The following is a 55392-nucleotide window of genomic DNA, read 5'->3' as shown; positions in this document are numbered from 1 at the left end:
GGATTTACATTTTCAGTTTCTATACAGTACCTTCATCATTTTTTAAAATTTCAGTCTTACAAGAACTGTCACACACAGAATGCGCAAAGAAAGGTCACTCAGCCAATAAAAAGGGACCATGCAGGACGAGGCAAGCCAAGAGGGAGATGAGGACGGCGTCCAGCCTCAACTGCTGGTAACTCCTAAATAAATTTGAAATTCATTAAGTCTCATTGATTTACTATGTAACTAATCATTCATGTCACCGCTTCTCTGACTACAAAATGATCACAGGATCAGTGTTTCCCACATGATTGAAATATACTTGTGGTGGTAGCAGGGGTGGGGTACGATCCGACTCTGCTATTGCTAGATTTGATACTTTTCGATACGTTGGCAGCCATGATTATACTTGGGCGGCCTGCAAAGTATTTACTATGTGTGAGAAACCCTGCGGGTTCTAATGATTAGCCAATCAACACCAAGGATGGGACTAACAGTGTTGTCAAGCTGTTGTTGAGCATCGTCATTTGTAGTGTAATGAACATGTGAATAGATTGTTGCTATTTTGCCTTAACCTTCAAAACATGTTAGGGTTCTCCTAATCTCTTTCTATTCTTGCATGTCTTGTTTTACAGTCACATGCCCTGGTACGGAGGACTCCCAGGCCACGACTGCTGCAGGGGATTCCCAGCCAAGAGCGTTTGCTCAAGAAGAATTTGGTAAGATTGTACACATAGATCGCATCATGCTGAAATCTTAAAGATGCCACACAGGGTATCAATTGGCCATGGTATAGGATGCTATACTATTTGGGGTTATATCTCAGTAAAGTGCCCTGCCACCATTCATTCATTGCACCATAGACATGTTTCACTTGGTCTGTAATACTGCGGCTACAGATAAAATTTTTGTCATTCACCCTGTTGATCCAAGTAATCCTTAGTTTTGATGTTTTGTAATTTGCAACTGATCAGACGTAATTATTCATATACAGGCATGGTATTGTTCGATTTTCAACAATCCTTTATGTCTTTTGAGCACTCAAATGGAAGTAGAGATTACAAGTTCTGTATTGCACCTTTAACATATTCAACATGCTTTTGCATTTCCTTCATAGACCGAAACATGGAGAGGCTGTCAATGACTTCTGGGTCATTCCGTACTGATGTGCCTGCTGTGCCTCTGCGAAGCTCCTCGTCTTGGTCCTTGCGTCAGCTGACAGCCCAAGAACAGTGAAAGGAAGCTCGGCCAGACCACCTGCAATATCTACTGGCAACTGAGGCTGTTGGCCAGGAGTTGGGCTCTATCTGCCATCAGGCTGCTATTATAAGGTTGGAGTCAGATGTCTGCAGGTCTCTGTCAGTTTTTGTAAATAGTTTAGTTTACACACTTTTATCATAGGCTGAATAAACACGGAAGGACATGTACTAACAAAAGGACATGGTTCAATCTTACTCCAATTAACATAGAGAGCATACTGACCTACTGCATCTGTGTCTGGTTTGCCAGCTGCACAGTAGCAGCGAGGAAAGCGTTCCAGAGGGTCATCACCACTGCCCAGAAGATTATCGGATGCCCATTCCCCTCCCTGGTAGACCTATACAGTTCCCGCTGCCTCAGAAAAGCCCATGGCATCATCAAGGACCCATCCCACCCAGGACACCGTCTGTTTGAACTGCAAAGTTGAAAATATATGGCACGTCTTATTTGCTTATGAAATAATTATCTGTTTTTCTTTGCATAGGTGCAGAGACTGCCTTCCCGAGGAGTGGTTGTGTGAGGCCTGTGATGTGTTGCACCATAAAAGATGGCCACTCCACAACAGAGACAGCGTGGTGGATGGCTCCCTCAAGGCCATCCCACCATCCACATGCTATACTAAAGGGGAAACTGGATACTACATCCCACACAAGCAAGGTACAGATTCTATGTTTTTTACTCACTCACTATTAAGGCATTATCTTGTGTTCTCAAATTTTGATTGGTAGTTATTTCTGTGAGAGTGTATGATGTTAAAATATACATGTTTCTATTCTGTCTGTTATGCAAATAACATGTTTCTATTTTATTTTCTGTCAGCTTCCATTTTACCCACAGTGCGCGCACCACAGCTATGCTCATGTGAAGTTGCTGATGTCACTATGTCTCCAGGCAGAGAAGTCATCCTTATCACCATAAACGGTAAAGAGTTGTCCTTTTATACTTCATATCTGTTAGCATAATGACATGTCATTGTCTAAATTGTTTAAATGTATCACCAGGACGGTTCGACTTGCACATGCCTGTTCATGTGTGCAATATCTGCCTGCAACGCTGGACCCCGGATCTTAAAGATCTAATCAAGAGTGGTTACTGGCCAGCCTCTTCACATTCTCAGACCCTGTACACTATTGACCTCCTCTACTCATTCCAAGACCTGAAGGTCATTTCACCTGGCTTTTCCAGGCAAGCTTTTGCAAAGTTGCTGGAACATTGCACTCGGTGTGCTGGAAGAGTAAGTGTAATAGAACAAATGTCTCCCTAATTATTATTATATTCTTAAATAGATAATACCCACATGTTCATAATTATGTACACTTCAGTCAGGGCAAATCAATGGGGATGCCCTTCAGCGGAGCTTCCTGGAGTTCAGCTATTGCTCGTTTGAGGAGGACCAGCTCTGCTGTGCGACCCTGTTCACCTGCCCCACCAGTAAGTATGTAACGAAAATGTGTGATACTGGGTTGGTGTCGTAAATGGTGAAAATGGCCCAAATGTCAAAAAACAAATATGTGTGTTGCTTTCTGTGGGGTGGTTGGATTTGAGTTGTGTTTAGTCAGAGATTTTTGTTTGGTTTGGGTACAAACTTGTGAAAGTTATTTCGTTTACATGTAGTTGAATTGTGGCATTGTTTGAGTTGTTAGTTACATAGGTGAATCTGAGTATTGATAATAATAATGAGATTTATTCCAGTTCCGATTGTATGTGATTTCTGTGTGCTTGATGAGGACTTTTATTGCGAGGTTCTATTGGCGAGAGATGCGTGCATCCGGGGTCTCAGTTGGGGAGCTGCTGTGATTGGCTGGTTTGCGTTCTGGGGGTGACGTCGGGAAGGTTGGTGCAGCTTAGGAGCGGGGACTCTTTAGTGTGACGGGACGAGGACGGACTGGTGAGTTGTATTGTGTGTTAGCTTTGAGTTGAGGGTACTTGAATGATGTATGTTTGTATTTTGTGTGTTTTCTTTTTCAAGGTTCGTAACCTGTTGGTTAAAAATAAAGAAATTTTCGACCATTGAGTGACGTCCTGTTCATCCTCGCCTCAGCTGCGGGGCTTGTTTGAGAGTTAGCAGCACAGTTACGAACCACCACGACGGCAGAAGAGTTGCTGAACCGTCGCCTGGACGAGAAAGGTTGTGGTATCCATGTTGTTGGTGTAAACGTAATAAACCCGCACATAAGGCCACTAGGGTCAGCGGGCAGGTGGTGAAATTTCCCTTTCAACGACGTACCTGTTTGTAGCTAGCATGCTAGCTCAGGTCCGTGTAGCTGACTAACGTAAGGGCTCAGCTAGCAGTTTAGGAAGCTACCGCTGCTAGCTAAAGTAAGCACAGCTAGTAGGCTATGAAGCTAGTGTGCTAGCTAGCAATTATGAGAGTTAGCAAGGGAAAGCTAACGTGAGTTAGCATCGGAAGCTAACGTAATTACCGTAACAAAAGCTGACGTGAGCTAGCAAGGAAAGCTAGCCCAGCCAGTAGAATAGGAGCTGGTTAACTAAACAGCTACCTGCTGATGCCAGTGATCACGTTTAGCAGCCGTCTAAATTAATGGCCTAAGCTTTAGCTTAGTTTTGAGCGTACCTGGGTAGCAAGCCGGCGGGGGAAGGTGAGACCTTCCCCACTTTATTTGTGTTGCTTTCTATTTTGGGCGGTATCCCCGGGGGGACCCCTGGTGAGCCCGGTAACGCCGCTGAAGACTAGTCAGGCTGAGCTAGTAAGGGCAGAAGATTCTGAGCTAGTGTAGGCAGCTAGAGAGGGCGAAAGACTTTGAGTTAGAAAAGGAGATACAGGTACGCTCAGGGCTTAGCATCCAAGGTAAATCAATAAAAATGGAATCACTAAAGAAAGAAAGGACCAAAGTGAAGACGGCGTTCACGAAAAGAGCCAACTACATCCTTAGAATGGCAACAACCCTGGTTCGAGATGAGCTGAAAGTTGAGTGGAAATCATTTTGTGATGATGCAAAAAGGGTTTTTTCTGCAAATGATGACTATGAGGCTGGCTTGCTAGCTGAAGCGAACGATGACGCGGAGGCACTGGATGGGCAGCTCAAAGCAGACAGAGTAACCAGAGAGTGTGAGCTCAAAGTTGAAGAGGTGAGACGGGCAGTCAAGTCCAGCCTTTGGTCGAGATATGCGGAGACCGAGCTAATATCTGCCATTGGACGGGCAGAAAGAAGCTATGAAAGCGCTGAAGGAGTCAGCCTGAAAGGAGTAACCTACAGCAACGGTAAGGAGCAAAACGCACTCTTGGAAGGTCTCATCGCCAAGGCAGAAAATCTGCTGGCTGTCTGGGAAGAGTGGATCCCTGAAGGTGTTACGTGCGACATGAGTAAGCGGCTTCGGGTGCTGGAGGACAAGAGAAACGAGCTCTGGATCAGGTGGTTGGCAGAATTCGGCAGGGCCAGGAAAAAGGAGGCCGATGAGATCGCCGAGACTGAGAAGAGAGCCGCTGAGGCCAGGCTAAAGGCTGCCGAAGTTAACGCCGAGTCTGAGGAGAGGGCTGCGGAGGCCAGGAAAAAGGCTGCTGAAGCTCAGCAAAGGATGGCAGAAGCTGCCGAAGAAGAGCGTGCTGAGCTAGCTAAGGCTCAGCGGAAAGCATGGGAGGAAGCACATAGCGCCAGTATGGCAAGCCTGGGAGCGGGAGGCGCGCAAGCAGCAGCCAAACCGAGAGTGCGCCTCCAACCAACAAGACTACCGACATTCAGCGGATGCATGAGAGACTTCCACCGATGGCGAAGAGACTGGGAAAGTCTGCAGAGGCAGGGAGATCCGTCAGAGTCACCGGAAGTGAAAAAATTCCAGCTCCTAGACAGCGTGGATGAAAAAATCGCCAAAGACCTCAGACTTTCGAGCTATGATACTGCAGGAGAAATGTTCAGGGTCCTAGAGAACCGGTTTGGGAACAAGACTACCATCGCGATTCAGATAATCAGGGAGTTGGAGAAGTTTCCAGCGGTGAAAGGAAACCAACCAAGAAAGACAATTGATCTGATTCAAGCTGTGGAGAAGGCCCTGACCGATCTGACGGATCTCGGAAATACTGATGCCATAAAGAATCCGCTGGCAATGGAAACTATAGAGAGCAAACTACCTGACAGTGTGAAGATGGACTGGCTCAAATTCGAAACCAAACCCGAGAACGGTGTCACCGCTGATGGTCGCTTTAATGCTCTGTTAAAGTTCCTAAAGGAGCAAGAAGCGGTTTTCGAAAGGTTGGAGCAGTTTAGAGTGTCAGAAGAGCCTGAGAAATCGAGCAAACCGGAAAGGAGGGCGTTCACAAGGGCCACAGGAAGGAATTTGGCAAAAGAGGAGTGCAGCGTGTGTGGAGATGAGAAACACGGAGGCAGGATCTTCTTCTGCGAGAAGTTCAAAGGGCTCAGCCTAGCCGAAAAGAAAGACGTCATCGAAAGGAATGGAGCCTGCAGGAGATGCTTGGCATCCCATGGTGTGGATGGAGAATGTAGTAACAGGTTCCTCTGCAAGAAGAAGTGCTGCCAGAAAAGAGATGGCTCAGACCACCACTACCTCTTGTGCTCCGTGGAAGGAGGGCACAAAAGTGATGAGAAAAAGAGGGAAGAGCAAGAAGGGGGAAAGAGAGACACAAAGGCAGGAAGGCTCTCAAAAGAACAAGAGAAGGCCCTAGCTGATGTCTCCCCTGAAGTAGCGGAAAGGGTAATAAGGGCATTTACCAACAAGACAACAGCGTCAATGAGAGCGAGCACAAACGGTGATGGTCTCCTTGAAGAAAGAGGTTTGACAGAGCATCCAGTGCTTATGATGATCATGGAGGTCACAACCAATGGAGGACAAACTATTGGGACCCTGATGGACCTTGCGTCTGACACTAATTACATTACCCACCAAGCCGCCAACAGACTCCAACTGAAAGGAGAGAAGGTAATGCTGGTCGTGCATGGAGTTGGTGGAATGAAAGTAAGAGTCCAGACAAAAAGGTACTTGCTCAAAGTCAGAATGTGGACTTCAGAGAATGAGTGGAGTCCCCACCAGATCGTCTGTTATGGACTGGACGAGATCGCACAAGCAGACCATGTCGTTAGCCCGCGGCAGCTCAAGAAGTTCTTCCCGGAGGTCAAGACAGAGGAGCTGGTCAGGCCAAAGAAAATCAAACTCTTAATCAGCCACCGAGAGGGTAGGCTTGCTCCGCAGCGGATGAAGACAGTGGGAGACCTGGTGTTGTGGGACGGCCCACTGGGCAAGACTGTGGGGGGAGCGCACCCTGATCTGTTCGAAGAGGTGAAGGTATCCATTCACAACTCAAAGACACATTTTGCACGCTCAATGAGAGCAAAAGTGATCAAGGTCGAAGAGATTTCCAGAGAGCAAAATAGCTCCAGAGAGGAAACGCTGGGCCTGGAGCAAGAGAGTGGTGAGGAGATCAGGAACATGGCCACAACCAGCAAGGAAGTTCTTGAGTGGTGGAAATGGGACAGCATCGGAGCTGCCTGTGAGCCGAAGTGTGGAGGATGCCGGTGCGGGAAATGCCAGCCAGGGGGGAAGGAAATGACTCTAGCTGAAGGGAAGGAACTAGAAAAGATCAAGGAAGGCCTGACCTATGTGGCTACTGACGACCACAGTGACTCGCCGCACTGGAACGCGGGATACCCCTGGACTGAAGACCCGGCTTCACTTCCAAATGACAGGAAAGTGGTGGAAGTGACATTCTTGAGAACCGAAAAGCGCCTCATGAAGGACCCATTGTGGAGAGCTGCTTACGCAGCCCAAGTACACGAGATGGTGGAAAGAGGAGCAGCCATCGAGTTAAAGAAGGACACAATCAACAGTTGGAGAGGGCCAGTTTGGTACGTAAGTCACCTAATCGCACCGAACCCTCACTCTGTCACCACGCCAGTGCGGCTCGTCTGGAACAGTAGCCAAGAGTTCAAAGGGACGAGCATGAACAACATCCTGCTGAAGGGTCCGGATGTGCTAAACCCAATCCGGGCGGTTCTGCTCAGGTTCAGAGCAGGAGAGCATGCGGCCATAGGAGACATAAAGAAGATGTACAATTCTGTGTGGCTGAACGAAAGAGAGGTTCACCTTCATCAGTTCCTCGGGAGGGACTCACTCGAGGAAGAGATCAGAGACTTCGCTATCACTCGGGTCAATATTGGAGACAGGCCAGCGGGATGCATAGCGCAGTTGGCCATGAGGGAAACCGCGAGACTGCCCAGGTTCTCTCACATGAGCGACGAGAGAAGAGTGCTTGAAGAGGAAAGCTATGTGGACGACATCTTCACGTCCCACAATGACCCAGGGAAGCTGGACAAGATCACCAGAGGAGTGGAGGAGATACTCTGGGCCGGAGGCTTCTCGCTCAAACCGTGGGTTCGATCCGGTCAAAGTGGGAGGTGCGAGGGTAGTCAGGTTGGGCAAGCTGTTAAAAGCCCAAGTCCAGAGTCCGGAACCCTGGTGTTGCCCAACCAGCTAGGGCAGGAAGACAACAAGGCTCTTGGTGTTGGATACTACGTGGACAGCGACAGACTCTTCCTGATGGTTTCAATCAACTTCTCCAAAAGAAAGCAGAAGATGAGGACGGGGGTCGATCTCTCAGAGAAGGAGATCAAGGAGAAAACGCTAAACCCTCAGACCAGACGGGAGCTCCTAAGCCAGGTAGCAGGGCTCTACGACCCTGTTGGTGTAGCTACCCCGGCCAAAGCGAGAGGGGCCATCTTGGTAAGGAGAGCCTTCCAGGAGACTGGGGGAGGAGACTCCAAGAAAGACACGTGGGACAGTCCCCTTCTGACAGACCTCTGGGCAGATGCCATCAAGCTTTTTGAAGAGTATGTGCGGCTTCGTCAAATCAGTTTCGAAAGGAGCCTTACTCTTCCTGGATGGAGGGGGAGGCTGTGGGGCATCACGTTTTCAGATGGGAGTGATGACGCCTTCGGAGCTGTTCTGTACCTGAGGTGGGAGACGTCTACAGAGGCGGACATCCGCCTTGTTGAGTCAAAGGCCAAGCTGGCGCCCCTTGACCAGAAGGGCGACGGGGTCAAAGCAGAGTTTTGTGGCGCCGTCTTCGCTGCCAGGCTGAGAGGGTTCTGGGAGAGGCAGGGTCGACTTGAGGTGGAGAGATGGTTCCATTTCGTAGACAGCCAGACTATCCTGGGAGCTATCCAGAGGGAGAGTTACGGGTATCAGACGTTATTCGCGAACAGGGTCGGGGAGTTTCAGAAGGCTGGGCCAGTAGCTGACTGGTGGTGGATCTCAGGAGATCTGAACGTCGCCGACCTCATCACCCGAGGAGGTCCTCTAGAAGACCTGGGTGAGGGCTCCATTTGGCAAAAGGGTCCTGAGTTCCAAGTGAGGCCGGTAGAAGAGTGTCCCATGAAGTCTGCGGCGGAGGTGGCGGCCAGCACCAGAGAGGCTGTGCGTAAGCTCCAGCGGAGGGCATTCACAGTGGCTTTCACTAGAGCCCAGTGGAAGAAGACGGCAAATCCTGTCCAGGGGCGTCTGGATGGGACTGGCGAGGCTCCTGTGCACACGGTGAAGGAGGAAGAGTCGACCTCCGCTGAGATTGAAAACAAGGAGAGGCTCTGGGGCGTGGCTATCGTTGATCTGGTTGAGCCTGAAAAGTTCAGTAGCTTGGCCAAGCTCTGTGGGGTGATCGGTTGGGTTCGCCGAGCTGTTAAGAGACGGATGATTCGCGGGAGAGCCATGGAGAGAGCAGAGTGGGAGGCTAAGCACTCGAGAGGGAAGGTGGGCAAGCCAGTTATCGATGTGGGGGAGGTCAGAGCTGCCTTTTGGGACCTATGCTTGGCAGCCCAAGAGGGGGTAGCTTTCCCTGAGTCTACATTGAACAGGCTTGTAGTCGTCAGAGAAGAGATGTCAGGACTACTGTTGTGCTATGGAAGGGTCCAGACCACAGGAGAGACAGGAGTGCCACTGGTTCCGTATGGAGCATGGATAAGCACCCTGCTGGCAGCGAGCGACCCTGTGATGCTGGCCGTGCCTCTTCGGGGGGACCTGGCTCCGGGGTCGTTAAAGACTTAAAGAAGAAATTAAAGAGTTAACCGAAGAAACACCACCAAAGAGAAAGCGGTGATTATTAGTGTGGTCTCCTTAGGTCTAGAGTCCAGTAGACCAAGTGGGAGGTGTGTTGCTTTCTGTGGGGTGGTTGGATTTGAGTTGTGTTTAGTCAGAGATTTTTGTTTGGTTTGGGTACAAACTTGTGAAAGTTATTTCGTTTACATGTAGTTGAATTGTGGCATTGTTTGAATTGTTAGTTACATAGGTGAATCTGAGTATTGATAATAATAATGAGATTTATTCCAGTTCCGATTGTATGTGATTTCTGTGTGCTTGATGAGGACTTTTATTGCAAGGTTCTATTGGCGAGAGATGCGTGCATCCGGGGTCTCAGTTGGGGAGCTGCTGTGATTGGCTGGTTTGCGTTCTGGGGGTGACGTCGGGAAGGTTGGTGCAGCTTCGGAGCGGGGACTCTTTAGTATGACGGGACGAGGACGGACTGGTGAGTGATTGCGGGAGTGAGTGAGTTGTATTGTGTGTTAGCTTTGAGTTGAGGGTACTTGAATGATGTATGTTTGTATTTTGTGTGTTTTCTTTTTCAAGGTTCGTAACCTGTTGGTTAAAAATAAAGAAATTTTCGACCATTGAGTGACGTCCTGTTCATCCTCGCCTCAGCTGCGGGGCTTGTTTGAGAGTTAGCAGCACAATATGGGCCACCTTTGGCAAATATGTGGCACATGAGGCATTGCTATGGCTTGGTTCTGGCCCAGCTCTGGCAAACAGGAGCGGACCGCCCAAGTGCCATCATTCCACGCGGTAGGTGGGCCGGATGAAAGTGTCGGGTGTGGAACGATTCTGGGCCGCAGCAATTTGCTATCTGGGTAACTCTGTTTTTAAAAGTGCTATATAAATACAATTTCCTTATTTACTTACTTAGACTCTTCTTCTTTCGGCTTGTTCCCTGTTTTTCAGGGGTTGCCACAGCGGATTTTATAGTTTCCATCGATACCACTTGAGGGCACAGCACCAATGGCGGCTGTTGTTAACGCGGGCCTCAACTGATCCGGTATGGTCTTGTCAATCCGCACACCGATTTGCCAGCAATAATTAACAATTTTACAACAAACATCATGTTGGGGTCTTTGTGTATGGGGTATTAATTATTCTTGGCAGATTCTTTGCGCATAGCATGAAATGGAATGGGGAAAAAACCCAAACTAAGTGTATTGTTGATAGACATACAAAACTACATCAGGACCATTTATTTATGTAAAAACAAAAAAGCAATTCGAACTGTTAATATTTTTGAGAAATGTATGTAACATTTGAATAATTGATTGTACCCCTGTGTTCAGTGTTAAGTTTATGTGCGTTTATTGTATTCTTATTGTAATGTCTTGTATGTTTGTTCTTTGTCATTAAATATATTTTTAAAAACTACTGATTTGCCAACATTTTACGTCAGATGTCTTCCCTGACACAACCACTAACCCTATGGACGGGGGCACAGGTAAAGCGCTGGATGCCACCCCAGTATTCATGGACTTGCACCCATGATGCCTGTCGCCAGAAGAAGAAAAAGATTTACTTATACAGCTATACTCCGGAGCAGTAATTGGCAGCAGTGCACTTAAGGGTTGACGACAAGCCGCTGTTAGTTTACACAGATATACTCCGAAGCAGTAGTTGGCAGTAGTGCACTTAAGGGCTGACTACAAACCGCTGTTAGCTTCGAGAAGAAGAATTAAGCGGAAATTACGAAGTGTAGAATCCGCTAGACATAGACACACTAGAACCCCATTAAGACAGCGTCTTGAGAAGCAGCACGGTAAGGCTCAATGTCACCAACGTAACACGTAATTTTTGCTCTCTTAATCGGCATAGTCATGATTTTGTTAAAAATTTCTTTACACGGTTGTTGGGGACTATTGATTGGGCTTATTTTGGTCTAACAGCCAAAATGACACTAAAGTCAAAGTGTCAAGGTCTTCGTTAGCTATCAAGCTAGCTAGCCTACATCGTAGAATACGGCTTAACCTGCTTGCCATTATAGCTGGCGTTATATTTGCGCACTGTCCTCAACCTCTTGTGATCACTTTTTTAAAAATTTAGTCAAGGTATTGTTGCCTCCCAATTACTGGGATAGGCTCCAGCATCCCGCTTATCCCATTGGGATAAGCGGCTTGGATAATGGATTGATGGTTTTATATTTGCTCCCCGTATACTTGCATTATATCTTATTTCGACAAGGCTTATCGGCAGAATTTGAAGCTCATCGCGTAGTATCATGATGCATGCTCAATGATCTAGGTAAGAAAATCAAAGAAGATTGAATCAGTTCGAGACGAAACGTTGTATCCAGATGAAGTGATTCAACCTTCTTTGACTCATTACGTAGCGTTTGGTCAGCAACCTGCCTTGGGTTAACACATCAGTTAAAACATATTTGAATAGTGTTAAAGGTCGTCAAAGAAAATGTGTAGCCATCGTGTGAAGCGATTCGCGTTTACCCTTTAGACTGCTTGAGTTTGGCATAATCTATTTTGAATTAATGTTGGTTTAATGACCCCTGCTGGTCCAAGCATTGCAATGCCAAGCAGTATCGTCAGATAATCTCGAATTCTGTTTATGTTGCTACAGCTGTCAAGTTTACCTGAAGTTGTATAGCAATTGATAGTTAAAAAAAAACGAAACTCATCAGAGATTTTCAGAATGTCCGCTTGAATAATTGAGATTATTGAAAATTTAATTCTGATCACGTCTAGAATTTAACGAATATCTGGAAGATAGCTAGGCCGTTGTTATTAAAGTTGGCTGTTAGTGGTCATCTTGTTGATGCAATGGGATTTTAAAATCCTCTGAGACATGGGCTGTACAAATAAATTTTACTTGACTATCATATATGTGCTTATGCTCAAACATTTCCCAAAGTCCCTTAATCCGTGAAATACCCTATTATACAGTTTTCACTTTAGTCTGTGAACCAGATAATTTTACACGAGAGAGCTAGTGTTGTTAGCTATTTATCTCTGCTTGCCACAATATTAATTTTCAATCTGGATTTGGGGATTCATTGTTAATAGAGTAATAGAGTTTGCAACAGATTTTATTAACCAGTTGCAGGGATTTCAAACAAGGTGCACCCCACTTCTGTTGACAGCTGTGTCCTGCTTTTGATTACACAGATGTGTTCTTGCTGCAAGAGCATTGGGTGTACAGTATATTATTGTAAACTAAATTCTAAACTTATAATCATTTCAGACCAGCTTCCTCGACACAATGGGACGCCACTTTGGAGATTTGGCCAGGATCAGGTACATAATTACATACAGTTTGTCACCCTTTGAGCAGAAAGCCTTCCCCAACTACTTCTCCAAGGGAATTCCCAATCTTTGGAGACGGTTCACTGCCTCTTTCTTCAAAGTTGCTCCCCGTGAGTATATACATTTAAATAGATTTCAAATTCTGTACCTGGAAATACTTTTTTTCTAAATAATGTCAAGAACTCTCTACTCCTGCTAGCCAGACCCTACATCACGGAGTATGAACTCTCAAAGGCTGTTTACCTGTGAAGATTTACATTGATTTGCTGTCTCGTGAAACTATGCATCCCCCATCAAATTCAACAACAATGACAGATTAACAGTTTCATGTATGTTTTATTTTTTGCAAAACATTTAGCACTATAGACACGGTACGTATTGTCACATGGTCTTGGAATCATTAAAAATAATTATTTTAGCTGAAAATATCTAAACAGTTTTGTTATTAAACTGAAGCTTTTTCCAAGATTTTTTTTTTTTAACTCAGGACAGTAACCTGGCTTTGGTGAATTGATAGGTTGATATGAGTTTAAATTACATCTCAGGAGTAAATTCTGATTTATAATAGAATTGTATGCATAGGGTAATTATGTCACTGTGAAAGCTAAGATTTTTTAATCCTATATTTTTTTTCTGGTTTGTAGAGGATTAGTCTTGTAACATTATGATAGCTACCGCTCTGTAGAAGTGTATTAATGCATGCTCAGTCCAGGTAAGGAAATTCTAGAAAGTTGAATCAGTTCATCTGGACACAAAGGTCTTGTTCAGACTGTAGGCAAATTGGATTTGTTTCTCAAATCAGGTCTTTAGACTGTCCGCAGTTATATTTGCAAGTGATCAGATCAGACTTGTGTGCCCAGACATCATCAACCTATCTGCATGGGTTGCTGTGGTACTGACATAGGTATGCATAACTATGTTCACTGGTGACGCAGTTAACAAACATGGAAGTATGAGAAATTGAGATCCATCATCTTGCCCTCCAAACAGTCACGCTGTCAAGTCACAGCGCAAAACTCTTCCATCAAACCAGACAAACTCATTGCAATGTTCCATGCTGCAGTCATGGCAGGCTTCACTGTGTAGTGAAAGGTGCACTGTACAAGAGACAGTTTGAAATCCGGACCTAGACGCATCTGTAGAAATCCGATTGGAATCACATTTCAAAGCACCTCCAAATGTGGTTTAAATCTGACTTTTTCAGTCTCAGCTGATTGCAGGTATCCCCAACCTTATTTATAGACAGCACACTGGGGATATCTGCAGTCGATTGAGACTGACAAAGTCATTTAGATGAGTGATGATACGGTTCTCCGTCTAAACTGTCTGTCCAGTTGAACGGATTCAACTCAGGGGTACCTCTCTGTATCCAGTGCATCTCAGATCCTGTATTGTTTTCTTTGTCTATGCTTCACTGGGCCAAATCTTTCTCCCAGTTATATCCGGTTACACTGTTGCACATACGGTAGTGAGTATTTAGTGTCTATTAAAGTGTAACAGTGATACTAGCAGTTTTGTTTGTCCATATGAGAGCTTATAAATTCTAGTGTATCAGATTTATAAAACCTTTATAACTAGTTGATATACGGGCTCTCAATCTGGTCCTCGGGTACTGCCAGTACTGCTTGTCTTCTGTTCTGGCATGTAGTTAATTATGTCCATCTGTTGTGCCAGGTCTAACTCTCCCTTTAGATTGCTGGAATGAATGACACAACAAACAGGTGAATGTAATTAACTATCTGGTGGAATAGAAAACCAGCAGTATTGGTGGGTCCCTAAGGACTGACTTCTTATATATAATGTATATGTATGGGGGGAAAATGAAAAATAGGATAGTCAAAAGGACTGAACGGATTTGGCTAAGCAAAAGGGAATGGGAAGCCACGCAGGTCATAGGCCAGACTAAAACCTAGATGCACCTTGCAACTGGTTATCAGGACGTCGAAGATATTCTACAGCAGAATGATAATACATTTGAAACCTTGTCTCTTGATCTGCCCAGTTCCAACTCACCAGACTTTTATGGGTTTATTGCTTGGTTCAGAGTTGAGTTAAATTAAAAAAAAAAGTTTTAAAGAGAGGTTTTTGTTACTGCCTCTTCAGTGTTGTCAAAATCATCTTTATTTTTCCCAGACCTTGATATACACAATCAAAAATGCTTTTTTTCTTCTTCCAGCAATGGTCCTCATGTACGCAACATACACCTGGGGCAACCATGCGAATCAGCAAAGCAAGAGGAAGAATCCTGCTGACTATGAGAATGATGTATAAATATCAACTACCCTTCTGACCCACCCTCTTCTGTTAGTTCAGCTCTGTATGTTTTACCAATAAAGACAAATGCTCAAAGCGAAATCACTTTTGACTGAAATCTCTGAATTCAATAAGAATATTTTGGATGAGGTGTTTTCTTGGCAGATGGCTTTTTGACAGTCTCACTACAGCCCTGAAGTCAAATCTTGGATTGAGTTGCTGAACTATTCTCAGTTTACAAAACTAAAACGATCTGATTTTGTGTTAAATCATCGCGAAGAATTTCATAGATGGATTTTATTATTATTATTATTATTGTGACCTTCAATATAATTTTTTGGGTGACTTTTTCTTTTTATGGGGACTTGTAACATTTGACAGTATTTGGCTGTAGTTCATTGGCGTTGAAATGATAAAACCCCATTTTACGTCCACCTCATAAAGTCTTAGTACCGTTACTTCTTGATGCATGCTCAGTAATCCAGGTAGGGTATTGTCAGAAAGTTGAATCACTTCATCTGGACAAAACGTTTATTGGGAGAAACGTTTCATCACTCATAAAAGTAACTTATTCAGTCTCGACTGACTGCAGGTATTCCCACCGTTTATACAAATAAAATTGCATAACGACCCAAACTGACGATCGGTTTCATATGCAAATTGCCGTGACCATTAACGTGTTAGAATAAACTGTGTCCGGATGAACTGCTGCAACTTTATATTAGTACCTTTATGTTGAAACTTGCAGACCGGAAGTGGCTTGCGGTGGCAAAAAGTACGAGAAAATTCCTTTAAAAGCCCTTTCTGGTATTACACAAGACCCAACCGGCTTGCGAACAAGAGGCAGGCTAGACAGCTTTCATGGAACAAGGGTGGGATAACGTCCGTGAACTTGAAAACGCATAGGCACTCTAACAACACGCACTTATATTAGTCGTTCTTGCTCTTCATTGTAATTATTGTATACTTCATCTAACTGCGATTTGTGAAGATGTCCGTAGTCGGGTTCGATGTCGGGTATCTGAACTGCTATGTAGCCGTAGCGCGAGCCGGCGGCATTGAGACTGTCGCCAATGAATACAGCGACCGATGTACACCGTAAGTAGGAATATTTCTGCTTCTTTTACGACTTGGATATTTGGTCCCCTGTTTGAAGTCGCATTAATCAGAACCGAATTTAGACGAGTAGCAGGTCTCCATTGTCAGGTGTCGAGCTAACGCTTGCCGGCTAGTTCGGAAACAGCACGTGAATACTCATGGCTAATGCTAACGCTAATTGGTTTCGGCGTAGCGAAGCCTTTGACTTTTTGATAAGAGTTGTGGGTGTCAGTACATCTGGCGGTAGGTGTATTTACGCTGGCTACTGAGATTAAATCTCGATCATACAAGACCAGAGACACCCCCTTGATCAAGATATCGGTACAAGGTATTCTGGTCTTTATTTGAGGTAAAATGAGCTCATGTCATCATGGGAGGAGGCCGGACCCTGTCAAAATGGACTTCCAAAGGCATCATTCTGAATCCATTCTCCCCTGACCTTTTCAGATTCCAGTGGTTTGAAATTATTTCGCTTTATGTAATTACTCGTCTTGCTGTCCGTTTCAAATATATTCTTTTTTGTTTTTATCTGTAGAGCATGCGTTTCTTTTGGACCACGGAATCGATCAATTGGTGCAGCGGCCAAAAGTCAGGTATGTTTTGTTGGGAAGGAGTGGTAGAACGCAGCATGCATTCCCTGCTAAATCTAACCTTAAATCATTAAGAAGGTACTGTTTTAGCGCAACTGGTGTGAGTTAGCATGGAAAAACCATAAAAGGAGTTCGATTAAATGATTTGACGACTACATGCTTTCACACCATAAATTCAAGTATATTTATGATTCTGACTGATTTTGTTGTGTTTTATGTTAATATAAAATAGGTTGTCACAAACTGCAAAAATACTGTCCAGGGGTTCAAGCGATTTCATGGCAGGGCATTTTCAGATCCGTTTATCCAGCACCAGAAATCCAGCCTGGTATACGACCTTGCACAAATGCCAACAGGAACAACTGGCATCAAGGTAATGGGTATTAACGTGATGGTTTGAGTATAATAAAAATGGGTTTGTAGTGCTGAAAGAGAAAATAGACCTAACGTAACTTGGTGCACATGTCAGAATGAAATTGGCGGTTCAATAATATCAGCCCAACCATGGTTGAGTTAATGTTAAGATTGACACGATGTATATGTGTTTACATGAATACCATGGCCTGATTACCGAGTAATCATTTTAGGCAATATTTTAGTTAAAGCATGGTTGGGGGGGGGGGTACTGACAAAAAAAAAAAAACAATTTCTGTAATACTTGGGTATGTTAATTGGTACATGTTTTGCACTCTGAGATCTTTGTATTATACAAAGAATCTCTAGTTCACTGTAGTTGGTGACCATTCACATGCAGTTTTAAAAAGGCAAAACAAACCAGACAAAGAGGTTTGCATGCACCAATAATTTGAAAGAGCACGTAAAAATCTAGTTGTCTGTAAGGATAGGTTAACTTTTTTTTTTTAATCTATTTTATGATCATAGTAGTTCACATGTAATCTGTGTTACTGTGTTGAGTGTCAGTCTTCCTTGTTACTGAAGGTGATGTACATGGAGGAGGAGAAAGTCTTCAGTATAGAGCAAGTCACTGCTATGCTGCTGACCAAGCTGAAGGAGACAGCAGAAAGTGCACTGAAGAAGCCTGTGGCTGACTGTGTGGTGTCCGTGAGTATTACTCTGCAGTGTTCAAGGACTGTCTTGTAGGACTGTCGAGGAACAAAGTGATCATGTATGTAATGTTAAAACTTCATTATGGTAAAATAGCTCTGTAGAATACGTGTAAAACAATTTTTAATTTCATTTTATTCATTGAACTCCTTGTAAAACATCTGCTGTGTTCACCAGGTCCCCTGCTACTTTACTGATGCTGAGAGGAGATCGGTTGTAGATGCAGCACAAATTGCTGGTCTCAACTGCCTTAGGCTCATGAACGAGACAACTGCAGGTATGCAGCAAGTCACAAACTGGGGCAAAACAAGGACGCTCACGTGTTATTTATCATTATATTGATCCCAACTGTTTGTCAATCCCTATTCTGTGGTGCAATGCTTGACATCGGATCAATTACATGTGAAAAAACAAATGATTATTTGGCCCATTAATAATTGATCATCACCTTTTTTATAGTGGCGTTGGCATATGGGATCTACAAACAGGATCTTCCACCTTCTGAGGAAAAGGCCAGGAATGTGGTGTTTGTGGACCTGGGCCATTCTGGATATCAGACATCAGTATGCGCCTTCAACAAGGGCAAAGTCAAGGTGTGTCACCATCAGAGATGGCAAAAAACATGAATGCTTCTCTCCTAATCCAAAGTGAATGCTTTTATTACCCCCACTTGAAGTACCTCTTGCTTTCCCACTTCTCTCACCCAGGTACTTGGTACAGCCTGTGACCCAGAGTTAGGAGGCAAGGACTTTGACGAAATGCTGGTTAGGTATTTCTGTGAAGAGTTTGCCAAAAAGTACAAGCTGGATGTCAAGTCCAAGCCCAGGGCTTTGGTCAGGCTCTACCAGGAGTGCGAGAAACTCAAGAAGCTGATGAGCGCCAATTCTTCTGACTTGCCACTCAACATTGAGTGCTTCATGAATGACATTGACGTCTCTGGGACACTGAACAGGTGGGCTTCCAAAAAAAAAAAAAAACATTTTTCAGGGTGTTTATATTTTCAAATATTGAAATGAATATATTTTCTAAAGCAGTGCTGAAAATATAATTTATCAGTTTCACAATGAGTAATCATGTAAAAGTGATGAATTGGCAGTTTAGTAAATCATTGTTGTCAAGATGGCCACAAGGGATGCCAAAAGTGTAGCAAATGGTTCTTGTTCCTAATACTCACCAAAAATTAGTTGTTATAATTGTACAGGCCATGTCAAACTATGTATGTTACTTTGTCTGTCATGCTCTAGGGTCAAATTTGAAGAGATGTGCACAGACATTTTGGCCAGAGTAGAGGCACCCCTGCAGAGTCTGATGGAACAAGCCAGTGAGTCTTCCTGACCTGTTGTTTCACCCTCCAATCTTTTTTCTTTTCTTTTTATGTGCGTTCCATTAAAGAGCATTTATGTATGTGACTTTGTCTGTGTGCTATCTGAAACTTTTTTTTTTTAACCTCATCAGAGCTGAAGAAGGAGGACATCTATGCGGTAGAGATTGTGGGTGGTGCCTCCAGAATCCCAGCTGTCAAAGAGAGAATCAGCAAGTTCTTTTGCAAAGAGTTGAGCACTACTTTAAATGCCGATGAGGCCGTAGCTCGAGGATGTGCCCTGCAGGTATGTTTTCTTTCATTTTCAATCGGTTGATCCGCCTACTATCATCAAAACAGGATTGCTTTGTTCACCAAAACACAACGCAGTGGAGACATTTGTCACTTAAGCTTCCATTAATTTTCAGTCGTTAATATCTGAAGATGGTGTATTTAGTGCAGTTGCTTTCATATATTTAGTATTTGATGATCACTGCAGCTTTGATTCACCTTTTTAACATACTGCTGATGTGTCCACAGTGCGCAATACTGTCACCAGCCTTCAAAGTGCGGGAGTTCTCCATCACAGATGTAGTCCCATACCCCATCTCCTTAAATTGGAATTCAGCTGCAGAGGAGGGTTCCAGGTACACCACTTCCCTTGAATGATTTTTTTTTTTGTAATGTTTGTGTGTTTGTTTCCCCCAGAATTTCTGAAATGTTTTTGTATTACAGTGATTGCGAGGTATTTCCTAAGAACCACGCAGCACCTTTCTCCAAAGTTTTAACCTTCTACCGGAGAGAGCCTTTCTCTTTGGAGGCTTACTACAACTGTCCTCAAGAACTGCCCTACCCTGATCCCACTATCGGTAAGCAACTTAACATCCCCCTTTACAATCATAGTAGTGTCTCTTTTAATTCTGAATGAAATTGTTGACAGGTAAGATATTTTTCTCATGCCTCAGTTGTGACCCTTTCAATTTTATCACCTTCCTCTTTCAACATTTACATCCAGTAGCTGCAATTGTTAGGTCTATGTCGTCTTTCTTTTACTGTTTTTAAGGATTTATGTGAAGGTATGTATTATACTATTCCACCAGGTCAATTTATGATCCAGAAGGTGGTCCCACAGGCCTCTGGGGAGAGCTCCAAGATTAAGGTGAAGGTGAGGGTGAACATTCATGGAATCTTCAGTGTGTCCAGCGCCTCACTGGTGGAGGTACTAAAGTCTGACGAGACAGAGGAACCTATGGAAACGGAGCAGACGAATGAGAAAGATGGGGAGGTATTTCAGCAAAATAAACTGTCCCATACATCCTAATTTACTATCAAATTACTCTTGCAGAATGAAAGTATATTAAAAAAAAATCCCAACAAGTCAACTTCATGTGATCTTAAAATCTTGCTTAATTTTTTAAATAAATGTCTAATCCAATAGAGGCACAAAAATTTGTTCAATTTTTCTTCGCTGTAGAACAAAATGCAGACTGATCAGGATGAGCCTAAGGCACAGGGAGATGGGCAGAAAGAGCCAGAAGAGAAGACAACACCTGAGAATGAAGAGATGGAGGTGAGCTGTGTTGCTGATATTGTGTTACTCTTAGTTGGTTGATAAGGGCTTCTTTTGTCGTGTGGAATGAGTGTTTTCATCCATTTTACCTTAAGGGTTGTGGTTTTAAAGTCTGTCCACACTACAACAGTGGTGTCTCTGGGTGTCTTTACATTTTCACTCACTCATGAATTTATTTTAGAGCATTTGCATCCTCTCTCCTCAGACTACCACAGAAGAGGGGAAAACGGAGAAAAAGTCTGACCAGCCTCCACAAGCGAAAAAGCCCAAAGTCAAAACAAAAGTGCTGGAGCTTCCAATTGAAAACAGTCCACAGTGGCAGCTAGCAGATGACATGCTCAATCTTTTTGTTGAAAATGAGGTAACGATATCATTGTTTGGGCAGTTAATCCATTATTCCATCAGACTATCTCATTATGATGGTTTCTTTTGATCTTTGAGGTTTTATCCAGCTTGAATCTGAGTTAATCCCTAGACCAAGTTCACAACATCCTTTTCCTCTGTCTGTTGTCCATAGGGTAAGATGATCATGCAGGACAAGTTGGAGAAAGAGAGAAATGACGCCAAGAATAATGTAGAAGAGTATGTGTATGAAATGAGGGACAAGCTGCATGGTATGCTGGAGAAGTTTGTCAGTGAGTCTGTGAGTAACCTTTTCATATTCACACTCACTAATTAGTAGAAGACCACCATTATAGCACTACATGCCATATGGCTGCATGGTCTGATCAGAACTGATGTATTTTCATGCCTTAAGTGTAACATGATGCTGTTTTCAGGACCGAGATGCTTTGTCATTGAAACTGGAGGATACCGAAAACTGGTTGTATGACGAGGGAGAGGACCAACCCAAACAGGTGTACATTGACAAACTGGCAGAATTAAAGGTAATTATTATTGTAGTAATTATTTTCCCCTTCCTGCAGTTGATTGAAACTGGTGATCTGATTCTGAGGTATACTTTACAGAAATTTGGCCAGCCCATCCAGGAGAGGTATATGGAGGCTGAAGAGAGGCCAAAAACATTTGAGGAGTTGGGCAAACAAATCCAGCAGTACATGAAAGTTGTTGAAGCCTACAAAACCAAGGTGCGACTAAAAATCCTGCAGAGAAAAGAACCAGCAATGTCTTGCCTTTTCTCCCACAGACATCATCAGCTCCACCCTTTTGCTTTAGCAGAAACGTGTTGAAACCACCTCTCCTTTATATTTGATGAGCTAAATTCAACCTCACAGCATCTTAAAAACCTAGACATCTATTTACACATTTAAGTAATCACTAGTCACCTCTCTGCAGTGTTATTTTTGCAATCATTTCCCTTTTGGGTTTTGCAGGAGGAACAGTATGACCATTTGGACGAGGCAGATGTCAGCAAAGTGGACAAACTTGCCGGCGAAGCTATGATATGGATGAACAGTGCAATGAACCAGCAAAGCAAACAGAGCCTGACAGTGGATCCATCTGTCAAAATCAAAGATATTCAGGCAAAAACAAGGGTGAGGGTTCACACATGAAGAGTTTCATACCACTACCAATGAATTGATAAGACACTGGAATAAATATTTTACAATAGCTTCCCTTTAGTAAAACTTGACAAAATTGATCTCAAATGTCGACATTAACGCAGTATTTTGGTATTAATGCAAGCTACATTCTGATATTTAAAATCTTGCATGGATATTTTGTTGATGTACAAATTATTTTACTGTTGACTTCCTTGCCTTAATATACCAGGAGCTGTTTTCTGCATGTAATCCGATTGTGACCAAGCCTAAACCCAAGGTGGAGCTTCCCAAGGATGAAAACCCAGCAGAGCAGAATGGGCCAGTCAATGGACAGGAGAAAGCCCAGGATGACACTGCAGACAAGGGATCAGCTGAAAACACAGGCAACCCCAACTCAGAAAGTACGGAAAACAAGCCTGACATGGACCTTGACTAAGCAGGCACACAAGACTCTTTCTTCCCTCCTACAACTGTGCCTCAGTCTGAACCAAGTGCACCCTGCCTCAGTCTGAGCCAAGTGCACCCTTCTTCACCTCAGTGTCATCAACTTACCCTTGGAGGTGACATGATAGCCTAACAGTTTTAAGAATTCATCCGTGCCATCTGAGCGACTTAAGGATAAGGGAGCAGATTGATTCAGATTGAGATGCAGCTCGGGCATATCGGAGCTGGTGAAGTCTCAGTAATTCACTATCAAGTCAAAAGCAGGCTCCACACAATTGACCCCAGCCTCTTGGTGTCTTTCTGCTGCCATAGCATGTCTTTTCTTTTTATTGCTGAAATAAATCAAATGCAAACTGCAATAAGCCTGTTTAGACAATGAGCGCTGTACACATCATGGTATTTATTTCTGTTGTGTGCTCTGTAAGTGTTCTGGTCTCTGTCACAATACGGTTTTAATAAAGATATGACATTAATTGAAATGTGTAGGTATTACTGCACTTACTTTTAATTTGGCTCACTTATGCATAGACTTGAAACCCTTTCTAAGAAATACGATTTACGCAAACTAGCAGTTTCCCGTCCCGCCTGCAGACCGAACGTTGCACATGACGTCCGGCAGCGGTAGGGATCACATGACCCGCCCACGGCTGTTGCGCGCGCACGCACCCAGATCCATAAAGAATAGACGGCATTTCATCGTAAAGGTTAATCAGTACGTGTACTTTTAACAACTTGCACATTCAAAAAACGATCTGGTAAAAAGGGCAACGCCGGTCTTTTATATTTATCATCCATACTACATATAGGCTGATCGCGCTGACGCCGTCCCTTCCTGTCATATGATGTGCTCTTGTCGAGTATAAAGTCTGATCTAACGAGGTGCTGCTTTGAATCACTTGGGAGAAAAACTCGTTCAGTCACGCCATCGCTTTACTCTTCGATATTTGCCTACGACCATGAAGCTGATCATCCTCAATGACTACGAGCTGGCGAGTGAATGGGCTGCAAAGTACATCAGAAACAAGATTCTACTTTTTAATCCTGGTCCAGACAGATACTTTACTATGGGACTCCCCACAGGTAAGAAGTCTTGAATATAACCTGCATGTTTTGTTCTTTCGTGTTAACTTAAGTTCTGTGGAGAATACTGCCGCAAAACCAATACACTTTTTTTCTGTTTAAAAAAAAAAGGAAGCACCCCCCTGGGTTGTTACAAGAAACTGATTGAGTACTACAAGAATGGAGAGATCTCTTTCCAGTATGTGAAGACATTCAACATGGACGAGTATGTAGGTTAGTCTTACTTTCTCACTACACAAAAATGACTTTCAGCTGTCTGATGTTAACTGAATGGGTATAGGCATATAAGCTCTCTCTGATATTTTGCAGGTCTTCCCAGAGATCATCCAGAAAGCTACCATTCCTTCATGTGGAATAATTTCTTCAAGCACATTGACATAAAAGCAGAGAACACCCACATCCTTAATGGCAATGCTGCCAGTCTTGAGGAGGAGTGCCAGTCCTTCGAGGACAAGATAAAGGCTGCTGGAGGAATCGAGCTCTTTGTTGGAGGTCAGGCAGTCATAATGTAAAGACTACACCAGTTGCACAACATGACCAAACAAAACTCTCTGAGTCAGTCTTGTCTGAGAATCAATTGTGTACTGGAAGATTAAATAGGTCTCTTGAGTCATTAGTGGGTCTTGTCTGAGAATCAGTTGTGTACTGGAGGATTAAATTGGCTAAATACATAAATAATAATAACTTGTCCCATGTCAGGTATTGGACCAGATGGCCACATTGCCTTTAATGAACCTGGTTCAAGTTTGGTCTCCAGGACCAGGGTGAAGACTTTGGCAAGGGAAACCATCATTGCAAATGCCCGGTTCTTTAATGGAGACCTCTCAAAGGTTCCCACCATGGCACTGACTGTGGGAGTGGGTACTGTCATGGATGCTAAGGAGGTGAGGCGCTTGCCCATTTTCCCTACTCTTTTGTACTGTTTTGTGTATTTGGCATTTCTTCCACGTTAAATGTAATTATCCTCTACTGCATAAAAGGTATGTTTACACATGTTTTTGTTGTGACTGGGAACCTTGCTCAGATTGCATTACCTTTACTTGTTTTTAGTTGGAAAAGCCCTACCCCAAATGCACCCACGCTGACACTGACAGCCCACCCCCCACCCATTCTCCCTTACAGGTCATGATTCTCATCACGGGAGCACACAAGGCATTTGCTTTATACAAAGCCATAGAGGAGGGTGTGAATCACATGTGGACTGTATCTGCATTTCAACAGCACCCACAAACGGTGTTTGTGTGTGATGAGGATGCCACTCTGGAACTGCGGGTCAAAACTGTGAAGTACTTTAAAGGTGAGTGTGATCACAACATTTTATGTTCGTGCTGAACAGCAGAAGGTTGCGTTGGAATATTTGGTTAGGAGGGCTTTTTTTTTAGGCCTGCCCACACTTGCTGCACCATTACACTGACGTGGGTTGGTCAGTGGTATTTCTACTCTCCCTTCTCTCAAATAATATCACATATATAATATCTCAAATAATATTTTAAAAGTGGGTTATTCAGTATTTAGGATGGGCTAGGCCATGCTTAATTAATGAGACCCTGTTAACTTTCCACAAAGTTCAAACTTTACGATTTCCAGAGGCGTACTTAAACTCACAGGAACGCACAACTAAATGATTTCCTTTTGACAAAACATAACGTGTCAAAGTTATACAGCCTGATGTTCAAGACCTTGTGAAGTTTGGGGTTTCAACTTTATTTAGCATTATATTTATCTTGCACGAGCAGTGCAATAGTTTATGCAGCTATATTTTGCAACGGCGTCTCTCACCTACATAAGAAAATAACACATTCAGCAATATTTATAAAAAGACATTTCACAAAGATAGTGGCTTTGGATAGCTATTCAAAGCTTATTTTTTGCTATACTTTATTAATCAATTATATTTATTAGGCCCTGTGATGGCCTGGCGGCCTGTCCAGGGTGTCTCCCCGCCTGCCACCCGATGACTGTTGGGATAGGCTCCAGCATCCCCGCGACCCTGAGAACATGATGGGTGGTTTGGAGAATGGGTGGATGGTTTTTTTTTTTTTAGGTTGGGTTGCATTTTTTTGTCTCAATTTTCTGATTAAGTCGGTGCTGTGACAGAAGGCAAGAGCTCTCTGAGGATCAGATTCTGTTCGTTTAATTTTATTTTGCCTTTTTTATATGTCTCAATTTAAGTCAACGAATGTGGCTCAACGTTAAAACATTCTGGTTTCCTTGTGTTTTGGAAACAAAACCTTTCTCTGTTTTTCCTCCAGGGATGATGCATGTACACAACAAGTTGGTTGACCCACTCCCATTTGCCTCTAAGAGAAGCTGATCGGCTGTTTCCTAAACGAAAATATGCAGCGATTTGTAACCCAACTTCATATTCCAGAGGGAAATCGTCCTTCCACGAGGGAGTGTAACAAGCAGTGTTTGGAGAACAATACTGTAACCATACATCTGTCGAGAAATCTGTGATTGTAACACATCCATTCCTGCCTTAATCATGCAGATAAGGGCTTTTAAGAGTTTTAAGTCGAATGTTCGTACTGACTTGTTTTTCCAGTTGTAATAATAAAAATGAGAAAATAATTTCACCTGTGTGTGTGTGTGTGTGTGTGTGTGTGTGTGTGCGCGCGCGCGTGTGTCTCGCTGACCGATCCGAGTTAACCGTAATGTCAGTCGAGCATGCGCAATTTTAAGACCGTACCACTGCCAATTTTGGCTATTACTGTAGACTACAGTACACGTGCGTGTTGACAGAGACCGATAAGAGCTAAAGATGAGGGAATTTCAATTTTTATGCCACCTCCAAACTTACTTGGCCGAAAAATTAAAGCTTGCTCAGCCGGAGAGTAAGGCAGCTTTATCTGCGCATGCGCGACTCACAGCTACGGTTTATGTTCCTCATATGCACTCAAGTCACATGACAGCGCAGAACAACAGCAACACAGAGGAACCAGGAGATGGCCGACTGGCGTTAGCCGATGTTATCTCTTGCTAGTTTCTCTCGCAACATTTCGTTTCGCACATCTTCACACCGAGGTGGACGTTTCCCGAAATATAACGCCCATCCGAAATGACGGAACAGAACAACAATAACGTGAGGTATCAAGAGGTAGGTGAAATTTTGGTGGTTAAAAAATTTATTTAAAAAAAATGCAGCCAACTTGGCTAACAGTCAGCGTTAGCCTGGCACGGAAGGGAGGAAAAAAAGGTTACGGGCGGGCCCTACCTAGCTGGCGTTGTCTCTTACCTAACACCAGAGTTAACCCGGAATGATGAATTATTCGTTAGAATAAGTTAAGAGTAGGTCGCCATTTTTAGCCCGTGTATGTGACCCATTTTTGATAAGCAGCCTATCTTTGAGTAGGCATGCTGAGTTGTGTTTTGGCGTTAACATGTCAATGGACGCCAGAGCCCAGAAGGTTAAAACCAATCCCTGGTCAGTGGAGATGCATCTGCAGCTAGCTAGCCGCGGAACATTTATCACCAAAAAAAATCGGGAACATTTATTTCGCGTACATGAAATGGTGGCCGGAAAAAAAGATTTATTTCGTTTCATTTCATGTCCTTGAGTACATGAAATAAAATGAATTGGAATTGCATAATGTTAGTAAAAATTTAATTGCAGGTAGATCTGCTTTACTGATGTGGCAAAGGTTAATGTCTTTATATCACTGATGGTGCTTTATTGAGTGTGACTCAACTGTTAGAAGAATAGAAATCTCTACCAAGGCCACTTGTTGCAGCGTGTCAGCGAAGTGCAATGTTATAATTCCGACCAGCCCTGTTATTCGGTTATGACTTGGCCCTTTTCCGGCACTTTTGTCCTTTCGTTGCCGTCCGGTCCATCTGTATTCTGCATGTCCAGAAACTAGTTACAGTAATCACAAAGTGGCAACTACATATCAGGTTATTATATAATGTATGCTCAATAATCCATTAAAAAAATCACAAGTTGAATCAGCTGTATCTAGATGAACTGATTCAACTTTCTGTGAGCTACATATCATATTTTTAGGTTTTTTTTGTTGTCATGCTGGCTGAGACCGATGCATTCATCTCTAAATCACTTCCACACTGAGTTTGTCATTTCTAGCCCATCTGTCGAACCTTCCACCAGGGAGGTGAACATTGCCAAGTTTTTTGAAGTCTGAAACTGCATTTGTTGTATATTGTAACGTTTCCATAGCTGGTGAATGAGGAGGAGCCAGCGCAGCCGTCCCAGGAGGCCCCTGCTCAGGATGCACCCCCACCCTACAGCAGTATCGCTGCAGCGAATGCAGGTTAAAAGCTTTCACAACCCCACATTCACTTTCAAAAGATGATGAACTCCATTAGTCTAAATGTTGACATATAAAGTGTGTGTGTGAGAGTGAATGTAGGGGGCGTATATTGTGCACATACCCCATGGGGAAAGGACCTTAATGTACCTCTTAGCTCAGCCTGATTGAAGACCCTAAATGAGGGCAAGGGCCATCATATTGTATAAATATACATACACACGCCTTCACCCGAAACGAGTAAAAGTTAATACAAAGATAGTTTATACACAAGAAGTATTCCAATGTGAGGCTGCACCCTAGATGACAACACTATTTGGTGCTCTATAGTGTCCCTTGGCAAGATTTTCTGTTGTTCGGTGGCACAGCGTATCTGAGACAGCCGCAGAAGAATCCTGTTGCTTTTTGCCAGAACTGCTGCCGAGTTGACAAACCGAGCTGCCGGTTGCCGGAACCGCTGCCGAATTGACTGAGCGGAGCCGCCATGGTTTACCCTTTCCGGGTACTGACAGCTGAGTAGACTGTGCCCGGGGATTTGAATTCAGAGTTACCTTCTCCTAGCCTTTGCCTAAAGAGGCATCAACCTACAAGGCAGCCGGTGGTTTTGTTGTCAAGAGTGTTTCCTTCTCATAGCCTTTGCCTAAAGAGGCATCAACCCACAAGGCAGCAGGTGGATTTGAAATCAGAGTTCTCTTCTCCTATCCCAATGTGTTGGCTGGACTGGGCACCATGGGAAGTACCATACAGGCATGCAGGAGGACCAGATCTATCAGTAGGGATGTCGTCCTTAGCCAAAGGGCCCTTGCTGAGGTAAGGTGCTACCCCTCTACAGCCTGCGGTTGCAGTTTAGCGTCTTAACCAGGACATAAAGGGGTGAAGGTTAAGTTAGAGATCCAACTATAAATATTGTATAGGTGGATCTATAACTTAACCTTCACCCCTTATGTGAGGGATCTTGACCCGTTTTGATAGTATTTGTGCCCGGAAAATGGTAGAATTTCCTGCCAAGAGAAAATGGCATTGAAGTGTCGTACAGCTAACAACATAAGCAACACTGAACACATGCAAGGTGAATGCCTTTCTTTTATAACTCATTTCTTCCTGGTCTGGAATGGTGAAGTGACAAACCTCTGCTGCACTTCTGGGTTCCATTTTGGTTTGCTTTCACTTTAAAGGAACTGAAACTAAGTTTTCGCCAACAAACGTGTACGGTCACATCAGTGGTTAAAGAACAACCGAGATTTCACGTCTACCTAAAACGACCATGGACGGTCAAAATGACGGCCGGTTTTTAAACTATATTCTGTCAAGATAAATACCCTATTGAGATATTAATGTATTGCATATGTTAGTATGTCTGTTAGGAAACGACTGACACCAAAATGAAAATTTTAACAACTATAATACTATTTTTAAACAATTTAAACTTCAGAGAGACCTGATCGAACTTGAATAGCAAAATGGAAAATATTACCTGAAAAAAACCAAAACGGAAAACGCATATTGCTAGTCTAACAAACGTAACAAGGCCTATAAAATGTGAAATGTAAAAAAAGAACAGAAAATAAATATTGAAACAGTCCCAAACAACGACCGGAACGCCTGAAAATACTGCAACATGTCAATGGTAGTCATGGTGTGTCTGAAACAGCGTCTGTACCCAGACATGTTGGAAATAATCAAAAATCAAGTTTAGACCATTTCTCTGCACTGGAGAACGCTAGTTTTTTTTTTCTCCCTAGGACAGAGCAATGAACTTTGCGAAGGAAATTATGCAACCAAAACACGTCATAAATAGTGACATGACGCGCACCATTACGAATGGTCATTTTGACCGGTCATAGTCATTTTAGGTAGCTCGAATCATAACTTTTTGTGTGCAATTGGTCTAAAACTAATTTTAATGTAAATATATGCAATTTTAGGAGAATTCAGGGAGTGGCAAGTCTATCTTCTTTTTTCTGACAGTTATTAAACTTTGAAAATTCAAAAGGGTCATAATGACCGTCTTGGTCATTCTACTGTTAGAGCTTTGAGCCTTCTGCACTGGCTGTCTTGGATCTGCTTTTGTTGAGAAATTAAAGGTTTTAATTCAAAACTCAAGTTCAGTTTGATACTTGGCAAATTTACCCTTGATACACAGTGAAATATTATGACTGAGGACTACTGTCCTTTGCGTGATGATAGGTTAGAAGCTATATTTTTGTCGTTCTAGTGTTAGAGCTGTGAGGCTTCAGCATTAGCTGTCTTGGATCTGCTTTTGTTGAGAAATTCAAGGTTTTATTTTTAAACTCAAGTTCAGTTTGACACTTGGCAAATTTACCCGGACCCTTGATACACAGTGAAATATTATGACCTAGGTCTACTTTCTTTTGCTTACTGCGTGTGATGATAGGTTAGAAGCTATATTTTTAAGAAACTAGTCACTGTGTGTCTTCAGTTTCTCAGTTTTAAGATGTTGTGTCATAAACATGTCATTTGTTGCCAAAAGCCATACTAAAGGGAGAATGAGGTGAGCCATATATTGTACACACAACCTCAGATCTGACAATACTGGGAAACAACATGTCTCTCTGGAGAGGACTTTGGCGCAGCACTGTGTTGTTGTGACTACATTGAGTTTATTGTATATATTTTGATGCGCCTATAGGAGTTAAGTGTCTTTTTATTCTCAGATTTAATGTATTCTTATAATGTGCCCCACAGCTTTCTTTGATTACAAGGATGATGGAGGAAGATTTCCTAACCCACCATCCTACAATGTTGCCACGACGCTGCCCTCCTACGATGAAGCTGAGAGAACCAAAGTAGAGGCTGCCATTCCGCTGGTCTCAGGAAGAGTAACGGTACTTCAGCCTCACTCAGATTAATAAACACAGAATGCATCCTTTTCCATACTGTACCGGTAAAGATAAAGATCACATGAAATGTAAAATGTCTTTTCCTCCCTTTTACTCCTTTAGTCTTCACCGAGTTCTCATTTGTCTTTGATTATGTGCCAAAACATTCACAAAAAGCATTGCCCTTTTTATTAGCATCTAAAGAATCCTGTGTTTCCATCAATCCATTAAAAAAACTATCCTGTAGTAATTTGATATGAATTTCCCCATCTTATGACTTATCAAAAACCACACATCTGCACTGGGCAATATTGTGGTATGCAGTTGCATCTTCGGCGAATAGCCGAAGATCCAAAAACACTCTTTTCTTTTGCCAAAACACTGTTGTTATGAATGAAAATAGTGGTTGGAGTTCATTTTGAGGAGGGAGGCATTTCTGAAAATTCTCACCCATTCGACAGATTTTGGTGGCTTTACCAACTAGGTATTAGTCATCATGGGCTCTGCTGGATTATTTTTTCCCTGAAGGAAACGGTGGTCTCATCTGTGTACACAGTAGCGCATTAGAGCATCAATTAAATTGACCGCCCACCCAAAGGTCTGTTTCTTGTGGAAATGCATCACATTTCAGAAGTTCATATGCCCTAAATGCCGTTTCATGCGGTCTTAAAAACTTCACACTTATCTGCACTGTAGCGTGATTTAGTCATTTTCATTGAAAAGTGTTTTATCTTTGGATTAGAAAAATGCTATAAAAAAATAGTCATTCAACTATTCAACTATTAACTACTTTCTGTTGTATCTTGGGGCCAATTTAGGAGGATGACTTTGTGGCCAGGGATGACTTTGAAGATGCAGACCAGCTGCGGATAGGAAATGACGGCATCTTCATGCTCACTTTCTTCAGTAAGTGAGCATATGTATGTTCTTATACCCTGCTTGCTCGTAAAAAGCCAACTAAAATGCAACTTGTTTGTTACTCAGGCAGCCTACAATTTAAAGAAGCTGGTTTGTGAACAGAAGGCTCCCCGTTTAAAACACTGGAATGGATTGGAATATGTTATATTGGAATATATTATAATATCCTTTAGCAAATACTGTCCAGGTGATCTTGGGCAGTAACTAAATCTAACCCTCAAATGCTTTGGTGGGGCTTCTCAGTGGCAAATAGTGGTTGTGATGGACAGTTCCCAGGTGTGAATGTGAAGCAAGGTCGTTGCAAAAAAAAAGAAGCTTATGTGCTCATTCAAGTTAGATTGCTAAATGCATGTATATAAAATGTTGGCAATTTTTGAAATGTCATTATTGGCATTTTGTAAATGTTTTATGATTGAATTTTTTTTTCCTCGGTTTTTAGTGGCATTCCTCTTCAATTGGATCGGCTTCTTCCTGTCGTTCTGCTTGACCACATCAGCAGCAGGCCGATATGGAGCCCTCTCTGGATTTGGCCTGTCCCTCATCAAATGGGTGCTCATTGTCAGGGTAAGAGCCATCGAGGTTCTCTGGCAGTTCTAGATTTTAAGTGCCAGACTGCTCTCAGCAAGAGCAAAAGTCTAAAAACCCTCTACTGCATTTTATTAAGACTATTTCTTGATGTGACTAGTTCCATGAATTTTAGTTGGCTGGTAAACTAAGACTCAGTGTATTGATCTGAATTGACACAATCATACAATTGTTTTCAGTTTTCCACATACTTCCCTGGTTACTTTGATGGGCAGTACTGGCTGTGGTGGGTGTTCCTGGCCTTGGGTAAGTTAGTTTGCTAATTTGTCACTAATACAAACATTTTATATAATTGTGTGGCGGACACTAGGGGCTATGCCTCTCACCCAGCAGGGCTGTGAGCTGGGGGCGTGGTTTACGTTCCCGGGCTCTCTGGTGCAAGGTTGTTCCTGTTTCAATTTGGTTTTGGAGCTGAGGAATAAAGTTCAAACTCGCCTTCATCTCCTGTGTTTTTCCTCGTCCTGCCACATTGGTGACCCTGACGTGATCCAATGTGGCAGGATGAGGAAAAACACAGGAGACGAAGGCGAGTTTGAACTTTATTCCTCAGCTCCAAAACCAAACTGAAACAGGAACAACCTTGCACCAGAGAGCCCGGGAACGTAAACAACGCCCCCAGCTCACAGCCCTGCTGGGTGAGAGGCATAGCCCCTAGTGTCCACCACAATAGTACAATTTATATAGTAGTACTTTTTATTTTAACAACTAATTAGATTGATTTGTATTGGTTTATTATAATTATTAGTACTCACTTTGCTGACATAAGTGGTGTATATTCTTTCTTTTTTTTTTGGTCTAAACTTTAGCTAAAATTCAACAAAATGCCAGTTGAGGATATTTTTTTTTTAACCTTCATTAGTCTTATTTTTGTTGTTTTTGCCATCATGTATATCAATTATAATATCATTTTACTCACCGGCCTCATTTTGGAGATCTTGGACATGGGACCACCATTAGACATGTTTCAGCAAGTCCAATTTAATTCCATTGTCCAAACCACATATTTGGAAACGAACACAAAAGTGCAAATTAAAAGTTATTGCCCAAAAATCCAATATTATCAACAACAGTCCATCACATTGCTGAGCTACTGCCTGGTTCAGCTTCCAAAAATTACCATCTTACTCAACATAGATAGTAGTAACCACTGAATAACTACCTAGCCAGTGCAATTAAGAAGTCATAGGAAACCATGTAGTCTAACTGAGGCACTAGGATTTGTTGGTGATGGTGAAAGGACAGGTTCAAGGCTTGTGTTCAGTTGCCCCACAAGCTGCTGTTGTAAAGCTCCATCTAGCAGTGGTCCTATGTCCAAAATTAGGCTGGTAAAATAATACCATCATCGATATGGATGATAGCAAAAACTATGGAAATAAGAACCAGATTGTAAAAAGAAAAACGGAATTATCCTCTAAATGCCAATGGCAACTTTTTAATTTATTATTAATAAATGTATCATAGGCTTTGTACTTGAAATTGCATGCATTGTAGAGTTTTTCTTCTTCCTCCAGGCTTCATGCTATTTATCAGAGGGTTTGTTAACTACTCCAGAGTGCGTAAACTGGCTGATCCCTCTTATGCCACACTTCCCCGAACAAGGGTGCTTTTCATCTACTAGAGGTAAAGCCTGTTGCTATGTTAGAAATTGTTGAAACTACAATCCTGACAATTTCCATTCATAAAAATGTCATTTTCAATATATTCTGTCAATAAAACAAGACAGTTGTTAGACAAGTAGACAGAGACAAGTTGTTTTAGTTGTGATAAAAAAAAAACACCTTGATGCAAGGTATCATTACCAACTGGTTGTCATTCACCTCTGTCCTTTGGTTCAGCACAAAAAAAGGCTTCTTATATGCTTTTTTCACTCCATTGTCATTTCAATGAACAAACATACTGGCATTGCATGTTGGTTCACCTAGTCTAGAACCTTGTTTGATACATGCATTTTAAAGGCTGCCAATAAGACAAAGATGGTTAAATGGTCAAATAAATTGAAATCTACTACTACTACTTTCAGCTGCTCCCATTAGAGGTCGCCACAGCAGATCATCCGTTTCCATTTCTTCCTGTCCTCTTCATCTTCTTTTGTCACACCAGCCACCTGCATGTCCTCTCTCACCATATCCATAAACCTCTTTGGCCTTCCTCTTTTCCCTGGCAGCTCCGTATTCAACATCCTTCTCCCAATATACCCAGCATCTTTCCTCCACACATGTCCAAGCCATCTCAATCTTGCCTCTCTTGCTTTGTCTCCAAACCGTCCAACCTGAGCTGTCCCTCTAATATACTCGTTCCTAATCCTGTCCTCCTCCATCACTCCCAATGAAAATCTTAGCATCTTCAACTCTGCCACCTCGAGCTCCACCTCCTGTCTTTTTGTCAGTGCCACTATAGCTGTGAAATAATGACCGAAAATCTGAAAAGTTAACTAGATTAGGCTGTTGTTGATCTTGACACTAACCTAATTATGATCAAAAGTCTTGCTTATATTCACGATTGCCTGAGTATTGCAGTAATCGGGCATTCGTTGAAATTAACCCACTGGCAAGACAATCAGATGTAATAAGTCATACCTCAAGTAATATAAAATATAAGTTTGATATAGCTGATAATGTTGTCCATTTTATCTGCACCTGTATTTGATTCTTGATGCCTTCTCTCACAGCTGCTTTTCAATCAAGCAAAGTTTCCGTAACCAGGATTTAAAATATTGACACCAACACAAACGACTCCGCCAAAGGTTCAGACAAAATTGAAGACACCTGTAAGATATCAGCCAGGTGAAGTATGGATGAAGATGACTCTCAGTAAAATATTCAGGAATTATGACATTTGTTTAATTTTGATGGAAAACTTACTAATGGAAATTGATAACGGTAGTAGTCCTTCTATGTACTCATTAGTTGCGAATGTTAAGTGCTATTCACATTTACGTGTGTAATGTATGAGTAATGCCTTATATCATTTGATGGTAGCAAACTAGCATGTATCTGCCCCTTAACTCAGTTGGGAAGAGTCTCATGTCGGTGACACCATGCTGAAAGCCAACAGGTATTATGAGATGACAACGCTTTGTTGACTTGCCATGAGCATGCAATACACTTTGTAATCAGTGATAGTAGTGTAATATCACCTTAATGAACATTTAGTGTGACTACTATAGGGTGTTTTCAGATTACTTCAGACTTCTAAAAACTTAGGCATCATTATGCTGTAAATGTTACTGCTAATATATGTGGATTACCATATAATTGTTCACTCACCTGTTGGCTTTAAGTAGTGTTGCCCTTATTCCAACCAATAGAGGGCAGTGGTCTGCTGCTTTGTTTATGAAATCATTACAGACATTACAAACCATTCAAAATGGCATTGTCATAGCATTCATGATTGCATTTCAGATCTAATACAGCATCAAAGGAACAGACATTTTAAAAAAATCAAATTGCATCCATGCATCAGTAGTTATGATTTTGCCTGGAAGTGCTCTGTTGTTAATTGGAGAAAATCCACCTTGGACTAGAATTCATGAGGTCCTGTGATCCTAAAGCGTTTAGTATTCCTTTGTTAATATCAGTGAGTCACATCCAAAGATGGAAAGGAGAAAGCCAAGATGTGCTCAAATGATGAACCCTGGAGAGGCACCACTGACTCTTTGGGGATACTGACTTTATGGACAGTTGTCCTCAGGGTGATGTTTGTTTTTTGTTTTTTTTGGGGGGGGGGGGGTCATATGAGCACATTTTCTGGTTCACTAAGTTGTTATACTGATTTCTGATGGAAGACCTTCATAGTCAGCCCCAGGGTCATTACCAGTGAAGAGGCACGAGAAGGTGTCTCTTTGACATCTATGAGTCACGATCTCCAGATTTTAGCTTTGTAAGTATGTTCTCATCGTTTAGCAAACATGGTGAACTATTTTCGATAATACAAGTAACTTGTGAAGTCCATTTTAGGGTGGATTTTTGCATTTTACCGGTTGGGGGATGATAAACTTTCTAATGAAATGCTTTTTTTTTTTTTTGTGAATAGGGTGTAACTTAGAAGTTCTCATATCCAAACTGTATCAAAGAATGTCGTATGCAGTCGCACTTTTAGAAACACGCTGGTGGAAACCCAGGGGAATCTTACATTATTTGAATTCCATAGTGAACTACAGATGGCTACAAAGTTTTGTGTCCACTTTGTATTTGAGCAAAATATCTTGTAATGATAGTACCGTCAGACCTTGGGGAATTATTTACTTAAAACACTAAACAGCTCCTTATCACACAATTTGAAATACAATTTATGGATTATTTAGTATGTCATGGCAAACTCTGAATGCAAGTTTTGCAATTGTCCCCGTTATTGGTTAATCTCTTACTTACAACCATGGCCCTGATGCAAACCTATTTGCTTATTTCTATGTGATGTAGAGCTTCACCCTTGGGGTTTTATTGTTCTGAAATGTTTTAAACTGTTAAAACACTAAATGTCAAATAAATGTCACTTTTAATGCGTCATTTACTGAATGGTTTGTGATGATTAGTGCACATTGCACACCCATGGGGGAAATAATACTCCCAAGTCAGATAGATCTGATATCTGCTATGAGTCTGTATGGATGTATTTATTTCACATTTGTGCAATTATATATCCTGCATCTGCATTGAATTACAGGGTATATGGCGGGCGGGGGGACAAATATTACAGTAAAATATGCATGTCACATTTGAACAGTAATGCTACATCATACATTGTATTCACAAGAAACCATAATTAATAATAGAATGGCTATTTAAGGTGATTTTATTAATCAGTAGATGCTTGCATCTGAGTTGAGGCATTGCAAACCAGGCACTAAAGGCAATATCTGTTACTCAGGATTTACTTGTGGTTTACATGGTACAGAGGACGATGAATTATGGATGAGCTATCACCTGAATGTATTCCTTGGTTGCTAGTGTTGAGATGGAGTGTGCGTTTACCACCATCACTCCACGGTGTGATCCAGTCGACGCGGCAGGAAGAAAATGGCCTTCTGTCCAATATGGGTTTTTGGACCCGGTTTTGGGTTTCCGTTCTTTTTCAGTGCCACATACCAGCTCCTCTCCTCATACTTCTGAGCCTGATATGTGTTGTAGTGGTTTTCCTCCACCTTCTCCAGGAAGTAACATTCGTCAGTTACTGTAGGCTGGGAGAAACAAAACAGGGACAATGTGTTTTCTGGCTTATATGCTGGAAAGTTTGCAGAAGGTCCTTTTTTGTATGACTTTTGCAAGTGCAGCTAAATGACAAAAATCAAGAATAGGGATGTGAGATGAAGGCTGGGTTGCTATATTTAAACCCAGCGACATCGTGATGAATTCTGCCATATTGACCTAAAATTCAGCGTTGCGTTTGCAGGAGGAATCAGTTCTGTGTGCTTCTTAGGTTGTACTCACTGAACTATGCAACCGCCCCTCACTGTTCATGGCCAAATATCGCTCTGCCTCCATTCCTTGGATCACTACAACCCCATGGTCCACAGCTTTCAGCCTTAAAACAGCTGAAAGAAATCGTAAAGTACAATACACATCTAATGGACATACAAATAATTTCCCAACAGCTGAAATATTGAAACCCCTCTCTCTGCAACCTTTACCTCTGATGAGAGACAAAAAATGCAAAGGACAAATCTGTAATGAGACCAGAGTAACAGTACAAGATAAAATGTTCAAAATTGTGTGTCGGTGTCAGTCTATTCCTGCCACTGTTCCTTTACTCCTCCAGCCGTTGTGCACAATGCAGCGTTTTAGCTTTTCTGCCAAAACCGAACCGAGGGCCCACGAAATGGAGCGAGCCTTTGAAAAATGCAACAATTACGTCTGTAAAGTAACTGATGAGAACAAAGTAAACAAAAAAATCCTTAAATATGTCCTTGGTTTTAGTGACACTGAATGATGAGCTTTAGGGGAGTGTTAGCTCAAAATGGACGTCACACTTTGGACTCATCCCATGGAAACGGAGTCTGTAATCCCACATGTGGTGCCTGTCTCTATCTGGTTTCTTCGTGCTCAAAATGGTGGTTTATTGATCTGAGCCCAGCAGGTAGAACAGTGAATTCTCATGTTACTTGGTTGTATGTCTGACTATTTGATATTTTTAAGGTGGCTTAGAAATAAGATGCGGACTGTGTGTCTCAGTGATTTGTTTTATGTGTGTCCCTCAAGTCAATGTATTTGGTAGGATTTATTTATGCATGTAGAAAGCAACTCAGGTGTTTTGTTGTTTGCTTCTTTTTTTCCTGTTGACCCAATGATGTTTTAAATCATGCTCCCAGTTAATCGTCTAGTTCACGGTCTCATATTTCATTTCTAATGAATGAGATCACAAGTTTGAGCTCTAGCTCTCTTGTTTCTGGCATTGGAAGAGAGTTTACTCATATTCAATTGGCTGAACTTTCCTGTGTCGTGACCTTAAATATACTTTTAAAATCAACTGTTGGTTATTCACTGAGAAACAGGGTTGCTGCAAACGAAAGAAAGAAAGAAAAAAAAACTTGGTGTTTAAAATTATATGGAAACTACTTTAAGAAGATCTTCCCTTTTTTGCCCTTTTTCCCCCCAGCATTTCCAAGTTAGCATCTGACCAGTTTTCCTGCCCACATTTTCGACAGCAGATAACTTTACAGCCCTCTTGGTCACTGCTCTCACATTCGCAGGTGCTTGGTCTGTGTACTGGATTGACTTTTTTTTATTTTTCGTACACTTAAGCTCTCTTTGATTGATGTATATTTGATTCGAACCGGGTCCTGATGCAAAAGGTGAGAAGAGCCACAGCAGGGCCAGATCTCATCATGACGCATCTAACTGGAGCAACTGCTACCATGTAGTATTTTGCTGTGGAACAAGTTGGCTCATTTTGGGTTTCATTCACCTCTCCAATTACTGCAATTACGTGCTAATCCACAAAGCAGGCGACACCTGTTTTCACGCCAGATTTTTGCAACAGAATGTCATGTGTTGAATCTTACTATGGGCGTCATCCTCATCCCTCTTGCCTTGGACTGTCCCATCAGCGAGAATCTGAAGGTGGTGTCCGCCATTCATGCAATACAGACGAGTCAGCCTCCTGTAGTCTTGCAGGCTATCCCCGAATAACTCGGGTTTAGCGGTTAAGGAAACCACCTCTCCATCCGTCATGATTCTATGCACGAAACTAGACTGTAAAGGACAATTTGCCTGACGGGCACACACTACCTCTCCTATAAGGTGGAGCTCAATAGGCGATGCAATGTTTGGACTTAACAGAGCCCCGTAGTGGTGCCAATGATCAGGTGTCGCGCCTTTGCGCTGGAAGAGGTGGTGTAGCATCACATTTGGTATCCCCTGTTGTATATGTATTCCCCGAATTCAGTTAAGGGGACCTTCAGTTGTTGCACTTTTTTTCTTTTAATTTCATCTACGGAGATGAAGGTTAGCAACATATGGATTGTTTAAAGTGGGACCAGGTAACTTTTTTTTTTGCAATTCCTTCTCTGCCACCGTGAACAACCCCCCCCCCCCCCCCCCAGGAAATGTAAGGACTGCTTTACGGGACTTTATTTCCCAACTCAGCGGCAGCATCTTTCGAAGGCTGCCTTTGAAGACCGATAACGTCACTGCAGCGCGCCCAGGTTGTCCCGTTTCTAAGGCGCCCTCAAGCGGTCTGTTGTCTATGCTCTGTAGTCTTATGATCTTTGTTTTATTTCATTTTATTTTTCTTATCTAGTGTAAAGCGTCCTTAGGTTCCTTGAAAGCCGCTATATAAAACTATGTTGTTGTTCAAATGCGGCCGAGAAATGCAGTCTTCGGTTTTTTTTTATTCTTGCAAAATGAAATGTTAATGACACAAAAATACACAGAATTGTTTGCTTGAAACATAGCACTGCATACTCTACAACGGATACAAAAAAAAACCAAACAAAAAAAAAAGCAAACTACAGCATGGAAATGGGAGCCAGGGGTATCATGTCTTATATTACAAATTATCTAAAGATGATGAAAAGTCCACACATGTTGAGGGTTTTTAACAGCTTTGGTGTTGTTGGAAGTTGAAATAGTTTTGACATAATGCCTGACTTCATGTTCAAATACAATAAATACATGTTTTTGGTTTCTAAATTTACATTGTGAATGTGAAAATTGCCTAATAAAAGAATGATTAGAAAGTACTCATTTGTTTTAGATCGGTCATCATAGAAGCCAATCAATACATCTTTATATAACAAGGAGAAATCATTGCATAAATGCTTCTTTATCTTTCCAAAAATATCTGAGTATATGGGCATGTCCAAAATAGATGTAAGGTGGTTTCATTACCGTTGTCACAAAATGAGCTGATTGTCTCAATGTTATCCTTCATTTTCTTAAGATACATTTTAGCTGGGTAAAAGCTATGAATCAGTTTGTAGGTTACCTCCCTTATTTTATTAATGATAAGGTATTTTAATGGTATGGTCCAGACTTTTTTCCAATTGATGTTATCAACAAAGGCATTCCAGTATGGAATAACATAAAGACTTGTAACAATTTCTTTTTGAAAAAGTGATCTAATCTTTCTGTTGTGGGTAGAGGGGCTAGACATAAAGCATATTTTCCTTACCCTGGGTATCGTAAGGGTTACATTGAAATGACCAAGATGGCTGTGTTTTAACAACATCTTTCAGGAGCATAGTAACCCCTTGGGAGATGGTCTCTATGACAATAGAAAATTCTGGGAGTCACAGGAATACCATCTTTCTCAAGAAGTTCAGAATAGGTAAGTAAAAAGCCCTCTGAATTGAATAGCTGGCTGACAAATAAATAAAATATTGTTGTCAAACCAGTTCTTGGAAAAAAGATTTGTCCTTATAAAGAATATTTGTATCATTCCAAATTAAATAACTATGGGGAGAGAATTTGTGCTTGTATATTAGGGACCAAGATAAAAGCATTTGCTTATGAAAATTTGACAGAAAGGAGAGTATTTTAGGAGTGCTGTAATTACACATTAATACAAAAGGGAGGCCACCTAACTGCGAGAATATGAAGGTTGGAATAAAGTTCCATTTAGAGTAAGTATCATCTTTCTTGCTTAACAAGTTGCTGTTAGTCTTATTCCAGCTGCTTGAGTATTAGTGCTTATTAGTGCTTATGTATTAGTGCTTTTTTCTATAGGTCTGCTGCTGGTTCCTAGTGGGATCTTATTCTAGCTGTAGCTGTCTTATTCTAGCTGTAGCTGTTTTTCACCTAGTGTGTCCTTAAATATTTCTTGTTGCCTAGCTGTTTTGACTTAGTTATCCTTTTAGCTCATAAATATATTCCTTGTTAGCTTGCTGTTTGCAGTTTTAATGGTTTTGTGTGAGGTTTGATAGAGTTTTACATAAGTGACCAGTTTCTGGGCAATAGGCCTAGTTTCAGTTTAGCTCTTTGGCCAATTGCGTGCTAAGTGGCCAGGGTGTGGCCTGCACTCCTGGCAGACAATTAGCAATCAGTGTTCTTTAAATCACAGCTGCTGCTTCCAAGCGTCAGGCGAAGAAGCTAAGGGCAAAAAGGTCTAGGTTGAACAAAGGCTAGAGTGGACAAAGGCAAGCACAACTGTATTGTTCTCTTTATGTGTTAAACTTCCAAAGTGTTAACATAAATAAACAACCAGCCAAACTCCTTTCCAAGAGCCAGGAGAGTGAGCATCCTTGCTCCTTTAATGACTGTACATCAGGTAAGTCAAGATGGCACATTGAATTAGAGTAAAAGCCATTGCTTTCTGAAGGATATTCACAGCAGATTCCTTTTGATTGCACTTGACAAACCACGACGATCGTAAAACAAGGAAACCAGAAGGATTACTGGTCTGAAGCTTTGAAAAGAAAACATGTTGTAAAGCACTTTGAGTGGCTGTTGCAGTTAGAAAAGCGCTATACAAAATGCAACTTGATTGACTTGATTGATTGAAGATTCGACCATGCCCTTCCACAGTTTACAGCTAACCGCTACTTCCTACCTCCTGTTTTTTCTCTATTGCGCGGTTTCAAAAATAAAAGCTCTACTTTCAAAATAAAAGTTCCCCAATCATTTGCGCATATAACAGTACAAAACATACTTGAACACTCAACTTAATGTCTCTTCAGCACACAAACATATTCGGGGCAGAACACTCCCTGTCTGGCATTTACTGATGCCACTTAAGACTTAACTGTCATAACTTGACCTCTGACTTTTTTTTGGCAGGAGCAAGACAACCTCAGAAATAGGCCTTAAGAATGTCTTTACTTTGCCTTGCGATGTCATGCGGACCTTCCCATCCCTGCTTGGAAGGGTGGAAGTGACCAGAGCCATAGGCCACTCGTTGCGAGGTGATTGGATTTTTCACCCCAGGATCAATAGATGCATGTCTCAAACGTCTGCCAGTCCATAAGAGACCATCACACATGAAAGGATCCAGATCCAGGATTGCACTAGATCTTGAGATCGCTCTGTTCTGTAGTGCAGCATACTCTTCTGGATAAGCATCCCTTTGAACAGACTTGAGTATGACCAGCCTTGCTGTGGCTAGCTCCTCTGGAGTACGTGTTTTGTTGCACCGATGCCATCCTTTACACGTATCCGACAAGTTTGACCTGTATGAACGAATTTGATGAATCAAGAAGGAAGTTGCTCTCAGCAAAGACTCCCAAGTGGAGAAGCGCTGGAATTGTTCTGAGGTAAGTTTACCTTCACTTATGTGAGTAGCAAGAGTGGTCAGCTGAGGTCTCACAGCTACATCTGTTTCAGGATCCACCAGCTCAAAAGATTTGTGCATTTCAGACTGAAGTGGCTTGTGAAGGAACTCTGGTCCTGTAAACCACATGGTGCTGGTGAGCTTTGATGCCAGCACAGACCTGGTGGCCAGATCAGCTGCATTTTGATCCATAAGCATGTAGTGCCACTGCTGAGGAGAAGTTGTCCGGCGTATACGGTGAACACGATTATGCACGTATACAAAGAATCACTTTGAGTCATTGTGTAGCTGAGGATGACTTTGCTGTCACAGTAAAACTTCACAGCGTCTGGCTTGTAATCAAGTTCGTCGAGAATCAATTCAGCCATTTCAGCGGCCAGCACAGCACTGCACAGTTCGAGGTGAGGGATTGTGGGCTCTGATTGGGGAGCTAGCTTTGCCTTTCTGAGCACAAAGCCAACTCTATACTGCCCATCTGTCATGATAACCCTCAGGTAAGCCACTGCTCCTATGGCCCAGTTAGAAGCGTCAGAGAAGAGGCACAACTCAGTGAAAACAGCACTGGAGAGGGACTGTTATATGTATGGGTGGGGGAGACGGAGGCCACTCAAATCCAGTAGAGCATTTTCCCATGTCTCCCACTTCTTTAACTTGTCTGCAGGAAGCTCAGTGTCCCAGTCATGAACATCAGCAGACAGTTCTCTGAGCAGTGCTCGTCCCCGGATGGTCACTGGTGCAACCAAGCCCAACGGGTCAAAGAGGCTATTGACTGTGGATAGCACTCCATGGCGGGTGAACGGCTTGTGGCTCGCTGCTACTCTGAATGTAAAGGTGTCAGTCTATGTTCCAGCACAAACCCAGGCTTCTTTGGACAGGCAGAGTTTCTTTGTCAAGGCCTAAGTCTTTTAGGCCAGCAGCCAGGTCTCCAGGTGCGAAGTTTTGCATCACTGCGACGCTATTTGAGGCTATTTAGTGCAGTTTAAGGTTTGATTTGGCCAGTGATGCTTGAGGGTGCTTAAGCAGATCGATGGCCTCCGCTTTAGTCGGGAGGGAGATGAGTCCATCGTCCAAATAAAAGTGTCTCTTGACGAAGCAGTGTGAATCGGATCCATACTTATTTTCCCCTTCTTGGGTGGCTCTCCGAAGACCATATATTGCCACTGTGGGCAAAGGGCTATTCCCAAATACATGCACTCGCATGTGGTACTCTGCTACCTCCTTATTCAGGTCATTACCTTTGTGCCAGAGAAATCTTAAGTAATTTCTGTGGTCCTCTCTCACCAAGAAGCCATAGAACATTTTTTGTATGTCGGCTGTTAGTGCAACAAGTTCTTTTCTGAACCTGAGCAGTACTCCTAGGAGGGAGTTATTTAAGCCGGAGCCTGAGAGTAGGACGCTGTTCAGAGAGACGCCACCATCTTGTGTGCTTGAGTCAAACACAACTCGTATTCGGCCCGTTTTTTGGGGGTGGTACACCCCAAAAATGGGTAAGCAGCAGCACTCTTCATTTTTGTGGAGAGGGGTTGCTTCTTCTGCATTTCCGTTTTCAAAGCGCTTCTCAATAAAGGCAACAAACTGTTCTTTCTTTTCCGCATTTTTGTTCCGTGTGCGTTGCAATGAGTGGAGGCGGGAGGAGGCTTGATTATGGTTATTTGGAAGGCACGGTCTGGGTGACCTGAATGGTAGCGGAGCAATCCAGCTGTTTTGCTCATCTTGTTGGAACTCTTCCTGCGTGGTCTTCAGAAAGGTCTCCTCCTCAAAAGACAAAGGGGGTTTGTCATCGTTTTCAGTTCTCATGAACACGCTTAGTCCAAGTTTGTCTTCAGCAGGTACCCTGACAGTAGAATGACTGGACAGATGGGTGGGGATACTGTGCCTGTGCTCCCCGCCGTGTCTGTGCTCCCCACCATAGCTTGCATTTTCTTTAATGCAGATGTGACTCTGACATGGTGTCAGAAAAGATGGGCGTCGATTCTGTAGGAAATTGGTCTTAAAGACGGCTATAGTGGGCTTGTGGGCACTGTCGATGCAAACTTCCCCCACTATCACCCACCCTAAATCCAAACGCTGGGCGAAAGGTGCATTGTGGGGCTCATTTATTCTGTCTCACTCTGTGAATGCGTATGAGGTCTCTCCCCAGTAAGATTGGGATCTGCGCTTCATGATTGAGCTCTGGGATGTAAGGCACCACAGGTCTCAAGTGAGCATGGGAAAGAGCAACCTCTGGTGAGGGGATTTCTGATCTATTGCTCATGATTTCATTACATTCAACGAGTGGAGGAAGTCTAAACACACTTTACCATTCATTGCTTCTATCTGAAAGCCGATTGCTTTCCTTCCCATCATTTCAGTGGTGCCAGCACAGGTCTTCATCAGGTAAGGTGAAAGGCTACCATTGATGCCAAATAGCTGGAAAAACTCAGATCTGGCCAGCGAGCGATTGCTTTGGTCGTCAAGGATAGCGTACATCTTGATTGAGCGTTCTCGTTGTCCTCATGGAAAAACTTGTACCAAGCATATCTTCACACAAGATTGCACGGGAAGACCTTCTCTGCAGACCTCAGCGCACCTTGAAGTTACCTCTGGAGGTGAGTTGCTTTGCTGCTCTGTGTCAGGCTCTGCCACGGGGAACACCTCTGGTGGGGTGGTAGTGTCTGGATGCATGGCTGTGCAGTGTCGTTCACTCCCGCACTCGTTGCATTTCAGGTCAACCGGACATTCCCTGGCCACATGAGTTGCAGAGCAACACCTGAAACATCGTCTGTGTTCTTTTAGTAATGTTTTACGTTCTGTCAGTGGCTTCATTTTAAAGGCTCTAAATTTTTCTAGAGGATGTGACTTATTATGAAGTGGATGGTACTTAGCTTGATTGCTACCACTTCTGTTGTCTGTCTCTGCTCTATGTGTCGAGCTTGGATCCGCTGTTGTGGACACGTCCGTCTTATGGACAGATATAGCGTTCCTCACACCATCATGCTTTGCTATGGGCCTTTCATTGCGGTAATGAGTAAGGCTGCTATTTGTTAAGTCAAAGCTAGGGTCGTTTCTGGCCTTTGCCTGACTGCTGACAAAGTCAACAAAGAAAGAGAATGGGGGGAAGCTAACCTGGCATTGTTCTTTATATCTTGAACCCACAGAAAGCCATATGTCCTGTAAGTTCGGTGGCAGCTTTTCAACAATGGGGTTAATGCCTCGAGGTGTGTCCAGGTAGCTGAATCCAGGTAAGTACCCATCCTCTTTAGCTGAGAGTAGTTCCATGAGCAGGTCACTAAGTTCTCTTAATTTAATGTTTTCTCTCAGAGTGAGACAAGGAAAGCTGTCCAGCCACTTAAATAGAACACTCTCAATCACTTCGGGGGTGGCATAGCACTCTCGAAGTCTTGAGGGTTAGTGACATAGACGGCTCGAATTCTTTTAACGTGTTCAGCTGTTTCCTTTCCTAGCCATTTTACCAACAAATCTAACTCTTCACTGGTTGTTAGCTCTAAGCCTTTAGTGGCATTAAAGAAGGAGGACTGCCATGCTCTGAAGCTAACAGGCTGATCATCAAATTTAGTGAGTCCTGTGGTTACTAACTCCCTGCGGGCCAGATACCTAGCAAAGTCTATCATGTTAGCAGCTGGAGTAGTAGGAGAGTCCTGTGCGTTGTTCCTAGGAACCTGGTCTGGATGGCTCATATGCCTGAATGAAGTGGAGCCCTGCCCCTGATAGGCCTTATAGGAGGAGTGAGGATGTGAGCTGGGGTGCTGAGGCAGGAGTGTCTGGTGTTCTGATGCTGGTAAGAACTCACTCTGCTGTGTGTGCATCGACATTTTGGGCAAGAAATCGTGGTGGTATGTAGGGCTGAAGCTGGCTTGAGCCTGATGTTCCAGATACACCTCTGTTCGCTGTCTAACTATCTGTGGTGAGAGGCCACTCCTGGCGCTGCAAATATCCTCATTTCCTATTCCTGCTGCAGCCTCTAAAACTTCAGCCTCTGCATTGGCAACAGAAGCTGATTTTTCAAGTTCTAGTGCTTCTAGGTCTGCTTCTAGTGTAGCCTTTTCCAGATCTAATTTGGCTCTTTGTTTTTTCAATTCTAGCTCCTTTTGAGCGAATGTGACCCTGGTGCGGGTGGCTTCAGCTGTGGCTCTGGCTCTGGTAGCAGCGCTGGTTAGTAAACCTTTGGAGGAAGATGTGTACTTAGAATTGGGTACTGATGTTGTTTTTTAATCTTTCTCTGTTGCCTGGTCTTCCATAACTGCAGTGGAGGAATCCTTCTGATGTTACTGGCTTTTTACTATACTGTTCTCGTTATGTGTTAAACTTCCCAAGTGTTAACATAAATAAACAGCCAGCGAAATTCCTTTCCAAGAGCCAGGAGAGTGAGCATCCTTGTTCCTTTATTGATTTTGTACATCAGGTAAGTCAAGATGGCACACTGAATTAGAATAAAAAGCCATTGCTTTCTGAAGGATATTCACAGCAGATTCCTTTTGATTACACTTGACGAACCATGAGGATTCGACCATGCCCTTTCACAATTTACAGCTAACCGCTACTTCCTACTTCCTGTTTTTCCTCTACTGTGCGGTTTCAAAAATAAAAGCTCTACTTTCAAAATAAAAGTTCCCCAAACATTTGTGCATATTTTTTGACTACAAGGAGATGCTCCTGTACTACTCTGATTTGGTCGCAAGTTTCCACAGTGCAATGGCAATTCTTCTTTTGAATGGGTACACATTAATGGTAGTTTGTTTTATGTCTCCCCAGTTCTATTTAAAATCAACAACAGAGGTACAGAAATGTATTTCCTCGGAGAATCGTCACCTTAACGTGGTGGAGGGGTTTGTGTGTCCCGGTGAGCCTGGGAGCTGTGTTGTCGGGGGCAATAGCCCCTGGTAGGGTCTCCCAATGCAAATTGGTCCCAGAGGAGGGGCCAGACTAACAGCGATTCCCAAAAAACCCAATGAATTTACACCAGCAGAGTTACAGCATCTCGCCCGGAAAAGGGAAACCGGGGCCCCTTCCTGGAGCCAGACATTGGAGGGGAGCTCATTGGCGAGTGTCTGGTGGCCGGGCCTTGGCCCATGGGGGGCCCAGCCCGAAAAAACAACATGGAGCAACCACCCCGTGGACCCACCACACGCGGGGATGAGCATTGGGGTAGGGTGCAATGCAGGCCGAGCGGCAGGCAAAGGCAGGGACCGGGGTATGCCGACTTCCGGCATCGCAGATTGGTCCTCGAGACGTGGAATGTATCCTCAGACATCTGGAAATTGTTTATTCACTGGGCCTCCGTGAAAGTTAGAACCACGGTTTCTCACCACTCCATTGCTCTATTGTGTACCCAAACATATAGTGAAACATGGCGCATTTCTGAAACACACACTAAGGTGCCAAAAATAAGTTGTAGTCTACAATAACATTATTCACAATTGTGATTTACCTGATATATGAACTTCTTACCGAGAAGAATGATAATGTGCAGAACTAGCAACTACAGAGGTATAAAGTTCATGAGACACAGCGTGAAGTTAAGGGAAAGAGTAGTGGAAGCTAGGTTAAGAGGAGAGGTGATGATTAGCGAGCAACAGTATGGTTTCATGCCATGAAAGAGCACTACAGATGCAATGTTTGCTTTGAGAGTGTTGATGGAGAAGTATAGAGAAGGCCGGAGAGAGTTACATTTGTCTTTCTGAATTTAGAGAAAGCATATGACAGGGTGTCAAGAGAAGAGGTATGTTATTGTATGAGGAAGTCGGGAGTGGCAGAGAGGTATCAGAATTATGTTTATTGGCCATGTAGGTTTGCACATACATGGAATTTGACTCCAGTTTGCTGGCTGTCTCAGTCTACTTAACATGGAATAACAACACTACAACTAGGCTGAACGATTTGGAAAAATAATCTAATTGCGAGTTTTTTTCTAGACAAATATTGTTATTGTGATTTAGTATGTGATTTTTTTTCAAAGTTCATATGACCAACTAACACAACAGTCAACATATAAACTGCTCTTTCCTGTATGTCAGGCCTACGTGTTATGATGAAATGAGATGAATTGATGCATGAATTGGTATGAAATACATATTTTCATTTAACTATTAATTTATTTATTTGTATTTGTTGGACCCCCCCCCTTTCCCCCCCAATTGTACCTGGCCAATCACCCCACTCTTCGGAGCCGTTCTGGTCCCTGCTCCATCCCCTCTGCCGATTCGGGGAGAGCTGCAGACTACCACATGTCTCCTCCGATACACGGGGAGTCGCCAGCTGCTTCTTTTCACCTGACAGTGAGGAGTTTCACCAGGGGGACGTAGCGCGTGGGAAGATCACTCTATTCCCCCCCCCCCGAACAGGTACCCCAACCGACTAGAGGAGGCGCTAGTGCAGCAACCAGGACACACACCCACATCCAGCTTTCCACCCGCAGACACAGCCAATTGTGTCTGTCGGGACGCCCGACCAACCCGGAGGAAGCACCGGGATTCGATCCGGCGATCCCCATGTTGGTAGGCAACGACACAGGCCGCCATATCACCTGGACGCCCTAAGACAGCGAGCTTTGAGGTCGAATTCTTCATTGACGAAATGCACGGTCAGACTCTGATAGGGTTCCGCTGTACAACTTGACCACATACGCGCTTTGGATGTCTAGAAAGACGCTATATTGTAGTGACCTACTTGCAGGTAACGTATTGTAGCGAATTCGGGGGACAACGCAACCACAGGAACTGCCGCGGCCGGGAAGCGAACCCGTATCGCCCGCACCGCAGGAGACATCACTAACCGCTCGACTAAAGGGTCAGACCCGCCAGCCAGCCAGCCAGCGGCCAGCGTGTCTACTTATCCATGCACGTTACAGTATTCACCATGCGGGCCAGAGACGGCCCCTTTAAGACAGTGGGCGGGGGTTAGCGAAGGGTATTGTGGGTAGACACGAAGCTGAGGTTTAGCAGAATGAACTGCTGACTCTCGTATCCTTTCTTTCATCCTCCACATTGATGACCCCGACGTGAGCCATGGAGAACGAGGCTACCAGTGCAGCGGCAGTGGCTAACGCCGTCACGTTAAACTGCCCGGCTTCTAGGAAACGGCTGGGGCAGCATGGTTCGCTCACATCGAAGCCTAGTTCGCTATTAGGAACATCACCTTGGATGAGACCAAGTGCTACTACGTCGTAGCGGCACTCGGAACATCTACGGCGCCACGGATATTGGGCCGGCTGCAAGCCCCGCCACCCGTGGATAAGTACAGTACGATTAAAAGACACTCGCTGCAGGCTTTTGAGTTAGCAGAGGTGGAGCGGGCGGACTGGTTGTTTTCGCTGCAAGGCTTGGGAGGACTGCAAGCCATCGGAGCTAACGAACAAGATGCTGCGTATGCTGGGTTCGTGCGACCCCGCCTTCCTTTTCGGCCAGCTGTTCCTCCGTCAGCTCCCCTCGCACGTCCGTACTGCCTTGGCCAGCTCCAAGTTGTCCACCACCAGCAACTTTGGGGAGTTGGCCGCAGAGGCTGACAGGATTTTTCTCGCCAGCTGACATCGGTGTGCGGCCGCTCTGCTGCCTGCCCACGCTCTTCCACCACCGCCGATTGAGGCTGCGGGCGTCGCCGCGGCAGCAGTTTCTCGTCGGCAGCAGGACTCAGGGGGACTGTGCTTCTACCATGGTAGGTTTGGAACCAAAGTCAAGCAATGCCGTGCACCATGCACTTTCAGCAGGGCGGGAAAAGCCAGCGCCGGCGCTCAGTAGTAGCCTGAACGTTGGCCAGGAAGGCAGGCTGCTGTTTATTCAGGACACCATCTCCGGCCGGCGGTTGCTAGTTGATTCGGGCGCGCAGCGGAGCATCCTGCCTGCGACACCAGTGGACGCGATGGCCGGCGGATTCGGCCCCCCTATGGATGCTACTAACGGCACCCCCGTAAGCACCTACGGCACAAGGTATGTGGAGGTGGTTTTTGGAGGTTCGGCTGGGACTTTGTAATGGCGAAGGTGTCCATTGCCCTCCTGGGTGCGGATTTCCTGCGCGCTTATGGGCTGTTGGTGGACGTTAAAAACCGCCGCTTGATTGACGCCGTCTCCTTCTGCTCCTACCCATGTATGCTGGGAGGGGCGGGTCCCATCGGCTTGTCCAACATGATTGCCACCGGGGACGAATTTCAGCGTCTGCTCGCCGAGTTTCCGGACCTCACAACCCCCATCTTCTCATCAGCAGTCACCAAGCATGGAGTGGAACACTACATCACCACCACGGGCCCCCCAGTCTAGCCCCATGCACGGAGCCTCGACCCAGCCAAGCTCGCCATCGCCAAGGAGTTTGCCAACATGGAGCGCCTCGGCATCGTGCGCTGCTCCGACAGTCCATGGGCCTCCCCCTTGCATATGGTCATGAAGGCTAACGGCGGCTGGCGCTCATGTGGTGATTACCGCCGCCTCGACAATGCCACGATGCCAGACCGCTACCCCGTCCCGCACATCCAGGACTTCTCCATGCACTTGGCGGGGGTGGTCATCTTCTCCAAGGTGGACCTCGTGCGCGGATACAACCAGGTGCCGGTTGGCCCACAGGATGTGCCAAAGACGGCAGGAATCACGCCGTTCGGCCTGTTTGAGTTCCTGAGGATGCTCTTTGGGCTCAAGGAGGCTGCACAGACCTTTCATGGACTCTGTGCTGCGAGATATGTCATTCCTGTTTGTTTACCTGGACGACATTCTCGTGGCCAGTACAGCCGCAGCGGAGCGCCTGGTCCACTTCCGGCAGCTGTTCGAACGGCTCAGCCAGCATGGGCTCATCGTCAACCCGTGTCAGTTGGGCCTGCCAACCATTGATTTCCTCGGGCACCGGGTTACAGGGGACGGAGCAACCCCCCTCCCAGACAAGGTGGATGCTGTCGCCAGGTTCCCACGCCCGAACACGATGAAGTCCTTGCAGGAGTTCCTGGGCATGGTGAACTTTTACAACCGGTTCTCTGTGCTTGTGGACCACAAGCCGCTGACATTCACCATGGCCAAAGCCGCCGAGCCGTGGTCTGGGCGCCAACAGTGCCAGCTCTCTTACATCTCCGAGTTCACCACTGACATCCGGCACGTCGCCGGCAAGGACAACTTCGTCGCCGACTGCCTCTCCCAGGCGATGTTGGGGGCCGTCCACTTGGGACTCGATTACGCTGCCATGGCTGCAGACCAAGCTGCTGACACAGAAGTGCAGGCCTACTGGACTGCTGACACTGGGCTGCAGTTGAAGGATGTGGTGTTCGACGACGCTGGGGCCATGCTTCTCTGTGAACGGGTCAGCCCCGGCCCATGGTGCCCACGGGCTGGCAGCGACGGGTTTTCAACGACATCCATGGCCTTTCACACCCAGGCGTGAACATGTCAATGAAGTTGGTGGGGGCCAAGTTCGTGTGGCATGGCCTCAGGAAGGACATAAAGGACTGGGTGGGCACCTGCGTAGCGTGTCAGCACTCCAAGGTTCACCGCCACACCAAGGCACCCCTGGCGCTGTTCCCAGTGCCTGGGAGGCATTTTGACCATGTCAATGTGGACCTAGTAGGACCCCTTCCCTCCTTCTGTGGTTTCACTCATCTCCTTACCATGGTGGACAGGACCACTAGGTGACCAGGGGCTATTCCATTGTCAACCACCATGTCTGCTGAGGTGGCCCGGGCGTTCATTGGGTCCTGCGTAGCCTGGTTTGGCACGCCATCTAACCTCACTTCTGACTGGGACCCGCAATTCACATCCGAGCTGTGGACTGCAGTCGCTGAAAGCCTAGGGGTGAAGCTGCACCGCACCACGGCGTACACACCGCAGGGCAACGGTTTATGTGAGCGGTTCCATCGTTCTATGAAGGCCGCTCTTCGGGCCAGCCTCACAGACAGTAGCTGGGTCGACCGGCTCCCATGGGTCATGCTTGGCCTGCGGACCACCCCTAAGGAAGACCTCCAGTCCTCATCGGCTCCCAGACGGCGCGGCACCCTGGTCTGCTGCCCACCAACGGGCTGTGTTCCAGGACACTGCCAGCGTTTTCACTCCAGTCCCAACTTCACAGCACGGCCTCCCTCAGTCTTACATCCCCAAGGACCTGCAGTCGGCTGGGTACGTCTTCATCCGGCATGACGCCCAACATACCCCCCTGCGGCCCCCCTACGATGGCCCCTTCCTTGTCCTGGGAGCTAAGAACTTTGTTGTGGATGTCGGTGGTGAGCAGGAGTGGGTTTCGGTGGACCGCCTCAAGCCAGCTCACCTGGAATTGGACAGGCTGGTTCAACTGGCCCAGCCCCTCGGTGTGGACGCCCCCCTGCCCCTACACCCGTCAAGAGGAGCCGTTTTGGCTGCATTATTCATCCCCCACCACATTGATTTTTTTCTTTTTCTTTTTGTCATGGTGAATTCTGGGGGGGGGGGCATGTGTAGTGATCTACTTGGAGGTTACGTATTCACCATGCGGGCCAGAGACGGTCCTTTTAAGACAGTGGGCGGGGGTTAGCAAAGGGTATTGTGGGTAGACATGAGGCTGAGGTTTAGCAGAATGAACTACTGACTTAGTTTTAGTTGGAGGAAATAAACGACCCCACGGCTGTGTGGTCAAAAGGAGAAGTGGTCTCGTCTCCTTTCTTTCATCCTCCACAATATAAATGTAATCAAATCAAATCAATTTTATTTGTATAGCCCAATATCACAAATTACAAATTTGCCTCAGTGGGCTTAACAGCAACACAACATCCTGTCCTTAGACCCTCTCATTGGATAAGGAACAACTCCCTAAAAAAAACCTTTAACAGGGAGAAAAAATAAGAAGAAACCCCAGGGAGAGCAACAGAGGAGGGATCTCTCTCCCAAGACGGACAGCGTGCAATGGATGTTGTGTTCACGCAATTTACATAATACAACATTGAAAGAGGATAACAGAATTATAATGAACATAAAATTTATGAAGAACATAATGCACAGGATGCCAAGCAAGTAATGATTTATTATTATTATTATATCTGTGATAGTAGCGAAAAACTTGGCTGTTTTTAGCTCTGCTGCAAATCTCTGCCTGTATGTTTTATATAGCTCCAGTATGGCAACATGGCTAAAATATATGTGGGAAGGCATGCTGTACCGTTTATCCAGTGTCTTTCACAGTGAACCACCAGATCCTCCTCTCTACCCTAGACAGGCTGGGTGTCACAGGCTCTGCACTCTCAATGTTTGCATCCTACCTGATGGGTTGCTCCTACCAGTTGACATAGAGGGGATCTGTGTTGGAGCCTCGCAGACTGACTACAGGAGTTCCACAAGGTTCGGTTCTGGGTCCTCTCCTTTTCTTCCTGTACACGACATCCCTAGGTTCTGTTATTCGCTCACATGAGGTGGAGGTAGGAGTACGTCAAGGATTGGCTCTGAGCCCTTTCTTGTTTGCAATGGTAATGGATAGGTTGACAGACGAGATCGGGCAGGAGTGTCCATGGACTATGATGTTTGCAGATGACATTGTGATCTGTAGCGAGAGTAGGGTGCAGGTTGAGGAGAACGTGGAGAGGTGGAGGTATGCACTGGGGAGAAGAGGAATGAAAGTCAGTAGGAGCAAGATGGAAACCTATGCGTGAATGAGAGTGAGGACAGTGGAATGGTGAGGATGCAAGGAGTAGACGTGAAGAAGGTGTATGAGTTTAAATACTTGGGGTCAACTGTCTAAAGTAATGAGGAGTGCAGAAGAGAGGTGAAGAAGAGAGTGCAGGCAGGGTGGATTGGGTGGAGAAGAGTGTCAGGAGTGATTTGCGACAGAAGGTTACCAGCAAGAATTAAAGGGAAGGTTTACAAGATGGTTGTGAGTCAGGGGTGGGCAATCTTATCCAGAAAGGGCTGGTGTGGGTAAAAGTTTTTGTTCCAACCAAGCAGTTACACACTTGATCCCACTAATCTACCAGTAGCGTCTTTGCTGAGGAACTTGATTAGGAGGCGCAGGTGTGCAATTGCTTGGTTGGAACAAAAACCTGCACCCACACCGGCCCTTTCTGGATAAGATTGCCCACCCCTGTAGCAGCTATGTTATATGGTTTGGAGACAGTGGCGCTGACAAAAAGGCAGGAGGCGAAGCTGGTGGTGGCCGCGTTGAAGATGCTAAGATTTTCATTGGGAGTGACGAAGAAGGACAGGATTAGGAACGATTATATTAGAGGGACAGCTCAGGTTGGACGGTTTGGAGACAAAGCAAGAGAGGCAAGATTGAGATGGCTTGGACATGTGTGGAGGAGAGATGCTGGGTATATTGGGAGAAGGATGCTGAATATGGAGCTGCCAGGGAAGAGGAAAAGAGGAAGGCCAAAGAGGAGGTTGATGGATGTGGTGAGGGAAGACATGCAGGTGGCTGGTGTGACAGAGGAAGATGCAGAGGACAGGAAGAAATGGAAACGAATGATCCATTGTGGTGACCCCTAATGGGAGCAGCCGAAAGTAGTAGTAGTAGTAGGATATGTAGTATAATAATAATATAATAATAATATATAAGATGTATGGTATGCATAATCTATTATGTATTATATGTATAAAATAATACATCTTACACTGATGTAAGATGTATTAGTATAGATTTGAGTGAGCTAAGGTTACGATGACTTTAAAAAGGTCAAGTATATCACTTCTGTTCAAACCTAACACG

The 55392-nt window shown here is 44.1% G+C and overlaps 5 protein-coding genes across 5 annotated transcripts; 4 read left to right on the top strand and 1 right to left on the bottom strand.

Moving 5' to 3' along the window:
* The first annotated feature begins 10976 nt into the window (after positions 1–10976).
* On the top strand, positions 10977–14903 carry LOC130123808 (cytochrome b-c1 complex subunit 8). The gene is made up of 3 exons (XM_056293106.1): positions 10977–11053; positions 12487–12658; positions 14725–14903. Exons 2-3 carry the CDS (start codon positions 12505–12507, stop codon positions 14817–14819), a joined length of 249 nt encoding a protein of 82 aa, XP_056149081.1. The 5' UTR covers positions 10977–11053; positions 12487–12504; the 3' UTR covers positions 14820–14903.
* A 713-nt stretch (positions 14904–15616) lies between these two features.
* Positions 15617–22846, top strand: hspa4b (heat shock protein 4b). The gene is made up of 19 exons (XM_056286354.1): positions 15617–15899; positions 16435–16492; positions 16722–16862; positions 17429–17551; positions 17732–17831; positions 18014–18147; positions 18262–18506; positions 18799–18875; positions 19010–19161; positions 19395–19501; positions 19590–19723; positions 19955–20139; positions 20329–20424; positions 20630–20785; positions 20942–21067; positions 21204–21311; positions 21393–21512; positions 21759–21920; positions 22159–22846. Exons 1-19 carry the CDS (start codon positions 15793–15795, stop codon positions 22363–22365), a joined length of 2538 nt encoding a protein of 845 aa, XP_056142329.1. The 5' UTR covers positions 15617–15792; the 3' UTR covers positions 22366–22846.
* A 183-nt stretch (positions 22847–23029) lies between these two features.
* gnpda1 (glucosamine-6-phosphate deaminase 1) lies at positions 23030–26029 on the top strand. Its single transcript, XM_056283899.1, has 6 exons — positions 23030–23453; positions 23565–23666; positions 23763–23945; positions 24153–24337; positions 24576–24750; positions 25706–26029. Exons 1-6 carry the CDS (start codon positions 23330–23332, stop codon positions 25765–25767), a joined length of 831 nt encoding a protein of 276 aa, XP_056139874.1. The 5' UTR covers positions 23030–23329; the 3' UTR covers positions 25768–26029.
* A 342-nt stretch (positions 26030–26371) lies between these two features.
* Positions 26372–36566, top strand: LOC130108484 (NEDD4 family-interacting protein 1-like). The gene is made up of 8 exons (XM_056275438.1): positions 26372–26550; positions 27628–27721; positions 30425–30564; positions 31377–31464; positions 31916–32040; positions 32241–32307; positions 33573–33681; positions 34730–36566. The coding sequence occupies exons 1-7, from the start codon at positions 26512–26514 to the stop codon at positions 33677–33679; spliced, it is 660 nt and encodes a 219-aa protein (XP_056131413.1). The 5' UTR covers positions 26372–26511; the 3' UTR covers positions 33680–33681; positions 34730–36566.
* An 87-nt stretch (positions 36567–36653) lies between these two features.
* Positions 36654–39331, bottom strand: fgf1a (fibroblast growth factor 1a). Its single transcript, XM_056293094.1, has 3 exons — positions 39059–39331; positions 37488–37591; positions 36654–37237 (listed from the first exon to the last, which is right to left on the bottom strand). Exons 1-3 carry the CDS (start codon positions 39225–39227, stop codon positions 37037–37039), a joined length of 474 nt encoding a protein of 157 aa, XP_056149069.1. The 5' UTR covers positions 39228–39331; the 3' UTR covers positions 36654–37036.
* Between the last annotated feature and the right edge of the window lie 16061 nt (positions 39332–55392).

The sequence above is a fragment of the Lampris incognitus genome, chromosome 1 (assembly GCF_029633865.1).
Source record: "Lampris incognitus isolate fLamInc1 chromosome 1, fLamInc1.hap2, whole genome shotgun sequence".
Classification (NCBI taxonomy): domain Eukaryota; kingdom Metazoa; phylum Chordata; class Actinopteri; order Lampriformes; family Lampridae; genus Lampris; species Lampris incognitus.
This window is presented reverse-complemented; position numbering and strand designations above follow the sequence as displayed.

Excerpts from the sequence above, each read along its gene's own strand:
- gnpda1 (XM_056283899.1), top strand. The coding sequence starts at position 23,330 with ATGAAGCTGATCATCCTCAATGACTACGAGCTGGCGAGTGAATGGGCT. Across the intron at positions 23,667-23,762 it reads CAACATGGACGAGTATGTAG|GTCTTCCCAGAGATCATCCA; the intron begins GTTAGTCTTACT and ends GATATTTTGCAG. Across the intron at positions 24,751-25,705 it reads AACTGTGAAGTACTTTAAAG|GGATGATGCATGTACACAAC; the intron begins GTGAGTGTGATC and ends TTTTTCCTCCAG.
- hspa4b (XM_056286354.1), top strand. The coding sequence starts at position 15,793 with ATGTCCGTAGTCGGGTTCGATGTCGGGTATCTGAACTGCTATGTAGCC. Across the intron at positions 18,876-19,009 it reads GAGTCTGATGGAACAAGCCA|AGCTGAAGAAGGAGGACATC; the intron begins GTGAGTCTTCCT and ends TAACCTCATCAG. Across the intron at positions 21,513-21,758 it reads TTGAAGCCTACAAAACCAAG|GAGGAACAGTATGACCATTT; the intron begins GTGCGACTAAAA and ends TGGGTTTTGCAG.
- LOC130108484 (XM_056275438.1), top strand. The coding sequence starts at position 26,512 with ATGACGGAACAGAACAACAATAACGTGAGGTATCAAGAG. Across the intron at positions 26,551-27,627 it reads ATAACGTGAGGTATCAAGAG|CTGGTGAATGAGGAGGAGCC; the intron begins GTAGGTGAAATT and ends ACGTTTCCATAG. Across the intron at positions 32,308-33,572 it reads GTGGGTGTTCCTGGCCTTGG|GCTTCATGCTATTTATCAGA; the intron begins GTAAGTTAGTTT and ends TTCTTCCTCCAG.
- LOC130123808 (XM_056293106.1), top strand. The coding sequence starts at position 12,505 with ATGGGACGCCACTTTGGAGATTTGGCCAGGATCAGGTACATAATTACA. Across the intron at positions 12,659-14,724 it reads TTTCTTCAAAGTTGCTCCCC|CAATGGTCCTCATGTACGCA; the intron begins GTGAGTATATAC and ends TTCTTCTTCCAG.
- fgf1a (XM_056293094.1), bottom strand. The coding sequence starts at position 39,227 with ATGACGGATGGAGAGGTGGTTTCCTTAACCGCTAAACCCGAGTTATTC. Across the intron at positions 37,592-39,058 it reads GGATGAGGATGACGCCCATA|CTGTTTTAAGGCTGAAAGCT; the intron begins GTAAGATTCAAC and ends GATTTCTTTCAG. Across the intron at positions 37,238-37,487 it reads AGGGGCGGTTGCATAGTTCA|CCTACAGTAACTGACGAATG; the intron begins GTGAGTACAACC and ends TGTTTCTCCCAG.